We start from the raw sequence: 72089 nt of genomic DNA, 5'->3' as shown, positions 1-72089 counted from the left end.
ATAGTCGATGCCTTCAAGTTGAGAGAACCCTCTTGCCACAAATATTTCTTTATACTTGTCTATACTTCTGTCAGCTGCACGCTTGATCTTATAGATCCACTTAGAAGTAACTACAGATTTGTCTTTAGGCCTTGGTATAATCTCCCATACTCCATTCTTCATTATAGATTGATATTCTTCATTCATGCCATCTTTGCATTCTTGATGTTCTATAGCCTCTTCGAAAGTGGATGGTTATGCTTCTATTAATTTTGCCATGTATGCAGCATACACAGAGTATCTCTTGGGTCTTTTACTTTCTCTAAATGATCCTTGAGCTGCTCCATGACCTTCTGCATCAAGTAGTGTAAACTTCAACCAATTAGGCATTTTCCTTGTTTCTTGAGTGACCACAGGTTGAATAGTTTCACTAGGTCCTTCTTCATCATGGTGAGATCCTTCTTCCTTGTTAATTTATTCCTCAAAAATAGGAAGTTCTTTGTCATCAAAATCTATAGAAAGTTATTTTGATTTCTTGGATGTTATGCTTTCATCAAATATGACATCATGACTAAACTCAATGCGATTTCCATCTTTCATATAGATTCTATAGGCTTTCGATGAGTTACTATACCCAACAAATATACCTTTCACACCGAAAGGATCCAGCTTCTTTCTTTTGCCTTTTGGAATATGAATGTACCTAAGACATCCAAAGATTCAGAGATGATCAAAAGATGGATTTTTCCTAGTCAACACTTCTTCTAGAGTTTTTTTGTCTAGAGAACTGTGAGGACATTCGTTTTGTATGTAGACTCTTGTCTTAGTTTCCTCACCCCATAGAAACTTTGGTAGATCTTGATCATGTATCATTTCTTTTACACTTTCTTCAATGAGCCTGTTCTTTCTTTCTACAACTCCATTTTGTTTGAGATTGTATGGAACTATCATCTCCCTCTTAATCGCATATTCCTTACATAATGCTATGATATCCTTGGATGTATATGCTCCTCCATTATCAGATCTTAGTATCTTGATCCTTCTTTCTGTAAGGTTCTCCACTTCGGCTTTGAATTCTTGAAATTTAGTGAATCCTTCATCTTTGGTTTTCATTAAGTAAACCCAGGTCTTTCTTGAGTGATAATCTATGAATGTGACATAATAAAGATGTCCTCCAAGTGATTTTGGAGTCATAGGGCCACATACATCAGAGTGAATGAGATCCAAGATTTCTTTCAACCGTGAAATATTGCTTCCGAATGGTTTCTTTGTATTTTTGCCTAATGCATATTCTTTGTAGACACCTTCATGATCCTCCTTTAGATTTTCTATTCATCTACTATAGAATTTAGGTTTGAAAGAAATTTCAAATGTAGATGACCAAACCTTCTATGCCAAATTTCACATGGACTAATCTTAGTGTGAACTAGGGCATGATTTACAAGAGATATTAATATGTAGAGTTTTCCTTCTTGGATACCAATCACTTTATATTTTTCTATGCTTGAGTCTTTTTCCAAAAAAAATAATTTTCCATCAATGAAGGCTACTCTATCTCCTTTATCTTCTAATCTTGAAATAGAAAGTAGATTTTTGTCCAAACCCAAAACAAACAGAATGTTGTTGAGGTGGATGTTGCTTCTGTCTTCTAGCTTTATGGATGGTGATCCAATGCCTTTCACAGGATAGCTCTTGTTGTCTCCAAGTTCCACAAAATAAGAATATTTTCCTTTTGATAAGGTCTTCAATTGGTGAGAGTGACCAGTCATGTGCCTTGATGCACCACTATCAATTACCCAGATGTCTTCATCTTGAAATGTTCTAGAGAGAGAAGAGAAGAGTCCTTCATCATTTTCTATTGATTCCTTCTTTGAAGAGAATATGAGATTCCATGCCTCTTTTATGATTTTCTTGAGATGGCTTGCAATCCTTTTGATGACCTTCTTCATTGTAGAGGAGATCTTCACAATGCCCTTACATAACCAAAGCTTTGATACCTTATTGAGAATTCAGTAGGGAAATGTATATTTTAATTCTCTTAACTTGATAATTTCTTGTGTTAGATTTTTACTTATTAGCTTTGATATTTTTTAGTTCAATATGCAATACATCAAACAACTACCAAAACTGTAATACAATGACACAATATGTAGGCTCCAAGCCAAGGCCAAAACCCCTCCTCTTAAGGGGAAAACTCGTAAAATCTATTCTTATATTTTATATCCTTCAATTAACAAATACCATGACCTAGACTCAGACAAGTACCCTCCAAGATAAAGTCTTCCTCAATCTCCTACTGCAATATCTTTGACCTCCCTAGTAAATCCAAAATTTTGCCCCAGCAACTACTGCTGCTTCACTAGGAGACTTCGATCTCCCTCTTGCTACTCTTCCCTTGACCTAGTTTTCCTTGATTTGAGTCTTAGGGCTAGTAGGAAACCCTAATAGACCTTCTCTTTCCTTATTTCTCTTCCTACTTCCAAAATCAAACTTCTAGACTTGCCCAGTGCAGAAACCCTAACTTCACATTCCCAGAAGAAAGTAGAGATACCCAAACACTTCGTACTTCCTTCTTCATCCTTCTATTTCTTCCTTCTTCATATGGGATATGAGTGAGAATGATCCAAATGGAAGAAAATTTCTTCTTATATATAGGCTTCCTTCAAGGGTGGACATGTCTCTTCACTTAGTCCGACTTTATAGCTCATGTAGGACAAATTGATCTTGGAGATATTTTGACATTTTCAAGACAAAATAAATTTTATTTTACAATTACAATGTGCCCATAGGGTCTTCCACATATGAAAATGACTCTTATACCTAGGAAAAACCCTATAAGCACTCAATGGGTACTTGACTTATAAAATAAAAGAACTTGAGCATGAAACCCATGCTCCAATAATAATAATAATTTATTTTTCATTTTATATATACAAGAATACATTTCATACTAATGAAGACCAAACCTAGTTAGACATTCTTCAACACTCCCTCTTAACTAGGGAGCTATTCATAGGAGGTACATGGTCATTCTCAATATGAAGAGATCTCATAAGAAGATTCGGATTGGTAACCCATCCCTCTAGCATCATAATGACCAACATTGTCATATAGAAAGGCTTTGACTAACAGATTTATCTCTCCACAAGATCAGATCACAATGTTGGCGAGACCAATGATGTGTAGACACCATCATCATTGTCTCTCCAAGGTACATACCCCACCTAGGTGTTCCCATAGTATGACCTCTTGTTTGACTATTCTTATTTTTTACTTTATTTTATTTTATTTTTATTTTTATTTATTTATTTTATTTTTTTCTCATCCATGAGACTGTAGATGATCCAAGACTAAAACATCCTCCTGTAGTGCTTCTTCCATCGTGTTCACTACCTCCCCAGTTAGAATCTTTATAACCAATCAATTGAAAATTATTCCTTCTATCATATTTCAGGGAGTAGTTGATGGTTCCCCGCAGATATCTTAGGGTATGTTTTATGCTATCCTGTGATCATGCTTCGACTCCAGTTGGAATTGACTAAGTATATTTACTGCAAAACATATGTCTGGACGAGTATTCACCAAGTACATTAATGAGCCAATCAATTGTCTATATCTAGAAGGATCGACATGGCTTGATTCAGAACTCCTTAGTCTTTTCAAGTTTGTGATCATTGGAGTTGTCATCTCTCTACATTCGATCATGTTGAACTTCTTCAGAATCTCAATCACGTACTTTCCTTGACCTAAATAGACTCCATCCGATTGCTGCCAAACTTCTAGTGCCAGATAGTAATGCATCAACCCTAGATCCTTCATGTCAAATTCTACTGCCAATTGCTTCTTAAATTCTTCAATTTGACCTTCTACACCTATTAAGAGAAGATCATCTACATACAGAAGAATGATTACAAGTTCATCGTTTACAACCTTAATATAGAGGTTTGAGTCAACATAATTTTTCGTGAAGCCTAGTCTTTGTAGATATGCATCCATTCTATCATACCATGCCCTTGGTGCTTGCTTGAGGCCATATAATTATTTATTTAATCTGCAAATATATGCCTTCCTATCTTTTATTCCGAATCCCAAGGGTTGCTCTATGTAGACTTCTTCATCTATTGTTCCATTCAAAACTGCAATCTTGACATCCATTTTATGGATGTTCCATCCCATCGGTGTTGTTAGAGAAACTAATGATTGAATTTTTTTGTATCTTGTTGTTGGAGAAAAAGTTTCCTCATAGTTGATGCCTTCAAGTTGAGAGAACCCTCTTGCCACAAATATTTCTTTATACTTGTCTATACTTCCATCAGTTGCATGCTTGATCTTATAAATCCACTTAGAAGTAACTAAAGATTTGTCTTTAGGCCTTGGTATGATCTCCCATACTCCATTCTTCATTATAGATTGATATTATTCATTCATGCCATCTTTCCATTCTTGATATTCTATTAATTTTTCCATGTATGCAGCATACCCAGAGTATCTCTTGGGTCTTTTACTTTCTCTAAATGATCCTTGAGCTACTCCATGACCTTCTGCATCAAGTAGTGTAGACTTCAACCAATTAGGCATTTTCCTTGTTTCTATAGAGTGACCACAGGTTGAATAGTTTCACTAGGTCCTTCTTCATGATGGTGAGATCCTTCTTCCTTGTCAACTTATTCCTCAAAAATAGGAAGTTCTTTGTCATCAAAATCTATAGAAAGCTCTTTTGATTTCTTGAATGTTATGCTTTCATCAAATATGACATCATGACTAAATTCAATGCAATGTCCATCTTTCATATAGATTCTATAGGCTTTCGATGAGTTACTATACCCAACAAATATACCTTTCACACCAGAAGGATATAGCTTCTTTCTTTTGTCTTTTGGAATATGAATGACCTAGGACATCCAAATATTTGGAGATGATCAACAAATGGCTTTTTCCCAGTGAACACTTCTTCTGGAGTTTTTTTGTCTAGATAACTGTGAGGACATTGGTTTTGTATGTAGATTGTTGTCTTAGTTTCCTCACCCCATAGAAACTTTGGTAGATCTTGATCATGTATCATTTCTTTTACACTTTCTTCAATGAGCTTGTTCTTTCTTTCTGCAACTCCATTTTATTCGGGATTGTATGGAACTATCATCTCCCTCTTAATCCCATATTGCTTACAGAATGCTATGATCTCCTTGGATGTATATTCTCCTCAATTATCAGATCTTACTGTATCTTGATCCTTCTTTCTGTAAGGTTCTCCACTTCGGCTTTGAATTCTTGAAATTTAGTGAATCCTTCATCCTTGGTTTTCATTAACTAAACCTGGGTATTTCTTGAGTGATAATCTATGCATGTGACATAATCAAGATGTCCTCCAAGTGATTTTGGAGTCATAGGGCCACATACATCAGAGTGAATGAGATCCAAGATTTCTTTCAACCATGAAGCACTGCTTCCAAATGGTTTCTTTGTATTTTTGCCTAATGCATATTCTTTGCAGACACCTTCATGATCCTCCTTTAGATTTTCTATTCCATATACTATAGAATTTGTGTTTGAAAGAAATTTCAAATGTAGATGATCAAACCTTATATGCCAAAGTTTACATGGACTAATATCAGTGTGAACTAGGGCATGATTTACAAGAGATATTAATATGTAGAGTTTTCCTTCTTGGATACCAATCACTTTAGGTTTTTCTATGCTTGAGTCTTTTGCCGAAACAACTAATTTTCCATCAACGAAGGCTTATCTATCTCCTTTATCTTCTAATCTTGAAATAGAAAGTATGTTTTTGTCCAAACCCAGAACAAACAGAATGTTGTTGAGGTGGATGTTGCTTCCATCTTCTAGCTTTATGGATGGTGATCCAATGCCTTTCACACGATAGCTCTTGTTGTCTCCAAGTTCCACAGAGTAAGAAGATTTCCCTTTTGATAATTTCTTCAATTGGTGAGAGTGACCAGTCATGTGCCTTGATGCACCACTATCAATTACCCAGATGTCTTCATCTTGAAATGTTCCAGAGAGAGAAGAGAAGAGTCCTTCATCTTTTTCTATTGATTCCTTCATTGAAGATAATATGAGACTCCATACCTCTTTTATGATTTTCTTGAGATGGCTTAAAATCCTTTTGATGACCTTCTTCATTATAGAGGAGATCTTCACAATGCCCTTACATAACCAAAGCTTTGATACCATGTCAAGAATTCAGTAGCGAAATGTATATTTTAATTCTCTGAACTTGATAACTACTTGTGTTAGATTTTTACTTATTAGCTATGATATTTTTTAGTTCAATATGCAATACATCAAACAACTACCAAAACAGTAATACAATGACACAGTATCTAGGCTCCAAGCCAAGGCCAAAACCCCTCATCTTAAGGGGAAAACCCGTAAAATCTCTTCTTATCTTTTAGATCTTTCAATTAACGAATACCATGACCTAGACGTAGACAAGTACCCTCCAAGATAAAGTCTTTCTCAATCTCCTACTGCAATATCTTCGACCTCCCCAATGAATCCAAAATTTTTCCCCAGCAACTACTACTGCTTCACTAGGAGACTTCGATCTCCCTCTTGCTGCTCTTCCGTTGACCTAGTTTGCCTTGATTTGAGTCTTAGGGCTAATAGGAAACCATAATAAACCTTCTATTTCCTTATTTCTCTTCCTACTTCCAAAATCAAACTTCTAGACTTTCCCAGTGCAAAAACCCTAAGTTAGCATTCCTAGAAGAAAGTAGAGATGCCCAAACACTTCGACTTCTTCTTTGTACTTCCTTCTTCGTCCTTCTATTGCTTCCTTCTTCGTATGAGAGATGAGCGAGAATGATCCAAATGGAGGAAAATTTATTCTTATATATAGGCTTCCTTCAAGGGTGGACCTGTCTCTTCACTTAGGCCGTTTTGACAGCTCATGTAGGACGACTTGATCTTGGAGTTATTTTGACATTTTCAAGAAAAAATAAATTTTCTTTTATAATTACAATGTGCCCTTAGGGTCTTCCATATATGATAATGACTCTTATACCTAGAACAAACCCTAGAAGCACTCAATGGGTGTTTAACCTATCAAATAAAAGAACGAGCATGAAACTCATGCTCCAATAATAATAATAATTTCTTTTTCATTTTATATCTACAAGAATACACTTCATACTAATGAAGATCGAACCTAGTTACGCATTCTTCAACATTCACCCTAGTTTTTAATAAATTTTGCTAATTTCTAATCCAATGTTACAGGTGCCATCATATTACAAAGCCAAGTGGCCCAATGAATTTAATATGCAAGGCTATAATTCGAAAGGCATTACAACCTCTATACCATTGCAAAATTCAACCTATACTATTACACAATTCAATCTTTATGCAAAGCATCTCTATCAATTCAGTTTTATTGTAACCCCAAGCTATAGACACCCTCAATTCATTTCTAGTGTTATATCCTCAGAGGTGGTGATCCTAGTAGCATCTCTCCCCAATCCGTGTTTAATGAATTCTTCAAGTGTTTCACAACTTTGCTAGCTAAAAAGGTGAGTAGCTCTATCAATTTTGCAATTTTTCCTGTGTTCTTTGGTTTCAAATTGGTAGTGTAAGTGTGGTTAATTGAGGATAATATGGAGGATGACTTGAATTAGGGGATTCTTGGTAGTTTTCTTTAGATATTGGAATGACTTGAATTAGGATTAGTTTTTTTTGCAAATAACTGGACCTCTATTTTCACGACAACAGGAGAAAATCATGCTCAGGAAGAAAATAATATGAGTGGGATTGCAAGTATAATGGAAACTCTGATGCAACAGAAGAGACAGGTTGAAAACTCAAGAGGCTAAATTTTGTGTTATGCATCAACAGGTTTCAAATTTATCTAGGAGACCTCCAAAATCAAAATGTCTATTAAATCAAGTGTTGAAGAAAACAATGATTAGGAATGCCCTTTATTAATTTCAGGTCTTCTCATGTTTTGTAAAGCTATTCTTTTTTAACTTCAGGTCTTCTCATGTTTTGTAAAGCTAGTCTTTTTTTAGGTGTATTTTTCAAGCTTTATACAAGCAAAATTTTGGACACCCCTGCAAAGGATAATATCACCTTTTGTATGGTCAATCGTTGTACCTGCTAATTCCAACAACATTATTAGGTCCAATTTTACATTAGATACCCCTCATTTAGTTGAACCTCTCCATGGCCACTATGTATTTGTGTTGCCTTCATATAGAGGAAGACCAAACTAGGTACGTGAGAAGCAAACTAGATATGCCCTACTATTATAATAAGGGATGGAATTAGCCTTTAGTGATGATTCACCTCCTTTTATATATAATAAGTGGCAATTGGAACCATACCATGTTTATGTTTATAGACATGGAGCACATTCCCCTTTCTATGTAATTTTTCTAGGCCTGGTCCATTATTGTTGTTTCCAGAAATGGAAATTCACTCTATTTTTATATTCAATCCAAGCATGGACATACAAACAAAGTAATATTTGGGTCACTAATCAATTGAACCTTGTCACCCATCCTTGTAGGTGTACCTCTCCATGGCCACTGTGTATTTTTGTTGCCTTGATTTTTGACAATGCTGATGTGCTTTGAATACTCGCAGAGTTTGAACATTAGTTCCAACCTCAGTAATCAAATCTATAAGCCTCTTAAATAATTCAGGGCCTATATTTTCATTAGATTTCCATACCCTCCTTGTATGAAAAGGAAACCTAAATTTCATACTCTTGGCTTTTATCTATAGTCAATCAAAATGATCTAATAGAATTTAGAATAAAAATAACTAGTTTGTGTGGCTATTTGTAGAAAATTCAAATCCAAATAGTATATGTGCAACCATCAACATAGTTGTTGCAGTGGTTGTGTTGGTTCTTAGTATTATTAAGATATCCTTTTATTCTTTGAAGCAAAAGAAAAACGTTGATCAAAATGTTGAAATGCATAGACCATTCGTTACACTATAGTCTCTAGTTTACATAATCAAAATATTGGAAAATTTATTTAAGTTCCATCATTCAAATAAATTATGATAACCTGTGCAAAAAATGTAAATAAATAACTTGAATACTTGAATATACTATGAAATGTTTTGTGATGGTATGTCTCTAGTGCTAGTGAATAGTTTGAATGTTACAAATGCAACTTCTTTTATAGTTTTTTGCACTTGAATTTGATTGGTAGCAAGGATTGACATGGATTGCAATCAATTAATTTTGAATGTGTGATCTGGATTAATTTGGATGTGATCCAATGGCTAGGAATTTGTTATGGTTGATCCATGTGCTTTGATCTGATCTGTTTTAATGGGAAATTTAATGGGTTGGGTGTCATTTATTGAACACAATGGGATGAATTGTTGAATAACACAACAGTTATGGCTGACATAAATCATCTATTTATATGTGCAGGTATGAATGTACATTTGGGATACATAGCTTCAATTCAGTTCAGTGGGGTTGAAGTGATGGGTACTTTGTACTTCTGGAGTATACCATTTTGGAAGGATTTATAGTTTTATTTGTTTTATAGTTTGGACAAGATGTTTTGTACTCTTGGTATTTAAAATACTATTTATGGACAATTGTGGGCCCAGTCTATATTTTGGGAAATTTTGGACATAAATTAAAATATATTTGCACTTAATGTTATATATTTTTGTTTAAAAAGTGGTTTCACATCTCTCAATTTCTGGTGGCTTGGGGGGACCATTACTATAATAGTTATTGGTCCTTACAAAACATTAGACATCTCTCCCCTAGATCAAGTTTAATTTATTGTATATGTGATTTGGGTACCTTACCTCTAGCTATGTAGCAACCCCTTCTCAACATATCAGATCATGTTATCTCCTCCATCACAATGTATGAACACGTGGTATTAAGGAGGAAAAAAGGTGGGACTATAAGAGGTTGCAAGCCCAATTAATTGAAATGATTGAATGAAATGAGGAAATGAGAACAACTGAAAGGAACAATTAGGGAGGAAGAGAAAACATTATTCAACTGAAATTTATTAAATTAAAAATCAAATTGAAAATGTCTAACATTAGGGTTTGAAATCAATTTTAGCTCTAGATATGAGATCCTGGAGAAAAATGTTTGGTGAAGAAGAATTTCCACCGTCCACCTAATTTTAAGAAAAATAAAATTATATAAACCTTATTTCAAAATAAAGATCTGCATTGTCCAAAATAAAAAACATGCATATATATCTATATATAAAATATGAAATTACTCATAATTATATTTTTATTTAATAAATCAATTTTTTTTTTTAAATCAATAAACGACTCGTTACCCTAGATATATATATATATATATATATATATATATATATATATATATATATATATATATAGGGTGAGTAATTTAAAGAGTGGGGAAGGAATTTTTGGCTGGTTCGGAATGGCCATTGCAGTGGATTTTCTTTGCGAGGGAAACGGAGTCCCTGAATGGGCAAGTGATGGAGGCGATGCGGCTGGGATGGCCACAGCCCCTGGACTACGCTGTTTTTGCCTTCAAAGCGTATTGACAGAGCTCCCGAAGATCCTCCGATCAAAATGCAAGGAGGTGAATTTTCGGCCCTTTACCAGGGAAGATCCCGACGTCTGTGCCATAGCAGGTACGAAGGAGGGAACGAACAAATCAAAGGCAGATCGGAAGGATAAGATCCGGAAGATGAACGAGGACAGAATCCGGAAGACAAATTTGGTCATTTGGCTCAGAATCCATTTCAGGGGTGGGAAATCGCTGGGGTTTGGGCCGTTCTTTGCAGGTATAGCCGGTTGGGTTTTCTCCAGGCCAATCGCTCCATTGCTGTACCTTGAACGCAAAGAGGGGGGACTGCATGCTGCAGTTCCATCCCATCCCTCAAATGCATGGCTAAAAATCCACAGTTCCAGGCCGGATCTAACAGATTGGGGCAGTTTTCAAGGTTATACGAAACCCAGTCAACAGATCTGCGTGAAGAAGCATCGAATGATCAGAAGGCACGCTTTTCTCGTCTTTCAAAAGGGAGATCGACCCATTAAGAGGCAAGGATTGGAAGAGCGCGCACAGTCAGACCATCAGGCAACCAGCATTGACACTGTTTCAGGTAAAGCCCAGTCAGACCGCAGACAACAAGTAACTAAAAATAGTTTCCAGATTTTCATTAAAACCCCTGAGCAGAAATCTTTTTTAATATGGGTAAATGGAGATAGCTCTGTTTCACTGTTAAAGCAGCAAATTTGTGCTTTGACTGGCTACCCTGGCCAGATCCAACACCTAGTCAGTGGAAGGTGGTCACTCCAGGACCACAGATCTCTGGGGAGCTACAAGATCAGCCCAGGAGAAACCATTGCCTTGAATCTCAGGTTGAGAGTAGGGGCACCAACTCAGGGACAGCCAGGCTGTTCAGGAGGGGAAAAGGGGAAAACAGTTCCCCCGCAAAAACCCAAGGGTGCTCCTTCATATAAAAACATTCTTCAAGGCCATAGAGAGCCAGGACCCCTCCCAGATCAAGGTGGTTCGACACCTCGGCCTTACATAGTAGAACAGCTAGGGCAAACTCCAGCCCTTAATCTTGACTCCACAGGGATGGATGACTATGTTAAGTCATATGAATCGCAGGCCCTCATATGCCGTTTCAACAGTTTCTGGCCTACTCCAAAGAACCTTTTTCTCTGGATCTTCAGAAACTGGACCATGGAATGCGATATACACTTATGCTCTAAAGGCTTCTTCATAGTTAGATTTGCATCCATGGAAGCCCGAGATTCAATCATGAATGCTGGGCCTTGGTTCTGGGGAACGGCGGGGCTGTTTATAACCCCATGGTTCACAGACTTCGACCCAAACAATATGACAGTCACCAAAGTGCCGGTATGGGTTCGTCTTTACAACCTACCCCTACACTTCTGGAGCGATCAAGTCTTAGAAGGAATTGGGAACAGCATTGGGAAATTCATCAAAACAGATATGGAAAGGATTGATGAAAGGATTTTCACTTACGCACGAATCTGTGTGGAAGTGGATTTAAGGAAAGGGCTTCCTGACAATATAAGGCTGATATACAAACAACAGAATTGGCTGCAAGCACTAGACTATGAAAATACAGCCTTCAGGTGTAGACTCTGCAGGCAAACAGGACACCTGCAAAGCACATGCCCAGAAGCCAAAAAAGTAAACAGCAAAAAAAAGCAGAAAGGAAAGCAGAAGAAAGGCTGGTTCTTTTCCCCTCCGGCCTCAGATAATGAAGAATCAGAAGCTGAAGAGGAAGACACTACCACAGAAAAAGCTGAGGCGTCCGAGGAAACGGGGAACCAGAAGGAGACCACAATAGATACCAAGGCTTCACAGTCTCACCCATATCAGGCAGAGAAGTCAAATGATGACCAGAACATGGGAGGGATAAAGCGGCATCACCAATCAGACACTTCAGACTCAGACAAGGAACTAGGCACGCAGAATGCAGAAACACAGTTAGTCATTGCCACGATCGAGCCCACTCAAGGAGCATGGCGCAAGGTCGAAAAGAAAAAAGGAAGAAAAACCTGAAGCGTGAGCTTTGCTCACAATTGTAATTCAGCTTTTTCTTTCTTTCTCTCCTCTTCTCATATTTTTTCTCTCTATCTCTCTCTCCACTCTTCTCTTTTTTTCGCACGTTAGCCTGTAACGTTGCGAAGGGTGCCATGTCACTCGAGCCCATTGGGCAGCTTTTGGAATGCATCATGCATCTGCAATTGTAACTTTTCATTTTTTAATAAAAGGTTACAGCTTTTTTCTTCGGAAAAATATATATATATATATATATATATATATATATATATATATATAGATATAGATATAGATATAGATATAGATATAGATATATATATAATGAAATTACTCATAATTATATTTTTATTTAATAAATCAAATTTTTTTAAATCAATAAACGACTTGTTACCCTATATATATATATATATATATATATATATATATATATATATATATATATATATATATATATATATATATATATATATATAGATATATATATATATATATATATAGATAGATAGATAGATAGATAGATAGATAGATAGATAGATATATATATATATATATATATATATATATATATATATATATATATATATATATATATATATATATATATATATATATATATATAAATTAAATGAATTACTCATAGTTATATTTTTTATTTAATAAACTAAATCATAGTAAATGAAAAATAGTCTATACAAGATCAATAAACCACATGTTATCTACATTGATTTCTTGTAATAATATAAAACATGCATAGTTTTTTTTCTTTTTTGGTAATTAGATTGGGCTACCCTAATGGATGGAAGAATGATCAACCTACTAGTGGGATGTTATGACCAAAATTGTGCCAAGTTTGGTTAAGATTGGACACCCCTTGGGATAGTCTGATTCTCCCAAAAGTATCTTTCATCCTCAACCCCTACTCATGAGATTTAAACCCTTATATCTATGTATATTAAAAGATACATATAAAGAAAATTTAATACATAGGTCACAAAGTTCGATTAAATCAAACAATGGAGAAGATGGCGACATAAGTGTCAGGATTTTAAAAAAGAAAAGAATTATTATGGAGTCAAAAAAAAAATTGCGTGTAAATGGTCATACGAATATGAGACGAGGTAAGGCATGAATACCCTTGGGAATTTACCAGTAAAGCCTAGAGTTAGGCTTAGGTAATAGGGTAGCATACCAAATTACCAAATACACTGGATATAAACTTTGACACGACTAAGGCCTAGAGGTGAGCAACACTAAATCTCTTGGCCAGTTTGGCTAGATTTGGTTAAGGAAGACCCCAAATCAAGGTTTACGAGGAATTGTTAAGTAAAGCTTGACTCGGTTAAATAGAAAAGTTGTTTAGTCAAATAGTGGTGGTAATGGGAACATGGTTTTGGTTTCCCACATCTTTACGCTCATGTGTTGGATGTAATGAATCATTTAAAAGGCTTGGAAATAATTCATTATAATTTGCTAGTGATATGAGTGGTGAAGGTTCACTTAGCCAGTTTGGCCAAGTGTAGCCAAGGGACATCAATAGAATACTCTATTAGCTAGTTTTTCCATAGATTTGCATTTTCCAAGATAAACATTGTGTTTCTCTCTATGTTTTGTTGTTGGTAAATTTATCTTTCTTAGTTAATCTCTCTCAGTAATTTTAACATGACTTAGGTTGACTATGGTTGACTATGGTTGACCATGATTGACTATGGATGACTAAGGGTGATCATGGCTCCCTATGGTTGATTATTGTTGATTATGATTGTCTATGGTTGATTGTGGTTGACTATGGCCAACCATGGTGACCATAGTCATTATCATGACCATGGTTGACCACAGTCAAATACGACCAACCATAGTCAACTATAATCAATCATGGGAATCCATAGTTAAGCATGGTCAACCATGGTGATCATAGTTGACCCTTGATGATCATGGTGATGATGTTTGACTACATATCACCATGGTTTATTTTGGTTAACTTAGGATGACTATGGTTGACCGTGTTGAATTTGGTTTACCTTGTTTTATCAAGGTAGAGCATCAATGACTATGGTTGACCAAATATGGCCATTGTTGATCATAGTTGACCATGGTTGTTCATGGTTAACTAAGATTGGTCATCATTGATCATGGTTGACTATGGATGACACGGTTGGTCATGTTTAACCATGTTGACCATGGTAACAACATTGACCAAGTTAACATTATTGACCATGCTAACCTTACTTTGATGTAGTTGACCATGGTTAGACATGATTGAATATGATTTTTCATGCTTGACCATGTTGATGAAAATCAACTATAGTAAATATGGTTGGTATACATCGATTAGTGACACTTTCCACCTTTTATATGCCAATTGGAGTATGAAAATTGCATTGAAAAATGTATATCAAAGACATTTACTAATGTGGTTCAATGTGGTTGAACATTATTAACCATGGTTTAGCTTGTTTGACCATAAATAAATAAGGTTGTGCATGGTTGTACTTATTGAGCATGTTCCACCATGGTTGAGATTGCTTGACCATGTCTAACCATGGTCGGGCTTCTTCGTCATGGTTAACTATGACCAATATATGCTTGAATATGGGAAAAAATGGTTGAACATGGATGTGAGAATTTACCTATAGAAGATTATTGTTAACCATGGATGATTAAGATGCACATGCATACTATGGTTAATCCTATTATCCCATGTTGACCATGGTTTACCATTATTAATATTTGTTAACCATGTTAACCATTGTTGAATATGGGTTCACCATATTTGACCTTGGTTGACCATAGGTGGCCAATTTGACCATGCTCTCTATAATTGGCTATGGTTGACCATGGGTGACCATTGTTGATTGCATATGACCATGCTCAACTATAGGTCAACCACACTTGACTAACCTAACAATACTTGACCATCAATTTTGTTTATCTCATTATGATGCCAATATTTGTTTGTCATATTGTGACATCGTTTTTGTTCAATTATGAAGACATTTGGAGTTCTCACATTGTGACACATTTTGTTTTTCGTCACATTATGATATCATTTTTTGTTAGTCACTGTTCAACATCATTTATTATTCAACACATTGCAATGACATTTTTTGTTCATAAGAATGTAACAATATGTGTTGTTCATCACATTTTGTTGTCATAACGTTGTAATGTAGTTTTTTGTTCATCACATTTGGATGACATTTGTTGTTCATCACATTGCAAAGCCATTTGTTTTTCATCACATGATAATGTCATTTGTTGTTTGTCATGTTGTGACATTGTTTGTTGTTCATTAGGTTGCGACATCATTTGTTTCTCATTACAATATGACATTGATATTTGTTTTCACATTATCACATTGACTTTTTGTTGTTATAAGCTACCTATAGATGATTGTGGTTGCCCATGGTTGACCATGATGTGCATATTGACTATCATAGACCATGACACACATGTTGACTGTCGTTGGCTATGGTTCATTACAATGCGCCAGTTGACAATGGTTGAAAATGATGCCCATGTTGACTATGATGGCTATAATTCAAAATTGTTAACCATGTTGACTATGCAACATCAATTTATGGTAAAAATTTTATATCATTTGTTTTTCATCACATAGTGACATCATCTATTATTCATCATAATGTAACATCATTTGTTATTCAGCACAGTGTGACATTGTAATGTGACATTGATTTTACATGTCATGTTGTGATGCCATTTGTTTTATTTATTAAATATTTAATTGATTCTTTCTAATGTATATTAATGTCTATTAATGTTTACGTATAAATATCAGTTAATTTATATACATTATATCGTTATGTCTATATATATTTATATATGCATATTTATACTTATTAATATAGCGTTATTAACATGTATTAATTTACAGGTAAATGATTGCCTGTATTAATGTGGTGTTACCAATATATTATTATAAAATTATCAATGTTGAGATTTGCAACAAGAAATGCTAAAAATAGAAAATGCTAAAAATAGCATTGCTATAAATAGCAGGTCAGCCATTGTGGTTCTTAGCAACAATGGGTGAGAAGTGAAAGTGCTAAAAATAGCATTTCGGGATCCCTTCTATTTTAGTCAATCCCTGGACTAAACATAGGAAGTAAAATTCAAATTTGATGTTAAGAGCTATTTGTAAATTGATTAATTAATTCATCTTGAGTTAATTAGTTAAGAAATTATGAACATGAATTCTATGTAAGGACATGCAATAGTTTCTCCTTTGATTAAGGGATTAATCCATCAGTTAAAGAGATAAGGATGAGTTGTAATTAGCTGGCTCAGTTAACTGAGTCAAGTCCAGTTAGATTACTTTAACAGTTTGTTAAATTAATGAGAGCTCAGTTAGTTAATGCTTGCATGCATGTAACTACTGTATTTCAGATCACTGAAGATTCAGTCATGGATAACTCATGCATGTCAGTTCAGTCAGAGACCCAGTTGAGATCAGATGGAGGACAGTGTACTATCAGTTGCTAGAATATTCCATTGTGAATATTCCTTGCATGCAGAAGGAATAGTATTCCTTAAGGATTGCGCAATTGGATCATAGGTTACAATGTGTATGATGAGGCCAATTCACACATGTGACATCATTGGACACCAATCAAAATTGTGCAAGGAAATAGGGGGCTTTGAGGGCTTGAGGAAGATATATACTATGTCTATTGAGTCTGTGAGCAATATTGTTTGATTACAGAGAGAGCAGGATAGCTTGAGCGCTGATTCTTTTTGTAACTTGAACCAGATTTCCACTTGTATGATAATACAGAGTTAGGGTTTTAGGCTAGTGCTTTCCCTAGTGTTATATCTTCTGTGTTATGGTTGATTACTTCTCATTCTCAGTTATATTTGTTCTTGGTTGATGTTGCTCATGTTCGATTAAGCTTCCACTAAATTGTTTGTAGAAGTAGATCAAGTGTTTTGCTTTATTACATTGCATTACCAAGTGATCTACAATAGGAATTTCTACAATCAAAGTCTAAATAATATTAAATTAATAAAATTAAAGCTACATTAAAGTGGCTTTTATTGTATAAGTATCGTCAACTAATATGTTAAACTATAGTAAATCATAATTTAAATATATTTAACCATATTTAATTACAGTCAAATAAACTCGACTATAATCAATATATAAAAACTAAAAATAATATAACCATAAACAAAACATAATATAAACTATATTAAGATCAATTTTAATATAGTATAAAATACTATATTAAGATCAATTTTAATATAGTATAAAATACTATATTAAGATATATCACATTAAAATAAAGTATTAAGCTATATTAAAAATGTTGTAAAATTATTAAAGTTTAAGTAATATTAAATTATTAAAATTAAATTTATATTAAAGTGAGTATATTTGTATAGATATAGTTTATCAATATGTTCATTCTTAAAAATCCACATTAATCCTAATTTAAATATATATAATTATAATCAATTAAAATAAATTATAATCTCACAAAATATATATATATGGCCCACTTTATTAAAAAGCTTTATTAGAAAGCTATATGATATATATATGGCCCACTTTATTAGAAAGCTATATAAAAGTATATTAAGATAGAATGTTAGAACTTAAAATATGTTTAAAATAGTTTTAATTAAAATATGTTAAAAAAAAATTAATATCTAAGTATATTAAACTATATTGAACCGTATGTTTTGTTTTAATTCGTATGTTAAAATGTAATTTAATTTAGGTTATTGAACTGTATATTTTGTTTTAATTCATATGTTAATATGTAATTTAATTTAGGTCAGGACATCTTTTATAATACTTTCTATGAATAGTTTTTTTATTAAGGTTATTTCAATGTAACTATTATTAACTTTTAATTTTTTTTTGGTGGTAGCTCTATATATATATGGGTTAAAAGATATATATTATTTTTTAGTTTATTTTGATCCGTGAGGTCGACTGTAGATTCTTTAAATATTCGGAAATTTAACCGATATAAATATGGTCAAAAAATTGATGGCACCCATATCCCGTCGGATTCCTAAATCTTTAGAGAATCTACAATCGACTTAAAAATGGCATATTTTGATTACTGATTCACGGAATATTTTGATTACTGATTCACGGAATATTAGGTTATTAGATTGACATAGGCGGGGTCAAATAATAATTGACTGACCATCAGTGCGTTTGATTGCCCAATATACTGGGAATCATGCCCATATTTGACCAGGTTAAAAGATTATTTTATTTACAGAGTTTTACCGCGATTTTAAGTTCGATCGAGTTTTTGAGGTTGTTGATTTTATATATATATGGGAAATTATGTGGAAAAACATAAATCTGATTTTAAAATATATATAACTTGATTTTAAAATATATATATATATATATATTAAAATCAGAATTATGTGTTTCCCCATATTTTCCATGGGTTGCTTTTAGAACCCTGAACGATGTATACTCCCAAAACGATATTTGCAGCACTCAAGATAAATTACGCGGATATGGTTGATATGCAACTGATGTCCATCTAAGTCATCTCTCCATGGAAACCATCTGAACAAGCGAACCCGAAATGTTGTCCCATCCTACCAACCTCTGGGATTTAGAAGCCAACAATACCTTGATACATGTTTACAATATAATATAATCTCTAAGCGAGATAAATTCAGTGTTCTTTACTTCCTCCTCCAAAAATTTAGCTGAACGGTCGAGACGGGTCCCCCGACTGTTACAGCAAATCCAGTTCGCTTATTCTCTATGGTCATGTGACGGCTACGGTACGTTAGCTCTCCTCGGTACTATTTAACCGAGGGCCTTCGTCTGTAAAATCCACACAGTGGAGTATCCATTATTAGCAGTACAGTTTTTGCTGTTAAGCTAAGGAGAAGAGCAGGACGGCAGCGATGGAAGTACAAGGCGGAGAACAACAGACAATGGAATACGTAGATCATCACGCCGCCCCTCTTTTGGATTTGCTAGAATTGAAGTTGTGGTCGTTCTACAGAGCCGCCATAGCTGAGTTCGTAGCTACGCTACTTTTCCTCTACATACCACTGACAACCGTTGTTGAAAACAAAGCAAGCAAAGGTACCTGTGGCGGAGTGGGGTTGTTGGGAGAGGCCTCGGCTTTCGGAGGAATGATCTCCGTTCTCATATACTGCATATCGGCAATTTCAGGTATAAGAAGCCAAGCGTATCCGGCAGCCCTGATCATAATCTGATTCCATATATATTGAAGGCTAAGTTGAATCATATTAATCATCAAAGCGTGTGTGCAGGGGGTCATGTCAACCCGGCAGTCACATTTGCACTGTTTCTTGCCCGGAAGGTCTCTCTTCCTCGCGCCCTATTGTATGTTGTAGCTCAATGCCTGGGTGCTCTATGCGGAACTGCCCTTGTGAGGGGTATGCAGGGGAGCTTCTATGCCTCCAACGGAGGAGGATCGAACTCTGTATCTCCCGCTTATTCCAAGGGAGCTGCCCTTCTCGCGGAGATCATTGGCACGTTCGTCGTGGTTTACACTGTCTTCTCTGCAGCAGACCCCAAGCGCAAAGCCCGCCACTCCCACATCCCTGTACATAACACAAATCATACTCTGCCACCCTTCAAACTCTTTCTCTATATATATGAACCTTGGTGTTATTAAATATTCATTCACTGACGGAAATTTACTAATATGACAAGTGGTTAATGCAGGTTTTGGCTCCGATTCCAATTGGGTTAGCGGTATTCTTGGTCCATTTGGCAACCATTCCCATCACAGGCACAGGCATCAACCCTGCCAGGAGCTTTGGCCCCGCTGTGATATACGGCCATCAAAAATCATGGGACGACCTGGTAAGAATAATATCTATAATTCCCTGTTAGAAAACATTTCATTTTACAAATCTAAATAACGTAAGGAGGAGATTTATATGGATAGAAATGGAATTTGATGGTGACTTATCGTTTAATGGATTGAATGTCTGGCAGTGGATATTCTGGGTTGGTCCGTTGATTGGAGCTGCGGTTGCTGCGGTGTATCACCAGTACATTCTACGGGCGGGTCGTTTGGCCTGAAAAACTCGGGATCGTCGCGTGGCCACCCAAGCACTTCAATATAGAATGAAAACTTCACAGGACCTCTCTTTATTATCCCACATTGCAATTCAATAATAAGTGGACGTTTATAGTGTAAGGTCTCCACTGTGGAGTTTTAGTAAGAATATTAATAATAATAAATACCATAAATGTGTGCTGTTGTTGTTTACACCTCTCGTATTAAATCTAAACCTGGATCATTTCTTGTCAAACTAATTGCATATTGCGTTACTATTGTGTTGGTGTTTTAAAAGGAAATAATTTGATTAAATTTTTAAAACCTAGTGTGTTGGTGTTTTGAAAGGAAATGATTTGATTGAATTTGTAAAAACATTAAGAATAGGAGTTGGAGTTGTCTATAATGCGACTTTTTGGAGATTCCGGTGACGGAATCCGGCGGAAGAAATTGAGGTTAAATCTTGATTTGTTGCAGTTAAAATGGTTTTTTAACTGCATATTTGGATTCAGCACTCTGAAAAGCCCCTGGGACGCTTCCATTCATTGTGCATAAACTAGCTATCAAACTTGCGATTCCAATAAATTCCTGCCGGATTTCTACCGGAAAAACCCGCCGGAAAGACTTTCAAAAAGTCGCTTTATAGACAACTGCTTAAGGGTATGTATATAAAATAAAAATAAAAATAAAAAATGTTTGGTAAGGTTAAAAAAGATATTTATTAAAGAATAATTTGCTTTATTGTGAGATATTTGATTAAATTTTTAACAACATTAACCATATATATTTACATAAAAACAATTTAATAATATTAAAAAAATATTTATTAAAAAATAATTAGATAATATTAAAAATAATTTGCAAAATGAAATTCAACGCTCCATTTCCGCTTTTAAATTATTTATAAATTTAAATTTAAAATTTAATAAAAAATTAAACCCCACAGCCCGCACAAACCAATTAATTTATACCCTCATTACCTAAATTATTATTAACAAGTGTGTTTGATGGCGTAAGGAATGTCTCCTTTTACATACAAAGTTGGCCGATAACACCTACCCCTGAACGAGGCAATTAAAAAAACATGAGTTGGATAAGGCATCGATTACCCACCCTCTGAAGCAAATTAGTAAGTTAAGAGTAAGTTTACATCAAAAGTGTGTTGCATTCTTTATGCGAGAGTTACCTACATTATACGATTACATAAAGGTTTTTACGGAAGAAATAGACGTAAATAGCGAAATGCAAGCCCTGTATTTCTTGTTACTTAAAGGCCTGTATTTATTTCCGTCTACCTCAACATGTAACAAGTAGGTAATGAGATGAGAGTGGAGAGTTTTTGGGACACCGTAAATGTAACCCCAGAGGCTTATTTTAAATTCTGTAATTTTTTTAATTCTCATAAAATTTGGTTGAAAAGGTAAAAGAGGAAAGATACAAAATAATATAAATAATTTACACACAATAATATGAGTTGCAGCTCTTTTACTGATCATACAAATTTTATTATTACAATGAATTTTGATGAGGGGTATTTAAACCTATTTCAACTAGGGACTCACCTAAAATAACTTGACATTCAACCACACACTAAATTCAATTTTACTCAAAATATGATTTGACTCAACTTAACTCAACTTGACTCTCTAATTTTAGATAACTCTCCATGCGAGAGTATTTAGTTATTTGAACACTCCTCCTTAATTATGACCAATAAACTAGGACATGACTCATGACAATTCAAACATGTCTGCTCATCTATGTCTCAACTAGGCTTACAACACCCAAGTTCCTTCTATGAACTCAAACACATCTTTTGCTAATGATTTAGTAAATATATCAGCCAATTGATTACTAGATTTACAAGGCCTCAAGTGAACTTCTCCATTGCTCACAAGTTCTCTAATAAAGTGATATCTAGTATCAATATGTTTGCTCTTTTGATGAAACACAATATTCTTAGATAGTGCAATCGTTGAGGTGTTGTCACAATATATTGTTGTTGATTCTTGAGTCCATCAAATACTATTTTTAACCATACTATTTGACACGCTACTGATGTTGTTGCTACATATTGTGCTTTTGTTGACGAAAGTGTCACAATAGATTGCTTCTTAGATGCCCATGAAACCACACCTAAACCAATATGGAACATGTAATCGGAAGTGTTCTTCCTATCATCCAAACTACCTACAAAATCACTATCTGTATCAGATCCTTACTTTTTGTGCTTGCATACATTATTCCACAATCTCTAGTTCCTGCTATGTATCTCATAAGTCTTTTTCCTTCTCTCCAATGTGTGTCTTTTGGAGCCTCCATAAATTTGGAAATCAAACTCACCCCTTGCATAATATTCAGTCTTGTAAGTGACATACATGATGGTGCCAACCAATCTTTTGAATAGAGTTGGATTGACATCTGAATAGATTTTAATAGAGTTGGATTAACATCTGATCCTTGATATCAAATGATGTTTGGTCAATCATAGACTTCATTATCACTCAAACAAATGACCTCAAGTTACATCAAACATACAATGCCACTCAACATTGACTTCATCTAGTGGAGGGTACAATAAAATTTCCAATTTATATTCGTTAAATTTTATATGTATTTGATGCAAGAAATTGCTACATTGAACTAGGAATTTTATGTGTGAACTTATGTTAAATTAGATGGTGTGTTATATTTAATTAGTTTTATGTATTCATTGCAAATATATGCTACATTGAACAAGGAGTGTTATGTGTGAGACTGATGTTAACTTGAATGATGTATTATGTTAATAATTGTTAAATTATCGAAATATCTAATGTTATTGTTATAATGTTAACATTGTTGTATCAATATGATCTAATTCTACCTGTAAAATTGATGTTACTTTGATCTAATAATTTTTAAAATTATAATATGGAATTGGTGGTATATACCTAGTCATAAAAGTAACCATTTTATTGTATATTTAACTCTTTGTTATGTAAATTTCATTTCAATCCTAACATGTCAATAAAAACAACATATTGATATACTTTTATATGGGAATATAACATCTACCATTCAAAACTCATGTAAATTCTCATTCCAATCAAAACTCAAGTAAATTCTCATTCCAATCATAGTATATGATAATTATATGGGAATATAACATCTACCATTCAAAACTCATGTAAATTCTCATTCCAATCAAAACTCATGTAAATTCTCATTCCAATCATAGTGTATGATAAAATAATGTGTTAGATGTAGTTTTCAATGGGAATAGAACCTCTGCCATTCAAACTTTATACATTACACTCTTACACTTTAGTGGAGGTCTTAATTTATGACCCAATAGTGTTAGGAGAGACCTCGAGTGAGCTTACAATTCCGTTGTCTTTGTGTTTCGAGGGATTCCATGAAATTGTCATCCTTCTGGGATGTTACATCAATATTTGTAAATTAAAAAAAGGTAAGAAATATTAATGAAATTCAATTCCCAATCACCAAAAATTTCACCAACTTTGTTTTTTCACATTGTAGTGTTACAAACCATGAAATGGATTTAAAAATTAAATAAAATTTAAAACATTTATGCGAACAACTTTCAAAATTTATGATGACATAAAACTAAAGAAAAAAAGAAATAAAATTGGTTCAATAAATGCATTTATCATAGCAATAACATGAATTTCAACCGGTTCTATCATATTTTACCATGAGAGAGTCACCACCATATAAATTAATATAATTTTCTTATAATAGTGATATTTCAAAATAATATCGCTTTTAAGGCAATGTTATTAGTTCATCTTTTGCAAAGTCATAATTATGTAAAGGAGGTATTGTAGTTTTTGCAAATTTTGTTAGCTAAACTTAAGAAAATGTGTCATTAAACTTATTTTACTTAAACCCTAATCATATACTAAATTTATCACAACTCTTTGACCTGTATTGAAATTTCAACTAATGCTTTTCGACCCTCTAATCCCATTCTTTTAAGCACTCAAGTGTTGATTTATAAAATATTAGTCCTCCCCCTTCATGATGTGACATATAATAGCATTTCATGCCCAATAAATTCGTTAAAGAACAAACCCTAATCTTCCATGTTTTACCTAAAACAAACTTTTCCATCAAACCCAAATTTGCAGTTTTCATGTGCAGGATGGTTGTTCAGTGTCTTACAGCCTTTAGTAAGAGTGTTTCACGGTTAGTGAAAGTATTTGCAGGTCTGAGAGCTTTGCAATATGGGTCAGTCTAGTCATGTAAAGAAATTTGAACCTGATGGCATGTATTTTGAGGTATATGTCGAAATGTTGGATCTTTTCATAAATGTAGGTTGGGAGCCAACCTTTCAGCATTTCAATGGGCATAATCTCATTTGGTGCCACAATTTTATCTTCTCCTTCAATGAAAACATAGCTAGAATCAGGACATTGCAATTCCTTGTTATAGAGGAGTCTATCGCTAATGCAACGAGTTAGCCAATATAGAGTGAAAAATAGTTCAAAAAAAAGAGGTTGTTGAATCTAGATTTCAATTTCTTCCTTAAAGAGGACTATCAAAATCAAGATTGGGATGCAGGGGTCCTCCAAAGTACATTGAAGCCTCAATGGTCTATTGCATTTGGAACTGTTCAGCTCTTCTTCACCTGTGAAGGTAGGTATTCCAAATCCTACTTATATCATATGAGGTTTCTTTGTCACTTTGCAGGTTTTAGCAAAATGAATTTACCATATTTCCTACATCAAGTTTGCTAAAAATGTGCATTAAAGCGAGGAAAATACTTGAGCTACAAGCCCATGATATTTGTCATCGTGGCCTAACTAAAATCTTATACATTCATGAGTTGAATAAGAAAGTGGAAAAATTGAGGCAAATGAGGCGAAGAAACCCAAACCCACCTGTACCTAGAAGATCAAAGAGAGTCCAAAATAGAGTTGTTGCCCAAGCTTTATTTCAGGAAACCAAGGGAGAATCTAGTCACCTCCAGGTTGAAAAACATGATGAATTTGATGAAGGAAATACTAGAAGCCAACGTAAGATTATAATAGAAGAGGAGGAAACAAAACAGAAAGCATCAAAAAGAAAAAAGGGCAATGAGAAAATTGAAACAAAGGATGAAGAAGCCGAGAGAGATTAGGGTACATGGCAAAAGACCTCACACTTGCCCTATGAATTGAGATTAAATTTCAAAGCTAGGATGAACCCTAAAATGAAAGAAACAATTATTATCATTGATACAGAAGAGAAAATAGAACAAACTTCAAAGAACAAAAAGAGACAGAGGAAAACAGAGCATGTTGAGAAGAAGAAAGGAAAAACCCTAAAACCTAACAAAAGTCCAAAAAAACTTACTAGAAGGGTGACAAGGAGTCAGGACAAGCTAGACATCCTTACTCAGGTTGCAGAAGATATAAATAAATGATCAGTTGACTTTAGGGGCAAAGTATTACATAAACCCTAATGTTCTTTCATCAAACCCTAATGGTTCTTCAACAGTTTTCTTACATGGGTTAATTTTTAAGCAGTAAATTATTTTTGAATATAATGTGGTCAAATATCATATATTTTTGTGGCTAAAGGAGTATGAGTCAACATGAGAAAAGAAAGCATTAAAGGAAACAAACATTTACATAGTTTTGGCATTATTCTCATGTTCATGCAAGAGTTGGCTACAAGGAGGGAATAAGAATTTGGCTCTCAAGATATTAAGCATGTAAACAAGTAGACAGATCTAGATCCTATCTTGCAGTAGTGACTTCACTATTGTTCCAGGATACCAACAACAAAGATGTACAACAGTCTTGTACTATGTTTTGACCAATGATTGTGTACCAGATTAGAGATTAGAGTAGCTAAGATGATAGGGTTACTATGATTTTTGTCAATTAAACTCTCAAACTATGAAAATATTTTGTTAGCATTGTTACCATACTTCAAGGAGCTTATCTCTATTATATTTTCCTATATATTACATGAAAAATATGGAGAAAGGGTTGTTTTTTTGAAAAGAAATAGTCATTGTCTGTGTGTTTTGAATACTTTATTCATTTTAATTTGCCAAGATCAGTAGATTCTGACCAGTGATATAAAGATCCATGTGATAGTAGGTTTTAGTATGTATTCTTTGTGTGTTTTTACAGTTTCTTCTTTATAATCTCATGAATGTATGTCTTCTGAGTATTTGAAAAAATATTAATTGATTTAGAATTCATTTTTGTTGTGATGCTCTGAGTTGAGTTTTTCAAATGTTCTCATTTTGATCCTCTAAAGCTACTATAGGATTCATTGTGTATGCCCTATTGTAGTGGATTGTTCCCCTTCTTTCTCCATCCATCTACAGCAATGACAAAGGTCTAGGATCTACTATCCACCTTGCCTTTATCAATCTTGATCAGATAGCCAATTATCTTGGTAAAATAATCTAAACCCTAGTTATTTGACTCTGTCACCCAATAAACTATTTACTTCAAGCCCAACCAAATCCTACATCAACACAAATTATCTAAAGATCTAGCCACAATGTAAAGGTTAGAGAGAGCCCTATCTAGATTGAAAGGGCTAGCCTTCAATATGTAAGTTGGAGTGAAAAAGTTACCTTGGAAATTTCTCTCCTACAACCAAGAGGATATTTCTAAGGGCTAATATCTAGTACTATAAAATAATAATGTTATTGCTACAATATGATCAGCAAAGACATAATAATATGGAACATTGTTATGGCTCCTCCCAATGCCAATAGGTTGAAAACACATATAATCGCCCAATGCCATGACTTTTGTAGAGCATTCAAGTCATTTCCTTGAAAACACATATAATCGCCCAATGCCATGACTTTTGTAGAGCATTCAAGTCATTTCCTTTCACCTTAATGTGCATATGGTTTGCCAACACAAATGTTAATAGTAAAATATGATAGAAATTTAAACACAATAAGTGTAATATAAGGATTTGGTTGATTTATCAATCCACTTGATTCCAAATTCTATCAACAAGCCTTAATGTGCATATGGTTTGCCAACACAAATGTTAATGGTAAAATATGATAGAAATTTAAACACAATAAGTGTAATATAAAGATTTGGTTGATTTATCAATCCACTTGATTCCGAATTCTATCAACAAGTGCTCTGATATGATGTGGTAGTCGTTGCTCTGATATGATGTGGTAGTCGTTATCAAATCTGCTCATAAAATTGTAAAATCTATATTGTATATTGGCCTTGTCGTCGTACATTGATATTTATTCTTTCCTCATATCATCGGTGAGATCTAACCTATTGCGAGCGGCCAAATAAAATGCATAGGCTGGACCAACCCAGATTGAATTGAAGTCAAGCGTTGATGTAGTGACATTTCCCGAAACCCAATGCAACCACTCAATATTAGAGAACATTGTAATCTTTAATGACTGGATTGTTAAATAGTACTCTTTGATGATTGGATGTAATGTCTTTGGGTACCGTGACCAGGTGAGACACGAGTTGGGCATATCTCTTGTAAATTTGAATCCCCTCTAAGTGATGACTTATGATTCACTGATCAGGTGTCTAGACTAATAAACTCGTCATACTTCGCAGTTGTGAATAGTGAAGGAAACAATGAAAGATTATGCTTTCCACACCTGACCTTTCTGTCGCTTCATGAAATACCTTCTCTCATCTTCAACATAATTTCCTGCACAAGATGGAATACCAATGTTAATGGCACAAAGTTATTAAAAGGGTTTGGAGGGATTTCACTTTCCTCGTATCCTGTCTCCATTCAAACCGTAGTTATTGTCGTAGACGATAGACAACTGTAAGTAGATCTCTCACTGCATTTTTGTTTAATAACCAGAGTAAAATCACATAGTTTTCTCTCTCTGGTAACGTGGGACTCTGCATATAATCTACAACACGAAGTTGATAATATCGTCCATCGCCATGTATAAATTCGGTAAACTATAGTCCCGGGCCTTCAGAGGACATGATACAAGAAATCTAACCATAATCCATGTGAGTACATTAGATGGTAGTGCATGCCTTTGTTTCTTGATTGTGTATACCTTCATTACCAGATCCAAGAAAAATGGTATAACAGTAAAATTTGTATAGACCAAATCTCCACACATAAAGCTTATAGACTATATATATTTATTAAAAATAAAAATAATTAACCGTAAAATTTGTATAGACCAAACCTCCACACGTAAAGCTTATAGACTACATATATTTATTAAAAATAAAAATAATTAACCTAAATCGAAATAAAATACAGTACGGAACCTGAAGCAACTTAGTTGGGTTCGTCGAACTGCAGAGAAATTCCCCAACTATTACTACAACTACGACCAATAAAGACAACTCTGAGTAACCACAAGCCACGTCAAGGATATAGGTAGCGCACAACTTCGCAAAACAAGCCTAAAATATCGACCAATCTCGCCAGACTTTTAGAGATGTCGCCTTCTTAATAAATAAAAAAATGTTTTGCTACTTTCAGTGTACTCGTGTAATAGAAAGTGCGCAACATGAGGATTATCCAAAAGGTTTTTTAAATGCTTTTGTTCTGACAACTCTTCATTACTTGCACTTTAGATTTCAATTAATTCATTGGGTTGTGGGGTGGAGATTTTTAACCAGCTTTTAGACATAAATATGGGTTTTTGGATAATTTTTATCTCAAATCAAAGTATTTTTTAATGTAAATTTGCAAAAAAAAATAAAAATTAACTCTATGTGTTTTAATATATTTTGTATTTCCATGAGTACATTGTTCTATTTAGATCTCATCCAAATACTTAGAAGTATTGATATCAATTATGTTGCAAATATTAATAATATGTAAAAAAGTATGAAAATTTTGTAAAGATCAAATTAATATAATTAAAAATGAATTTTATTATTGAATAAAATAATGAAGATATTTTAATATGCAAAGCAATAGATTTGTGGTAGTTTAAAGGCATTTTAATATGCAATAGAAAATAGGTAAAATAGTGATAGCTTGTTTATGATAAGAGATGTGTCAACTTACACATATCCACTCACGAGAGGTTGAAATTTCTTTTAAATATATAGTGTAAAATTCAAAAAGAAAAAGAAAATTTGATATCCACTCACTAAGAGGTTGAAATTTCTTTTAAATATATAGTGTAAAATTCAAAAAAGAAAAAAAAATGATTCTGGAAGATGAGGTGGAAAATGAATATATACATATCATTACATTCTTTTAAGCAAGACCTAGGCTTGAATAACTTTACATCAAGAAAAATCCCTCCATATACCAAGAGAGAAGCTCAACAAGATTCTTAGAACTGGAGACATAGTTAGACATACGATCACAACTACCTCTCAAGAATAGGAAGCCAAAAGGCATAAGCAAAAATCTCCTATGTGCACATAAAAACTAATAATAATATGATAGAAAGTACTAAAAATACAAATTATGTAAAGCACTAAATAACCCCTATCACTCTAGCATTGGCCTCCAATCTGCGTAGGATGATTGATTAAAATCTCTATGTCCAATGTTGATTCATGATATACATTGACAACATTGTGGATACTCAACAAATTTAGAATGTCATGATGGAAAACATTCTAGACTCTAAAAGAAGCTACATGGATGAACAATGCCGAACTCGAATATGAACCAGTGAAAAGAGAGCATCAAATTTGAACTTCCAAGTGAAGAAAAAACTTTATAACAACTAAGACACCTTGGATTTTTCTTTTTATTTCCCCCTTGATGCAATGTCATGAAGAAACTAAGGTTGATGAAAGAGTAAAGCAAATATTGTGGTCCATTAAAACTATTGAATGAACCCAGGACAACAAATTTAAGTTGTTTTTTAGGATCAATCTTATCATGTGGTTTAACTGTACTATGAAGAAGATGCTTGACATTTTTACGGAGTACATATGTGTTGCTTAATGCATTTTATTGGGCCTTCATTCACACTAATAAGCTCAAACAAGCAACAAACAACAACAATTCATATTAGTCATATCATAAGTGAATTTACCCACATAATTAGGACCAAAAAAAAATGAGAGATTTCTTATCCCTATGATATGGAAAGAGGATCAATGATCCTTTCATCCAATTGTATAAACATGATAAAATGAGGGTCCACTATGATCCGAACTTAAACAAGAATGCAAAAAAATACACATATAACCATAAATACATAAATGTAGCAAAAATAACACTTCATTTCATTAATATCAGAATACTGAAATATGCTTACAAACAAAATGGAAATAAACTAGCTCGGGCGATGTTAGCTTATGTCTGAGAAGAGATGTGGCAGCTACATGTCTCTTAATTGTTTTATAATGAGACTCAAAGACCTACTTATTATTGAGAAACAATGGAAAACCCTAAACACCCAAAAATATAACCCTAGGAGATGAAGCGCCAAAACTGTGGGCCCCGTTTGGGTAAATTGGTACATCAACTTCTCGACATCGTAACTTTGGCATACAATCTCTGTTTGGCTATCATAATACCTTGTTTCAGAGATCTCAAAGAGGAGGCAAAAAACAAATTGGAAAACTAATTTAAAACATTCCTGATCTCTCCTTTTTCCCTAAAAACATCGTTTAGGGTATCAAAACGGCTTCGGAAGTTCAGGACTCGAAAAACTGCCAAAAATAGTAAATTGTGCTACAATTAAGGAAACCAAAAAACTGAAAGAGACAATGTTGGGGGTCCAAGTGGAATAGGCGGGTGGTCACCAATATCCACTTGGATCATTCCTCCCTCCTCAAGAAGCAGTGGTCCCCATTGCATTGAGTGCCTCCACGAGATGGGGAAAATTTCGCTGAACTTGGTCCCTGGTGAGCCACTTGCCTTGGTGAAGGAGTTGGCCAACTTTGATACCCCTATATAGTTGGATCTTCTGTTGGTGACTATTATTGATCTGTGTGTCCATGATCCGATCAGTTGTGGCATGTTCCATGCAGTTTGGGTTTAGCTTTGTTGGTGTGAGTTGTTCTACAATGTCGAATGTGTCCAGCAATGGTGGAAAGTATGGTCGAAGGCAGTCTAAATTGAACATTGGGTGTAGACCAAGGAACGATGGAATGCTAAGCTCGAAGGCATTGTCCCCTACAACCTTGGTGATAGTGTATGGCCCATATCGGAGCGGGCGAAGTTTGCAGTGGGGTTCAGCGAGGCGCTTCTTCTGCAAATGTAGCCAAACTTTGTCACCCACCTAGAACTTGTGCGGAACCCAATGTTGATCATGGTGTTTCTTGTACTTAGCACTGGATCTGTCCAATATATCATGGACTTGTTGATGGATCTATTGAATGCGCTCAATGAAGTTGTTAGACCTGTCAACTTCGGACTAGACATGAGTTGAATATGCCTGAGTAGCTGCAAATGATATGGCCACATCAATGGGACATAATGACTGAAATCCCAGTCCTACCTGAGAGGGGCTATGGCCTGTTGAGCTGTGGAGCGCTCTGTTGTAGTTGTGTTGACATAGGGGAGGCTTTCATCCCATGTTCATGGATGCTTCGAGTTGTACATGTGCAGAATGTGTACAATCATCTTGTTGACAACTTCTGTTTGGCCATCAGTTTGGGGATGGAAAGTTGTGGACTTAGTGAGTTGGTATCCAGCATCGACCAGAGACCCGACTATAGTGCGCCTCCTAAATCATCTTGGCACACTCACTTGAAGGAACATGGATGTGTCCCAAGTGAAATAACAATGCATCTTGGAGGTGAAAATGTTGAACTTTCTTACCTTCCTGGAATGTCTGGTATGTGATGCTGAATTCTGGATTGCTCTCGTAAAGGTGCGGTCATCCTGAAGTCTTGTGCCCATAGGAGTCGAGCACAGTGATCAACGCCATGACTGGTGGTCTGTTGAGGTAGCCTGCAACATTATTGGTGTTTTCCTTCTTGTACTTAATGTTCAAATGGAATTGTGGCAGGTATGTGGACCATTTCTAATGGCGATCATTCTGCAACTTCCCTTATGTTTATATGAATTACAGGGGTCAGTGGTCTGTGTGTATGATTGTTTCCTTCCCCATAATATAATGCTTCCATTGAATACATTCCTGCACTATGGAATACATTTCTTTGTCATAAGTGGGATACTTTTGAATTGTGTCTGAAAGTGTCTCACTATAATAAGCCACTGGATGCCCTTACTGAGTAATAACTACACCAATAGCATAGTCAGAGGCGTGTGTCTAAATCTTAAATGGTTGCTACAGGTCTAGCAATTTGAGCACTGGTGCAGAGTAGAGGCGATGCTTCAACTCGGAAAATGCCTTATGTTGGGTTTCAGACCAAAAAACTTTGTTTTCGCTCTGCCCTTGGTAACTTGACTTAAAGGACAAGTGATATGAGAGAACCCCAACACAAACCTGCGGTAGAAATTGGCAAGACCCAGAAAGCTGCGGAGCTCTGTTAGAGTGGTTGGGGTTGTCCAATCCCGAATGACTTGTATCTTGGTTGGGTCCACATGCACACCCTGCTCATCAATGATGTACCCCAGATATTGAACCTAGGTCATGCGAAAAGTGCATTTCTCCAAATTGGCACATAGCTTATGTTGTCGTAGGGTTTGAAGGACCTATCGAATATGGCGAAGGTGCTCTTCCCAACTTTGGTTGAAGATCAAGATGTCATCTAAATACAAAACCACGAATGCATTGGTGAAGGGTTGAAAGATGTTGTCCATCAATCTCATGAAGGTTGCAGGGGCATTCGTCAACACAGAAGGCATGACCAACCATTTGAAAAGGTCCTCCTTGGATTTGAAGGCAATCTTCCACACATCGAAGTGTTCAATAGGCACCTAGTGATAACCGGACTTCAAGTCAATCTTGCTGAAATATTTGACCCCCTTGAGCTGGTCCAGAAGGGCATCAATCTGTGGGATTGGGTACCAATTGTTTGTCAATTTAATTGTGTTAAGTTGTTACATAAATTATCAACCGGAGTTGTTAAACTTGTGAAGTTCAAGTGCACTGTATGTGCTAGAAGTCCTTTTTATTAAGTTAGTGAAAATTACTTCTAAGGGTGTTTTTCATTCCTATCTTACTCTTCAAAGAAAATGGATTTAACACATTAAATATTCCCAAAATTTCCTCACTCCTTTATAATGAAATCAAAAATGCTCTTCACACTTGCAAAAATTAAACTTAAAACAAAATCACACTATCTCATTAAGAAAACCTAACTGATCTATTGCAACACAAATTTAATCTCTAAAAGAAGAATTATTCATCTAGCATTATAGCAATCCTTTGCATAAAAACCAAAATGAAAACCACACATTTACTCATTATCAATCACTAATGATTTGAAATGAAAACCATAAATAAATCACTCATGCGTTGAAATTAAATACTGTAAAATGAAACTATAAAGAAATCACTCAAGCTCTAAAATGAAACACTCTGAAATTATAAAGAAATCTATGAAAAGTGATTACACTACCATTAGCATCATTATAAATCAACTTAAAAAAGGAATGATTAGTGAAATCTTGTTATCGCTATCTAATTGAAATCAATACTGCAAAACGATTCTAAAACATATGAGCAACTAGCAAAATGATAAAGAAAAGAGACGAAAAATACAAAACCTTCACTATTTGCAGGGGCCCTCCACAAATAAGCAGTCACATGACTTTAATCGAACAATCAGCTACGCATCAAAGCTTCATTCTTCATTAACAGATAAAACAGAGTTTGAAACAATATTGTTTCATATAAAAATTAATCCCCTGTTCATGTTTGTTGCACGGTATTTATAAAACCCCATGTCAATAATTGTTCGAGGCTTTTATGCCTACCCTAGCTAACAAAGTTATAAATTAAGATTCTAACAAGTATCAAGATATCGTTTCTCACGATTTGCTATTTGGAAAAGAAAATCGTGAAGCGCGGGAATTTCAGACTCTCACTCACTTGTTTAACAACAAGTTGACTTTACCCTTTGACCACGCAATCGAACAATCCTTTGATGATCTGGTTCGGATGAATATGAGGAAATTGTTAAAGGATAAATCTCCACCTGTCCATATCTTTCTCCTCTTAGCTAGCACCTCTGATTCTGGTAAACCTTGGAATCGGCTACAGAAACATAGATTAGTTGCAGAATCGTGTGAATTCGGTAGCTAATACAAATATTAACTCAATAATAAGGAACATTATTAAATATGAAAGATAAGACAATTAAATACCTTACCATGTCAAAAACCTTGTAGTTTGATGCCTATTGAGTTGATGATGATGGTCAAAGAAAGGAAAAATAGGTAAGGGAGAGTGTCAAAATGAAGCAATCATGAGGCTCAACATTCCCCCACATGGAGGCCATTGCATGTCCTCATGCAAAAATTCAAAACTGGAAGTATTTCTCTGTCACTTCTCTCTCTCAGAAACTTGGGCCAGAACATCCAAGTTTGTCCTTCTTATCTTCTTTCTTGCAACTGTCATTCTGGGCTTCTTCATCAAAATCTTGCATTTTAGACTCATGACCTTCCTTTTTAGAGATTCATTCTTTTTCTTTAACTTCTTGTTCTTTTCATACCATAAGCCCATATGTAAAAGAATGTAATCATTCTCAGTCCTTTGTATCTCATTCTGCATCTTTAATGTCTCATGTTCCTTCTTCAAATGTCTATTCAGTGTCTCCAACTCAAAGACTTCTTGTTTCATAGTTTTCACGAGTGGAGGTTCTTGTGGACTATTAGACTGGATTTCTTTTTCATGGACTGTAGAACAAAATGCCTTTTCTACAGCTCTCCTCTCTAGAGACTCAATGTAATCATAGATTTCTTGTTGTATTAGATCTATTTCCGGTGTTTTTCGGCCTAGGCTATGAACAAGTGAGATGGAAGTAGGTGATGAAACCTTCAATTCTTATTCTTCCTCCAAATTAACAACCTTTGCAGATTGTTGAGATGAATCCTTCACTGTTTTGTTAAGTCTAGCACTTCTTCTTACTGTGGATGGAGGATTCTGCTTTGTGTTGGCTTTTTTTCTTCTAACATTTTGTCTTTTTATATTTTCTAAAATATTTACCAAAAGAATCTCATCTTCTAAGTGTTGTTCTAGTTGTGGAGGTGGATTATCAGTAGGGTTCTCATATATTCTCTTCCTTCCTCTTTTTTCTTTGTTGCTACTAGGTTGTTCTTGATCTTCCTCTTTAAAATGATCTCTAACTAGGCAGTTATCCCAATTATCTCCTAAACTTTTGAGATGAAATTCAATGAGCATTTTTATATGGTCATGGTGATACATGGTATTTCTATGAATTGGATCCTTTTCTAAGCATTCCCATACATTTTCCTTAAGCTATTTAACATAAAATAAGGAAGATTGATTTCATTGTCTTTGAGAAAATGCATCATCAAATGAATGTGGTAGAAGAACATACAACCAAATATTCCTTCACAGGTGACAAATTTCTGAATTACAAGTAACAAATTTCTCCAATTACTCTTAATTTTTGTACTAGGAATACCTTTCTTAAAAATAGTGGTATCCATACCTAGATTTTTCAAGAAGGTCTTCCACTCTTCTCCTTCAATTCCCTTATTCTTAAACCATTTCTCTCCGACTTTCGACAGTTCGGTGGCTTCAGCAATAAAAGATTTTTTCACTTCAAATTTGATGTCTCCAATTTCAACTTCTACTTCGTCAAAGGCTCTAGCAAATGATTTGGTTACTTCCTTGTTAAAACCATCAAAATTTCCACGAACTCTAATGACTGTGCTTTCTGTAGCATTTCCTTCACCTGTGGATATCCTTCCATGAATTTTCTTCCATTTGATTTTGTTCTTACTATGATGCCCATGGTTGAGAAGTGTTACCTCAGAATTCGTTTCTTGACAGGGTATGAGTCAGGGTTTCAAGATAATGGCTTTGGTGAGAGTATAAATGAGAACGAGGGGAAAAACAAGTGAAATGACTATTACGGTATGAATGGATGCGAGTTGGGCCATTTCAACAATGAATTTGGAATTTGAGATGAGTGTTGTGTAATGATGAGGAATGAATGGGCAGTTTACAACTTTTATTTTGATATGACAATATATTTTCTTCTCACTTTGGGCAATGAAGGTTTCTGAACTCGTGGTATAATGTCCATATAATTCATACACTAATGTTTTGACCCTTATTATTAAATTAAATATTTGCATACCTTTTGAATTGATGATTCAAACATTTGATTGCTCCTTTTTTTATTTCCTTCAAGTGCTTCCGAGGATGGATTTTATCATTTCTTCAATTGCTCCAATTAGTAGTCCCTGTCAAACATCACTTGCAGAATTCTGTCAAAGCTGCAAATTCTTAGAAATTTTGTAGGTATTTTATTCTAGAAATAAAAAGAGGGATAAAAAGAAAATGGGAATGGGAAAGAAAATTTAGGATGCCAAAATTACTTGGTTTTCACCCTAAATTTTCTATATAAACATGCCAATAATGTTGGTTTTCATGTTTATACAAATTTTATTTTATTTATATTTATTATTATTATTATTATTTTAAAATAAAAAGACTTACGAGTCAAGTTGGAGGAGAAGGAAAATCCTTCTTAACCAACTAGAAATCAGTGTTGTCTTACAAATTTTTTATAAAAACCTCCTTTGTCAATCGCTTATGATAGATTCTCAATCGATGACCATTCGCAAGAAAGGGGATCCTTTCTTAATTAATAGTTCTGGTCATAACTGCACCATTATCAAAGACTGTTTCAATCTCATAGGGCCCAAGCCAATGAGTTTGAAATTTCCCTTGGAAATCTTTGAACTTTGAGTCAAAAAGTAATGCCCAATCTCTTGGCTGAAATTTTCTTTCTTTTATGTATTTGTCATGCCACCTAGATATTTGTTGTTGAACTAAGATAGTTCTTTGCATAACATCTTGTCTTATCTCATCAAGTTCATTTAGCTGCTCCATTCTTTGTTTTTGTGCCTCTAAAAGATCAAGACCCAATTTAACTGTTGTCTTGAAAGTTTTTACTTGAAACTCAATAGGAAAAAGGACTTGCTTCCCATAAACAAGTTCATAGGGAGTATGCCCTGTAGTTTTTCTCCATGTGGTATGGTATGCCCATAAAGCTTCTGGAAGCTTTTCTGCCCAGTCTCTTCTATGCAGATGCACAGTTTAGTGAGAATTGCTTCAATTACTTTATTGGTGGACTCCACTTGTCCATTTTCTTGTGGATGGTATGGAGTGGACTTTTGATGTTTGATTTTGTACTCCTCCATTGTCTTCTGTACCAAATTGGATGTGAATTGAGTACCTTGATCTGTCGCAATTTTCCTTGGGACACCAAAACGAGTAAAGATATCCTCGAAAAATAAATGAAACTACAGCATTTTCAGTAGCAAAAGGAAGTGTTTTAGCTTCTACCCATTTTGTAACATAACCAGTGAAAACAAGAATGTACCTTTTTTGTCTTGATGGTGCCAACAAAATCTAGAGCCCATTTTTTAAAAGTCTCAATAAGTACCTAACATTGTAGAGTCATTTCATCAAATGGAACAGGTTTCCCCGTTCTTTAGCAACTATCACATCTCTTAATATATTCTTTGGCATCCTTAAAAATGGAAGGCCAATAATATTCTAAAAGAAGGACTTTGTAAGCAATTCTTTTATTAGCAAAGTGTCCTCCACATGGCTCATCATGACAAGCTTTCAATATCTTTGGTACTTCATCTTCTCTAACACACCTTCGAATGATTAGATATGGCCATGTTTTATACAATTCTTCATTTATCCATGAATAAGATGCACTAATTTGAATTACCTTCCTTTTTTCTCAAGGAGATAAATATGATGGTAACTTCCCTGTAGCCAAATAATTAGCAATATCTGCAAACCAAGGTGATTTAGTAGATACTGCAAAAAGATATTCATCAGGGAAATTGTCTTCTACAGGTACATCATTATTATCATTTTGAATCCTAGACAAAAAGTCAGCAACTATATTTTGTTTCCCAGGTCGATCCAAAATAGTGATGTTAAACTCTTGCAACAACAACAACCATCTTGTAATTCTGCCATTAGTGACAGGTTTATTCATTAAGTACCTAATTGCAGAATGATTTGTATGTACAAAAGTTTTGTAGCCAATAATGTAATGTCTGAATTTATTGATGGCATGGACAACAACTAAAAACTCCTTTTCTGTTACAGTGTAATTTAACTCTACAGGAGTCAAATTTTTACTGGTGTAATAAATGGCATAAGGAGTTAAATCCTTTTGTCCTAATACATCTCCTAAAGTTGTGTCTGAAGCATCAATTGAAATATGAAAAGGTAGTTTCTAGTTTGGTCCTCTAAGAATGGGTGCTTCAGAAATTTTCTCCTTTAATATTTCAAAGGCCTTTTGGCAGCCAGAATTCCAATTGAATTCACAGTATTTTGTGACCAATTTGAGAAGTGGAGAGGAAATTTTTGTGAAGTTTTCTATGAATCTTCTATAGTAACCAGTGAAACCAAGAAAACTTCTAACATCTCGTTGACAAGTTGGAATTGATATCTTAGAAATAAATTCTTCTTTAGATGTGTCCACTCTAATTCTATTTCCTGAAATATGGTGTCCTAAAACAATTCCCTCAGTAAACATCATAAAACATTTTTCATGGTTTAATGAGAGATTTTGCTCTTTACATCTAATGAGAACTTTTTCCAAAATTTTAAAACCCTCTTCAAAAGAATTTCCATAAACTGTAAAATCATCCATATACACTTCCACACAATCATGAATTAGATCAGCAAAAATGCCTAATGTTGCTCTTTGGAATGTTGCAAGTGCATTACACAATCCAAGAGGAAGTACTCAGTAAGCATAAGTTCCCCATGGGCAGGTAAAGGTAGTTTTATCTTGGTCTTCTAGGGCTACTTGGATTTGATTATACATGCTAAAACCATCTAAGAATGAAAAATATTTCTTTCCTGCCAATGTATCTAAAACATGATCTATGAAAGGAAGTGGAAAGTGATGTTTTAAAGTTGCCTTATTCAATTCCCTATAGTCAATACATACTCTCAATTTTCCATTATTTTTAGGAACAATTACTAAGGGTGAAACCCACTAACTGTCTCATATTGGATAAATGAAATTTACATTCAACAATTTTCGTAGTTCCTCCTTAACAATTTCCCTTAGATTTGGATTCATTCTTATTTGAGGTTGTCGAATTGGTTTTCCATTTTCTTCAATGTAGATATGATGTATACAAGTATCAGGATCAATTCCCTTCATGGAAGTATATTCCCATGCATATGCAGAGGAATGTTCTTGTAACATATTTATGAATTCTTTCTTTTGAGATTCTACAAATTATTATTGATATTCAAAGTTTTTCCTTGAAATATTTCAATTGTAGAATTGCCAAATTTTTCCACAGAATGAAAGGATAGTTGAAGAGATGATAAATATTCAATATTGCATTTTTCTTGAATTCTCTGATTAGATTCACAAGATGATGAAGATTCATTATTTTCCATTAAATTCAAAATTTTATCTTCTTCATCTATTTGTGAAGTAGCATAGATTGGTCTTATATCAATATTATCATCTATATATTCTTAATTTTCAACTTCTATTGTTGTTTTTGCAAGTGGATACAATGTGAATTTCTTTGTTGAGCTCTCATCATAAATAAACATATCACCAGATCTACAACTTATAAAATCATCGGTTGTATCTAGCTATGGTCTTCCTAGAATCAATGGATGTACTCCTAAGTTGTTCTTGGGTGTTAAAATCATAAAATCGATAGGGTATTCCCAAGAATCTAAGGATACATATATCTTCTAATACACCATCAGGTTTGATTACATATCTATTTTCCAATTGTAACAGTGTAGGTGTATATTGAAGATTAGAAAGTTTTAATTGATTCATAGATTGTTTACTCATGATGTTTATACATGCTCCTAGATCAATCAACGTATTTGGGATTTCTACACCATTTATGTGTGTTCTCACAATGGGACTTCCTGGATCAAGATATTTTTGAATTTTTGTCTTATCCATCATGATATCTGCAGTTTTTCAACTAGTTGGATTCTTTTGACTTATTTTCTTTTTCTTCCTAGTCTTTTTATGCTCAATTCCCTAATTGCCTTTGCAAAATTTGGTATTTCCTTAATGGCTTGTAGCAAAGGGATTTTTATGCAAACATTCTTTAGTTCATCTAACATGTCATAATCAGGCAATAAAATTTGTTTTTCTACTCCTTCATCAATTTTTAATTTCTCAGGAAAAGGTGGTTTTTAAATAGATACTGAAGGTTGTTTCATAATAGGAGTTGAGTTATTTGAATGTGTTGGGAGTAACTTGTTTTTGTGTTTTTTCTTTTTCATTAAGAGACTTCTCTTCTTTAAAGATATTTTCTTTTTCACTTTCCTGAATAACAACTGATGGGGACTTTTTCTCTAATATTCTACCAGATCTAAGTTGAACATTGTTTAGATCCAATGGAGTTATCATGTAAGTTTGGAAATTTTGTCCTTCCATATTGTAAACAGGTTGTGAATTTTTATTATTATTTGGATTTGGAAGTGATCGGGCAAGTAATTGGTTTGATCTTTGAGAAAATGGTAACGAAAGTTGTTGATTCAAATTGTGGGGTTGAGTTTGTTGAACAGACCGAGGATAATATTGTGGAGGAAAAGTAGAATATGATTGTTGAAATTGTGGATATTAAAGATATTGAGGATACTTTCCATAAAGATTTTTCCATCCTTGTGACCAAGGTTGTGGCCAACATTTCCAAGGCATTGGGGCAGTCCAATTACTTTGTGATGGTTGTGCAAATGGTTGAGCGTTAAAACCTTGAGTTGTATTTGGTTGTGGATTCTACTAGGGTCTTTTAGCAATAAAACAAAGAGGGTCTACCTAATTTGGTACTCCTTATTCTTGATAGGAAGCTTTAAGACATGGTATTGAGGGAAATTATTTTGTATCATGATTTTCCGCACATATAACACAAGTTTCTACACTCTTTAAATCAAGAGGACATTCTCTCAAGGCATGTTTCTTTTTGCACTTAGGGAAAAAAATGGACAATGCAGCATTTTCAGCTTTTTGTTTGTTTTGTATTTTAAGGGTGTCAATTTGTTCACTAAGACTCCCTAAAATATTTGTTTTAAAACTATCAAGAAAATTACCTAATTCTGCTCTACTTACTGTCCCAACTACAGATTTATTAATCCTTGATAAAAGAGGATCTCTTGGATTTTTCCCAGTTCTTGCTTTGCCTCTTGAAATGTGTATGCATAACTCACAAATTTCTCCAAGTGATAACTGAGAAATGTCTCCCTTACCCATTAGATTGAGAAGATCAATCCACTCATCTCTAATGGATTTCAATAAGAGAGCTTTCAAATTTTCCTCATCTAGATTATTCATTTTTTCCCTTTTAACATTATAAGCAAATCTTTCAACGAAGTCTTCAAGATTTTCATCTTCTTTCTGTACCATTTTAAAGACTTCATCCTTAATATTATGGGGCATATTGTAGTCCTTATATTTCTCTAAGAATGTAATTTTATTTTGTTCCCATGTTCTTATGGAATTTATTCCTAACCCCATAAACCATTTTAATGTTGCATCTTTAAGGGTTGCAGGAAATAATTTCAACTTTTGAGCATCATGCAGATAATCATATGATATACACAAGGCTTCAAGTTCAGAGAGAAATGTTTCAGGATCTTCACTCCTTAGTCCATGAAAGTTTGGAAGTATAGAGGGTGAGATATTTTTCATTTTCATGGTTGTATGTTCATTGAGGATAGGAAATCCAAAGGGTTCTGGATTTATATATTCTCCTCTCCCTCTTCCTCTTCCTCCACCTCTTCCACCTCCCCTATTTCCTCCTCTTCCTCCTCCAATCCTAGGTTATTCACCATTCACATTATGTACCTCTCCTTCCCCTTCTCCAACCATTGTAGATTCCTCAGAACTAATATAGGGTTTGGGTTCCAAAATTGGGTTTTTAGCTTCCTCTAGTTCCTCTAGTTTTGCTACCAATGGTTTCTTAAAATAGGTTTCTTCTTCCTCTTCTTCAGCAGGAACTTCCAGCTCTTGAGCTAGAAGTTGTTCCCCAGTTGAAGATAGGAAAATTACTCCTGTTGTTAGAGATATGGGATCTTCTTCTTCTATTATGGCTTCTGTTGGTGAAGTTGGTGAATCTCTAGGTTGGATTTTGGATCTGAATACCTCAGGAAGTTTATGTTTGTCTGCTATGGATGGAATGAGTGTTTGTGTGGGTAGTGTAGCACTACGAGGTCGTGGTGGGGTGGATGATGTTGTTGGAATTAAACTCCTACCTCTACCTACAAATATACCCCTAGAGTCTCTTTCCTTATGCATATCATGTTTTGTTTTTGTTTTTTTTTTTTTAGTTTATCAAAATGAAAAGACAAGGACTTCTATTTACACTTCCCAAGAACATCACCAAAATGTTTGTCAATTTAATTTTCGTAAATTGTTACATAAATTATCAACCAGAGTTGGTAAACTTGTGAAGTGAAAGTGCACTATATGTGCTAGAAGTCCTTTTTATTAAGTCAGGTTATTAATGTACATGATTGAGTTATTGAAAATTACTTCTAAGGATGTTTTTCATTCCTATCTTACTCTTCAAAGAAAATGGATTTAACACATTAAATATTCCTAAACTTTCCTCACTCCTTTCTAATGAAATAAAAAATGCTCTTCACACTTGCAAAATGAAACTTGAAGCAAACTCACACTATCTCATTAAGAAAACTTAACCAATCTATTGCAACACAAATTTAATCTCTAAAAGCATAATTATTCATCTAACATTCTAGCAATCCTTTGCATAAAAACCAAGATGAAATTGAGTTATATTCAAAATGAAAACCACACATTTACTCATTATCAATCACTCGTGATTTGAAATGAAAAACATAAAGAAATCACTCATGCTTTGAAATGAAATATTGTAAAATGAAACTATAAAGAAATCACTCACGATCTGAAGTGAAACACTCTGAAATTATAAAGAAATCTATGAAAAGTGATTACACTACCATTAGCATCATTATAAATCAACTTGAAAAGGAATGATTAGTGAAATCGTGCTATCACTATATAATTGAAATCAAGATTGCAGAAGGGCGTTGAATGGATCAAAATTACAAGAAAGTGCTTTTTTTGTTTCCGGAAAAATACGACTGCGAACTCGAGGGCGCAAAACTAGGTTTACAGAGGGGCTCTTCAGTTGCTCCCCATGGAGCGCAGTAGAGGAGGGAGCTCCACTCCCTCCTACAAGGAAGTGACTGCCGGTAGAGGCAAGTCACCGATGGGAAAAATCAGACGTTCTGGTGAAGAAGGGGGAAAAATAACGAAAAGGTTACAAATGGGGCCAGGTCCAAGGAAAACAACAGCGTAAAGGACAAAGAGGAAGAAGACAAAAGCCAGGGAACAAGGGACAAAAATCAAAAGGGACCATGCAGACCCAGAACAGAGATTACTCCTAGAGTAGTGTTGAATGATCCTGCTCTGCAGGAGCACAGGGAACATATGGGGACTTACGCCATAATATACAAATTCATGGGAATTTGGCCCTCTAAAAAGGCATTACAGACATGGATCAAATACCACTGGAAACCCAAAGGTAGTATTGAACTACATCTGGGGTCAAAGGGTTTTTTTATAGTGGTATTTACTAACATTGAGGATAAAGACAGAATATTCGAAGGTGGACCCTACTTTTTTGCAGCAGCAGGCCTCTATATGAGGCCGTGGAAGATGAACTTCATTCCAGAAAGAGAGACATTCACCTCGGTACCTGTTTGGGTAAGGCTCTATTCCCTACCTCTCGATTATTGGCAACATGGGTCGCTTGCTGCCATTGGCAATAAACTAGGTCGTTTTGTGAAAGCTTCGGAAGCCACAAGACGGGGTAAATATACTTCCTATGCTAGGATTTGCGTAGAAATGGATCTATCAGGAGCTCTCCCGGATGAACTAATCCTGGAAGTCTTTGATGAGGAATGGGTCCAAACGGTGGATTATGAACATATCCCGTTCAGATGTCGTAGATGCCACGAACATGGTCACCTGATTAGAGACTGTCCTCTTAGCAAAGTAGACAACAAAGGAAAACCTAATACTGTGAAGGAGACTGAAAACTTTCAGAAAGTGGTAAGTAAAGGAAAAGGAGGTAGAAAGGGAACAAGGCAACAATGCAGCGAGGAGCAAAAGATCAACCTGAACCGGTTTCAAGCACTGGAAGAAGAGGAAGAAATGACAAAGGAAAATCAAGCAATGGAGGAAGGACCTAAGGAAAAAGAGATGGAGGAGAACTACAATATAACACAAGAGATTTGTAACAGGAAAGATACTATGAATAGTGAGACGGAAGCAGAAATGGATATGGAGATGACCCAAAGTGAAACAGATCTGGAAGACCATGAACTGCAAGAAATTCTAGAAAAGGAACACCTAGACCTGGAAGGGTTCTTGATGTAGGGTACCACGGGAGGGATAGAATCTCTACCCCAAGAGGACTGCAACAGAATACAACAGCTATTTCTATGGAAGTCTCAGGAAAGAGGGTTAGAAACAGGAACAACCACCAACAAGTTGGAAAACAAAGGAGTGAAAACAATGAAACCAACCCCAGGACTAGCTCCTAGAAATGCGGGTACGAAGAGAGGCCGGAAAAAGAAGAAGGAACTTTTGGATGGAGTGTCTAAAGCTCATGATAGATTCGGGTAATATGAAAGACCTAACCAGTTACTCCTTTACAAATCTTTAAATATGAAATTTACATGTTGGAATATTAGAGGTCTAGGAATTAAAAGAAAATAAAGATTGCTTAGTCATAGAATGAAACAAGATATGCTGGATATGATTTTCATCCAGGAAATGAAATGTTCCATTCAGAAAATAAGACTCATACACAGCAAATGGCTCATGAGATATGAGTTTCTAGAGGTTAAATCAGAGAACACAGCCGGTGGAATTCTTACTCTTTGGAATCCCCAAAGGATCAGAATTATGGATGCAGAGGCATCAAGAAATTATCTATCAGTGGTCATTCAACCGGTTGGGGTTTCAGAAACATTCCTAGTTACAAATGTTTACGGTCCTCAGAAATTAGAGGAAAAACTCAAATTGTTAGAAGCCCTTAGTGACCTCAGAAGCAGGCAGACGGGAATGCCTTGGATCAGGGGAGGAGATTGTAACATGATCAAATCTCTCTCTGAAAAAAAAGGAGGCACCAGAGTGCTCAACAAAGACTCCTTAGTGTTTCAATCGTTCACAAACAATATGAATTTGGTTGAGTCAGATTCAAGTAATGACCTTTTTACTTGGAATAATAAAAGAGGAGGTGAGGTCCTGGTAGCATCTAAGTTAGATCGGTTCATGATATCAGAGGAACTAATGTTCCTTAATAGTGAAATAATAGCCAGAGTGCTTCCTTTTGGAGGTTCATATCATTGGCCGATTCAGTTGGAAATCAAGGGTATAGATGCTCCCAGGAATAGACCCTTCAGATTCGAAAACATCTGGCTCTCCCACCCGGATTTCATTAGTAATATTGAAAAATGGTGGGTTGAAGACTTGCAAATCCAAGGTTCCAAGATGTACCTTCTGCATAAAAGACTAAAGCACATTAAGTCCAGACTAAAGGAATGGAACCGGAAAGATTTTGGGAACATTTTTGAGGAAAAACAATTGGTGGAAATCAAAATTCTAGAACTCAACAAGGCTCTGATAAGCAATGGATTTGACAAAGCCAAAAGTGAGCAGGTTGATAAATACCATCTAGTTTGGGAAAATTTATGCAAACAAGAGGAAATATTTTGGAGACAAAAATCCAGAATTTAATGGCTCAAGGAAGGAGAACGGAACACCAGATTTTTTCACAGATCCACAATGGCTAACAGAGCTCACAACAGAATCTCCATGATTAAAGATGAGGGAGGGGAAATTCAGACCACTCATAAAGACATTGAAGCTGTGCTTGTTCAACATTTCCAGAACATCACTCGGGAAAACACTCTAGACAGGGATCAATCCATCAGGGGAATAACAGGGCATATCCCCAAACTGGTGTCCAGAGAGGACAATTTTAACCTCAACAGACCAGTTGAGGAAGAGGAGGTCAGCGAGGTTCTCAAAGATATGCAGAATGGCAAAGCTCCAGGCCCAGATGGTTTCAATGTGGATTTTTTTAAAGCGTGTTGGCATATAGTCAAAGAGGACATTGTGAATGTGGTAGAGGATTCCAGGAGAAGAAAAACTATACTGAAAGCTCTCAACACCTCCTTTATTTCCCTTATTCCCAAGTAGGACACAGCTCAATCAGCAGACAAGTACAGACCTATTGCCTTGTGTAATGTGGTTTACAAGATTATATCCAAAGTAGTGGCCAATAGACTCAAACCTCTCCTCCCCTCGCTAGTGTCTGAAGAGAAACCAGGTTATGTAGAGGGAAGATAGATTCTAGACAACATTATTCAAGCTCATGAAGTGGTGCACACACTAACCAGTAACAAACAGGTGGGGATGATCATGCAACTGGATATTGCCAAAGCGTATGACAAGGTGAATTGGAATTACATCAAGAAAGTTCTCTCTGCCTTTGGGTTCGATCACAACTGGGTCAGATGGGTCATGGCGCTGGTGACCTCCTCCAGCTTTTCCATTCTAGTCAATGGCTCTCCCTCTATTATCTTCAATCCTTATATAGGCCTCAAGCAGGGAGACCCTCTCTCTCCATTCCTCTTCATTCTCATGATGGAAGGGCTTGGGCGTTCCATTAAGCAGGCCAAGGCTTCTGGAAGAATTAGGGGTCTTCAAACTTCTGAAAACAGTTCTGAGCTGACTCATCAACAATTTGTTAATGATACCTTACTGCAAGGCATTCCTACAGTCAAAGAGGCTTTGGCCTACAGGCATATTCTTAAAGATTTTGCCCTGGCTACAGGTATGGAAGTCAACCTCTCTAAATCAAAAATTTCTTCTTTAACACTAACATTGTTATCCAAAGAAATATCTCAAGAATTCTCAGCTTCCAACGAGATTCCTTCCCCTCAAAATATTTAGGAATACCTCTTACTGCCAAACCCATGCAAAAGAGTATTTGGGAACGAGACATTAATAAGATGCAAGACAGAGTAAAAAACTGGACCTTCCATGCCTTGAACCTGGCCGGCAGGTTAGTTCTGACAAAGGCTATTCTTCAATCCATCCCTGTTTTCATGTTATCAGCTCTCCCGGCTCCAAAAGGTGTCTTAGGCCAAATCAGAGACATACAAAGAGACTTCCTGTGGGGAAAGGAGGAAACTAGAAAGAAATGGGCCCTAGTTTCCTGGGAAAAAATATGCAAACCCAAAAGTCAGGGGGAGCTCGGCCTGGACGATCAAGAGATTCTTTGTAAAGCTCTAGGAGCCAAACTTTGGTGGAGATGAGTGCAGAATCCAAAAGATCAATGGACCAGGATATGGAAAGAGAAATATGCTAGCTCGTGGCACAATAATGATCTAATAAGAATGTCTGGAACTATAAAAGGCTCCTACATATGGAACAGAGCCTGGGAGAACAGAAGCTTAGTTCAAAAGAACAGTTTCTGGGAAATTAGAGCAGGAGATCTTGCTCTTTTTTGGGAGGACAAATGGCAGCAGGAACCAACATTGTTAACAGAGAATTTTATAAGCCTTAAGCAGGAAACAGATGCCCAAGGGTTAATCAGAGTTAAGGATTTTTGGGATTTTACTCTTACCTCCGAAAAGTGGAGAAGCTGGAGAAACATAGAATGTGGAGAGGACAACCCCTAAAAATCAAAGCAAAGGCTCTAGGAGACTTGCTCAAGCAAAGGATGATCTTAATAATAGATGGGCAGGATCAATTGAGATGGGGTAATAACAAGCGAGGAGCCTTTAATCTCAAGGAAGCTAAAGGTTTTCTAATTGGGTTGAATCATAGCGTTCCAGACAAGTCCTGGACGAATCTCTGGAGGCAGCAAGGTTGGACAAAAATCAAGCTTTTTATGTGGTTGGTTCATCACAAGAAAATATTGACTTGGGACAATATTAGGAGAAGGGGAATTATGGGGCCTTCTAGATGTCAGCTCTATGAAGAGCAAGAGGAGAGAATGGAACATATTCTTAATAGCTGCTCTTATACTACCTGGCTGTGGGATTTGTTCTCTTCAATTTTCCAGTAGCCAGACAAGGACAGAGGAACTATCATAAATACCCTAAACCACTGGAGAAAATACTTCAAGGAGAATGAAGTCCTGAATTTGGCCTGGGCCTTCACACCCTGCTTTATCATCTTGAACGTTTGGAAAGAAAGAAATAAAATAATTTTCAAGAATGGTAAGACTTCAGTACAACATCTTCTTGATATTATCTTGGAACAGATTAGAGAGACAGTCATTGCTACTGTTAATAATATCCCCACGAATCCCCCCTTAGAGGTAGAGCAGAGAATTCTCAGGCACTTGGGATTGCAAGAGACAACTCCTCAAGGTAGAAACAGTAAGAATAAAGCCATGACTACAGAGAAGGAATATTGGCAACCCCCACCAAAAGGCTTTCTAAAATACAACATTGATGGGGCCTCCAAGGGCAATCCGGGAACCGCTGGTTATGGAGGAGCTTTAAGGGATGACGAGGGCAATATTATATTCATCTTCCACTACCATTTAGGGAGAGTGACTAATAATATGGCGGAAGTGATGGCTCTGGAGCAGTGTCTAGAGTTTCTATCATAGAATCATTGCTCAAATATCATTGTGGAAGCAGACTCTGAGATAACCATCAACACAGTGAAAAGAATCAGTGGTGGTTCCAGGCTGGAAAGAGTCTCGAATCATTGGAAACTCGTCTAGGTTTATCAAAAAATCCAACTATATCTTCAGGGCCTTCGAACCATAAGTTTCAACCATGTTCGTCGTAATGCCAACAAACTGGCCGACTTACTGGCCAATCAAGGTGTGAGCAGTGCTGAGGGTGGATTGGCGCAAAAGTGGCTTGAAATTCCTCCAAGTCGTTTAAAGGCTATCTGTGAAGATCAAGTTGCTGAGGACAGGGAGGTTTTCCGATTTCGAGCTGGGTTGAAAACCACAAATTGATGTCGTCGGGGGATACTAACTCAGCACTGAAGGATGAGCCAGAAAGGTGGAGAAGCTTGGGTGGGCTCATCTCCTCCCAGTTCATTTCGACCGGGTTTCCCAGGTTTTTGGTTGGCACTCCATGAAATTTTCTCATGAATAGACTCGGGAGCAGCTTCAGGTTTCTCGGTACGAGATTGCAGAAGGGACATTCAATGGGATACAGTAGTAGGTGTCCTCTTCCCGCCTCCGGGTTAGCTGTCCCAACGATTGGCAGGTTTCTGGTGATCACGTGTATTCCCTCTTCCCACCTCCGGGTTTGTTGTCCCAGCGATTGGCGGGTTTCCGGTGATCGCGCATATTGAAAGTGGTAAGCGGTTTTGCATCTGTGAGAGCGATCCCATAGAGCACTCGACACGTGGCTTGGTGGCTGGAGTGGAAACCGCCCTCCATCACGAGATAAAGTGTGGGTGGGTTCGGTGTTGCGAAATTGTTCTTGGCCGTAGGATCTGGCAATCAGAATGGACGGTCGGGATGGTTCGTACTATTTAGTGGGGCCCGTCGGGCCATCTCCCCGAGTTCGTATGGTGCACCTTTTCCTTTCCTTACTTTATGTTCTTTGGGGGGTCAGGTTTGACCGTTGTCACTCGTTGGCTCCGGGAGATGCTTTGTCCAAATTGTTTTGGTCTTTCTGGGTTTTTCTAGAGTTTTGTACTTGCGTGAGATAGTGGGAGGGTCCTTGTCATTGGCAGGATTACCCATTCTCCTGTGTTCTTATTTGTTGAGTTTCTGTACACTTTGTAAATTATCCTTTGATTTAATGATATAGAAGGTTCAGCTCTTGCTTTAGCCAAAAAGAGAAATCAAGACTGTGGAACGATTCTAAAACATATGAGCAACTAGCAAAATGATAAAGAAAAGATATGTAAAATGAAAAACCTTCACTCTTTGCAGCGGCCCTCCCCAAACAGGCGGTCACAGAACTTTAATCGAACAGTCAGCTACGCATCAAAGTTTCATTCTTCATTAACAGATAAAACAGAGTTTGAAAAAATACGGTTACATATAAAAAATCCCCTGATCATGTTTGTTGCATGATATTTATAAAATCCCATATCAATAATTGTTAGAGGCTTTTTTGCCTACCCTAGCTAATAGGGTTCTAAATTAAGCTTCTAACAAATATCAAGATATCATTTCTCATGATTTTCTATTTGGCAAAGAAAATCGTGAAGCGCAGGAATTTCGGACTCTCACTCACCTGTTCAACAACAAGTTGACTTTACCCTTTGACCACGCAATCGAACAATCCTTTGATGATCTGGTTCGGATGAATAGGAGGAAATCATTAAAGGGATCAATCTCCACCTGTCCATATCTTTCTCCTCTTAGTTGGCACCTTCGATCCTGGTAAACCTTGGAATCAACTACAGAAACATAGATTAGCTACAAAATCATGCGAATTCGGTAGCTAATACAAATATTAACTCAATAATAAGGAACATTATTAAATATGAAAGATAAGACAATTAAATACCTTACCATGTCAAAAACCTTGTAGTTTTATGCCTATTGAGTTGATGATGATGGTTAAAGAAAGGAAAAATAGGTAAGGGAGAGTGTCAAAATGAAGTAATCATGAGGCTCAACACCTATTCTGGACAGTGATCTTGTTCAGTGCCCGATAGTCAATAAGAGTCTCCAGGTGCCATCTTTCTTTTGTACCAATACAATCGAGCTCCCACAGGGTGATGAGATTGGTCTAATGTGCCCTTTCTGTAACATCTCCTGAATTTGCCTCTTGATCTCATCGTTCTCCAAAAGAAAGCATCGATATATCGTTCCATTGGGTAGCGGCACGCTCGGGGTCAAATTGATGGAGTGCTTGACCTGACAATGCAGAGGTACCCCTGTAGGTGAGGCGAAAATGTCCTTGTACTCCTCCATGACCTTGTCCATCTGCTACTACTATGCGGAGGAGCCCTATCTGGAAGTCATGGCCATGACCTTCTTCTTGCCCTCAGGGCGAATCATAAGGAAAGAAAATTTCCTGGCCTGGGAAATGATCTTACTGCATTCCTTTGTAGTGATCAAAGAGATGGTAGTAGGCGGGGCTACCTACGGTATCCTATACAACTTATTTCCCAAAGTAATAATCACAGAGCGAGGTCTAGACTCATATATAGCATGTCGCTTCCACAAGTATGGTTGTCCTAATAATACATCACAAACTTCAAGAGCAGCAACATCACTCAGTACCTCATCCTTGAAGGGCTTGATGTTGTGGGGAAGGCAACACTATGAGATCTTGTCCTTGGTGAAGCCACCCAATGGTGTACCACTGCGGATGTGCTGCCGATGGTAGGCCCAACAGCTTCATGACCTCTACTGAAATGAGGTTCTTTTGGCTCCCGTTGTTGACAATGAACTGCAGCGGAGAACCTTTCACCCACATATGTGAGTGGAAGAGGCATTCTCCCTCCTCTAGATCTTCAAGCTCATTCTTTTGGATCTTGGTGGTGGCCATGGTGACACTGGACTCCGCATCAATGATTTGCTTCCCTTTTTCATTCCCCTTGTCAGGTTCTGACTCAGATACGGAACATGCGTTTGATTTAGAAGCTTTCAACTCGGCCACCAGTGATTGCTTGGCCTGACACTCACTTTGTTGTGAGTGGAGCTCTTATGGAACTCACACCATTTTCTTGTGTCCTTCTTTATCTTCGTGGTGTTGTTCTTTGCTCATGGCTTCGGTGGGTTGTTTTGGGCCACCCTACCTTGGCTTTGGCCTTTTCTCTATGGTTTGGGGGCGCCTTTTCCTTGCTTTGAATTCGCAAATCTGAAGTCTCGCTTCTTCTATTTAACCTTCTGCTCAATCTTGGCAGCGTATCGGTATGACGTGTCAAGCAAGGAGATGTCCAGGAACTCCATCTCATCCTGGATTTACTTGTGTAGACAGTCGCGGTACTTGAGTACTAAATGCCACTCATAATCCTTGATACCCAACTTCATGTAGAGGGTATGGAAAAAATTTGTGAACTCCGGCACATATTGGTCCCTTTCCTATCATAACATGGTCCGCTTTATGTATTTATCTTCTTAGCTCCCGACAGGGTAATATTGTTCCTTGATGGTGTCTCAGAAAGAATCCCAAGTGGGTGTGGCTGAAAACAGTGAGGATTCCCTCTCTTCCTTTTGTTCATAGTAGGTTTTCCACTAGTCCTTGACGTGTGTGGTGGCTTTGAGAAGTGAAAAAATAATCTTTTCCCGATTGGAAAAGTCATGAACTAAAAAATATCCTTCCAATATATTCAACCATTTATCTATGGCATCTTCCTCTATCTAGCCCTCAAATACGATAATATTGAAGTTAACTTGTACCTTAAAAGAAGTGGCACCTCCAGAGTGGTTGCTCGATGAAGCTGTGTCGCATGTGGGTAGTCATCGAAGGATCTGGGAAAAATTATCCATCATCACATTCCTCCATCGCTCGAGGGCTTCCTTGAGAAACATTTTGAAATGGTCTCCTGCCCCCTCGCCTTTATTTTCTTCCACCATGGGAGGTCGTCGAGGTTTGTGAGGCTATTCTTGCAAAGGTTCAACCAGATCGAGCCCTAACTCCTTATACCCTGATCTCATTGGGGACATGTAAAGAAAAACAAAGAAAGAGCAGACCGCTCTGATACCACTGATCCAAACTTAAATAGGAACGCAACAAATTACACATATAACCATAAATACAGAAATGCAGCAGAAATAACACTCCATTTCATTAATATTATAATACTGAAATATGCTTACAAACAGAATGGAAACAAACTAGCTCAGACGATGGTAGCTTATCTCTGAGAAGAGATTTGGTGGCTACATGCCTCTCAAATGTGTTATAATGAGGCTCAAAGGCCTATTTATTATTGAGAAACAATGGAAAACCCTTAACATCCAAAAACCTAACCCTAGGAGATGAAGTGCCAAAATTGTGGGCCTCTTTTGGGTAAATTGGTACATCAAATTCCCGGGGTCGTAACTTTGGCATACAATCTCCGTTTGGCTATCATAATACCTCATTTTGAATATCTTGAATAGGACGCTAAAAAAAACTGGCAAGCCATTTTAAAATAATTTTGGTCTCTCTGTTTTCCCTCAAAACGTCGTTTAAGGCCTTGAAATGGCTCAGGAAGTTCAGGACCCGAAAAACTACCAAAAATAGTAAATTGTGCTACAATTGAGGAAACCGAAAAACTGAAAGAGACAGTGTTGGGGGTCCAAGTGGAATAGGCGGGTGGCCACCAATATCTACCTGGATCACACTAGCAATTTCAATTTATTGACAATTGATTTGGCCATAAAATATTATTTTTAGACATTGTCGAAGATACAAGCAATGGAGAAATCATGGCAGATATGTGCACATTTGATAAATAAACTATCTTGGGCTTTCAAGGGAGTGTAATGTTGTAGCAAGGTGAATTTGTTGAGTTCTTTTAATTTTTCCTAAGTTTTTCCTTCACTAAAGACCTTCATGGAGAATCATCATCTTCCTCATTTGAGACTATACAATCAAAGTTGTCCCTTTCAATTTGAACATTTCGACTTGTCATGTCCTTGAGGAGAAGGAGGAGGAGGAGGAGGAGAATACTGTGAAAAAATATGATGACCTTGTGATAGCAAGAGGTGCAAGATTTGAATATGTAGATCTAGAAATAGAGGGGGAGGATAAATTCTATTGAATTATATGTTGATATGAAACATTTTCTTTGGCCAACTATGCTTGATTATAATTTATTATGTGTTATATTCTTTGCACAATTATCTTGTGGCTATGGGTTGTGCTAGGAGAAAGGTGGAGTCTTGGGGGCCTACCCATGGGTTTGGGGGTGTAACCCTTACCAAAACAATTAGGCTATTTTGGTCCATTTTTGCATGCTTTTGGTGTTTTTTGGCCAATGATTTTTTATCTCATTGTAATGTAATTCTAGTTAAGGAATCTAATTTGGGTTAACAAATTAGGGTGTATTGTATTGTAATGGTGAATTTAATACAATGAGAGCCAGAGGTACGCCTCTAAACATTTTTTGGTTTTACCAATCAAGAGTTTCCAAGGTAAATTTCTAAGCATTGTGTGTGAATGTTATTGTTTACTTTTATGTTTATAAAGAATATATATGTGTGTTACTTTAGTGTAAAGGTTAAAAACTTACAATTGTGTGCATAATCAAGAGTGGTGATTTACATGCACTTTATCTCTAAATGAAAATATTCTTGAATCCACCTTTTAGTTTAAGGACAACTTTTTCAATGAGATCAATAATGTTGAGAAGAATTCACAACTAGTTGAACTAGTGGATGAAATCTTACATGAGCCAACTAAATCGGCCTAGATGTTGATGAAGCTAATTTATGTTCATGTTTGATTTACATTAACAAGGATAGAATGAAAGATAAGGGTTTCCATAAGCTCAATACAAGTGATTATTTTCTCAATGTTCTACAACCATAATCTTGTTAAGCCTTGCAAGCTTCAATTTGGTGAATGGGACATTCTCATCTTTATGGATTAGATTATAGGAAAGGTAATTTGAATTTTACCTTCAAATACTTTTTTTAATACTAAAGTCCATGTATTTCACAAAGGAGCCAATGGAGAAACTAATATGTGAACCTTTCCTTATTAGACCTGTTAAAAATGAAATCATTAGAGTCTTGTGCATGGATCCATGTTACCTTACTCTCACATAGCCCACATAGATGAAGTGAATATTCCATTTGAAGGAAATATATTAGTGGACCACAATCTATTCCTTGCAAAGTCGTGTTATTCTAGTAATACAATAATCGGCAGAAGATAAATGGATATTCCCTTTTTTTATTTATAAGTATCAAGTATTGATTAAATGACACTAGATGCAATAAATTTATAGAGAGGATATAAAAAGGCCATGGATGTGTGGGCCATATGCAGAGCAATCTTGTAGACCATTTTTCACACCAAAGAACCAAAAATCTTAGTCACGAGTATTGACATAAAGACACATAATCTAGGGAATGAATTCTACAATCTATAAGTGAAATGCTAGATTTTATAGATGTAAATGCCATGCACTAGATCTATAATTGGATACACACTTAAAAATATTCTCAAATCACATGTTTCCCATGTTGCAATTGAGGACAATGATCAAAAGTCTAGATACACAAACCAATATTTGAAGAGAGATGTTGCATGTCAAAAAAATGCACAAAGAAATTTTTTGTTACTTAGAAATGTTTCAAATAATTAGATGAATAAAGGAAGAGGCTAATTATCTAATAAAAGATTTTTTTTTCAATTATACTATGCAAAGAGGAGGCATGTCACTTGATGGGCACCCAAATTTGCATCCTTTCAACATCCATTCATTATTGTTTTGATACATTTTCCTATCCTATTAAGTCATATATAAGACCCATATTAGCCCTAAAACCTCTTATTAGTCCCTAGATATGGAGTGATTACATTTATATTTTTTTTTATTTTATGTAGGATAGAGAATTTTATGGTCTCATTTTATTATAATTGTACCCTTTGTTTCTTAAGTATATACTAAGGGGATCTCATCTTAGTATCATAAAAAATTGTCTTGTACATTGTATTCATTGTAAAAGGATATTTTCCCCTCAAACAAGACTATAATTGTTGTTTTCTTATCATTTTTAATGTCCAAGGTTCATAACATTTGGTATCATAGCTCACGATCCTATGGTTTTTCTACTTCAAACATGGCATCATCGCATTTTCACTATAATTTTTTTGGTAGGTTTTAGATGGTGAAACTTGGAGAATGTTTTTGAGATGAAATCTATAGTAATATTTGGTTCACATTTTAGATCTTGATTCACTGTATTTTCAGAGATATGATCCAAGGAAGTTAGGGTTCTTGAATGCTCCTAAAATCAATCTTAATCAGGTCAATTCAACATTTTCACTATAACTTTTCTTCTATGATGTTTCAGATCATGAAAATTGGACCAAATTGATTCAAAATATTGGTTAACATCTGGTTCAAAATTCAAATCTTGGTTTTCTATTATTTTGGATATATGATCTAATGAATTATGAGTTCCTAAATGCTCCTGAAATTGGTTTCAAACAAGTCATTTTTGAATTTTGACAATAATTTTTTTTGGGTGGTTTGTGATAGTGAAAGTTAGACCATATTAAGTATACATCATCAGGAACACCTAGGTAAATTTTAAAATTGTGTTTGCTATACCTGAACATATTTATACATTGTGGAATTTAGGGTTTATGAACAATCCTGAAATAAATTTTAAACAAGTCAGCTTAGTAGTTTTGCTATATCTTCTTTTCTGAGATTTTTTTGGACCTTGAAATATTCAAGAATTTTAGGATACATATAGAAGTATATCATGTACAAATTTCACAATCATATTTGAAGAATTGGACGCAAGGATCATTATACAAGTTTTTATCATGGGAAGAGGCCAAAAATCAACATGGTTTGGTAAAATTACTATGACTTTCACTTGAAACACCAAATTCTATTAACACTTCTAAAATTGCAGAAAAGAAATATCAGAGTATTACAGATCAAAGATCCATATCCAAAAGGACTCAAATCTCAAAGATATATCAAGAAAAACTTCAACCATTCAGGTATTCTCCAAATTAAGGTATGTAACTTACAAGTGACCTAACTATTGATTAGAAGATCCCATTTTTTTGTTTTTAAAAGTTGTGATAAAGGGGAATATTATTATTATTTTCCAACATGCCTCCAAAGAAAGCTACTACACCAATTAACTATACTAAAGGCCTATCCTTGACTCATGAAGAAAGTGAGGACTTAGCATTTAGGTAATTTCAATTAGAAAATAAATTTAATGAAATGAATGGTACTATGTTGAAAAAGGTGGATTTTTCAGGTTCTCAAGAAAAATATAAAAGAGTAATGGAAAAGAAGATGAATGAAAATAAGGAAGAAATGCGAAAATCCATCAAGAAAGAAATAAAAGAATTACAAAACATTTTATCAAAAGATCTCCCTAAAAAGGATGTAGAAATCCAAGGAAATCATGAACATAAGGAGAAGCATGGTGTTGAGAATAATTCTCATATGGTGAGTATGTTATCATAATTGGAGCACACAAATATTGAATCGCAGAACCATAATCATGAATTTTCAATCCAAGATCCACATCATTGGGGCTTCAAGTCAGCACCACGGGACTACTATATTTCAAGTATCGATATGAGGAAGTTTGATAATAATGATATTATAACATGGATATTTCAGATGGAGCAATACTTTGATCTACAACAAACAGAATCCTTACAAAAGGTAAATATTACATCCATGTTTTAAGAACAAGACCAACATGTATAGTATCAATGAATTTGTGAAAGGAAAAAGGATTCTATTTTATCTTGGTCCATTTTTATAGAGGAATTGATAACACATTGTGGAGATATTAAGAGAAATGCATTCTTCTATGAATTTGTTAAATCTTTGACAAAAATGTCCAATTACAATGCACATTAAACAATTCCAAAAATTGAGTCTCGGAGTAAAGAAGTTTTCATAGGATAATTTATTAAAACTATTTATGAGAACATTAAAGTAAAGCATCCAACATGAGGTATGCATATTTGAACTTAAATATCTAGAGCATGATTTTAGTCTAGTAAGGAAATTTGAAAGTAAAAATATGGCCACTAGAAAATCAGTCATTAATAACTATAGTGGCGAGCATGCTCCCTCTCCTAAACTGAGAAAGTTGAATACTTAGCAAATGGATGAAAGAAGAGAAAATAGAGTATGTTTCAATTGTGATGGCAAGTTCAGAGAGGGGCATAAATGCAGTGAGAAGAAATTATTCTACATGGACTGTGTATAGGAAGAAGGCCAAGAATTGGAATGGTCATAAGATCTAGAGATAGAAGAGACTACTTCAACATTATCCAGCCATGCATTAGCTGGCGTCAATACTCCACAAATCCTCAAGATAGAAGGGTATATCAAAAATAAAAGGTAACAGTTTTGATTGATTCGGGAAGTACCCATAACTTCATCATATACGAATTATCAAAACGTCTCAATTGTTTCATATATCCAAAACCATATTTTCGAGTAATTATTGCTTATAGAGGCACCATAAATTGTTCAAGGAAGTGTCATACTCTTAAGCTCAATATGGGGGGTATTTGTTGGATAGTCCCATGGTTGCAATCAAAATGGGTGGTGATTTTGTATTAGGGCTCTAATGGTTACAATCATTGGTAACATTGACCTTTAATTTCCAAGATATCTTAATAATATTTACCTCATAAGGAAAGGAAATTGAGCTTAGAGGTATCCAAGGGAAACCCTCTAAAGTGATAAGCTCTAATGGAACGACAAAATTACTCAAAAAGGGGCACAAGGGTGTAATGAATCAAGAGCATGGTTTCTTTAAATTAGAAAATGAAATGAATAAGGTTCATTAATTACTTATAGATATGACACAATATGTTTCATACATCATTCACAATCAATTTTGATTTTATTTGATTATCCATTCCAAGGAAGCCAAAGATGTGACCACTCAAAGGCAAAATAGTCTTGGAATTTTTTAAACCAATATCCACTAAGAAATAAACCACATGATTCATGAATGTCCATTATAATGATATCAGTGATCTAGTGAACTTTGGGATTAAAGGTTACATGAACTAAAACATCATATAGTTGTACTATGGCATTAGCCTCTAATCTATCTAATTGAAAGATGTGGGTAGAGCACCTTGTTTAGGTTGCATTCAATTTCTTGCATATTAAGTAGGATATTACATTGGATTAATCTCTTGAATTCACCACGCAGTTATGCACATTTTGGTTAAACATCTCGAAGGTTAATAGAAAAGGTGGATCTATGACTTGGACCTTTTCATGAAAGAGCATCATTTTTTGTTTCATTATACAGGTTATTAGTTATTGTTTTAATAACATTTTTGTGACAGCCAACAACTATATATCATTATTTTCCTTTAAATAATTTAATTACAACTTTATTTGTTGATCAATCTTGCATGCATCAAGTATTGAAACATTTTATTTAATTTTCTTAGTATCATTAACTAGATGTTGTTTTCCATTGAAACAAAACCATGATCACTGGTAGAATGTTTGCTAGCAATGAGAGTATTGGAAGAAGTTCTAATAGTGGGAGATACAATCCAACTTTTCTTATTATTGAAATTCTAAATATTAAAAATAAAATTCTAGACAAATCTCTTTTTTCTTGTAAGGTTATAATTTCTGTAGATTAATAAAAATAGTACATAACATGTAGCCTTGGTTTTCCCTGGTCTACCACTAGGGAAACCAAACCAGTGGAAAAACCATAAGCTCTTGAGCATCCATACCTGGTTTTCAAAAGAGGGCTTAAAATGAGTTGAGTGTCTAGTCCTAAGACCCTTACTATCTAATCAAGTAACTAGAATATATCGATAAGAAAAGAACCAAGAGAAAAAAATAAAGAAACAGAGATAGTTCATGCTAATTAAGATGAACCAAAGGGATCCACCTCTATTGGCACTTTACCACAACTAGGATATTTGTAGGGGTCAAGTGGGAGGCCAAGACAATATTATATCCTCTTCATGTGCTAGTTTGAATTCTTCATATAAATCACAAACCATCAAGAATGAGAAGTAATTTCTCCTTTGCTTTATTCTTGTCCAATAAAACTTTTTCGAGTAATGTGTTCATGCTCAAATATAAATACATCACGTACAAATATTAGCTTTTTCTTATGTTGGTGTGATCGATATCAAGTATCTAGGTGACTACTTCCATTGTGATATCAGTGTTAGATAGAAAATTTTGTTCCCAAAATGAGCTTAGCTTGAATTTCCAATGACATTTGAGAATGATAGTGTTTAAGGATTCTACTCTCTAACAAGAATGATATACTAATATTTCCTCATAGTACCCAACCCCTCGTCAACACCTTGCATGTTGATGTCATATTGTTTTCCACCAAAACCGATGACTAAGACCCTAGAGAGAGTGGGTAGTAGCAAGGTTGTAAAGGCCCTAGAGAGAGTGACAAGCATGAATGAAGAATATTAAAAGGGTGACAAGAATAGAATATGGAATCTAGGAATAAATTCTTAGGCTTTCTCAATAGATAGAGAGGGAAATGAGAAGGAAGAATCAAAATGAATGGGGTAACCTAGAGACGGTAGTTGACACATACCTATGCATAATGCTACTAAAAAGGGAAATAGTAGAGCATAACAAAAACTATGGTAGAGGAGCCTAGAGATCACATTATAAAATCTTACCATGTTGAATATGAATACACTATGGAGCCAAAATCCAAAACATCATATTGACTAGAGAAAATTATGGATGCGTGTGAGGATTGATATCCAATAATTTTACTTACAAGAAATGTAGTTGACAGATGTTCATGTCATAACAAAATGATAATCAGAATAGGAGGAGCCTTCACCGCCCTATGGCATTAAAACACCATGGGGTAGGGCTTCCTAGCACATCCCTTCCCATTTTTTCTAGACGAGGAAACCGGCATGCTAACCCTCACCTATCACTTCTCTTCCCACCCCATATGGGGATTGGAGACAAATCCCTTAATTTGGAGGTTTTAATCATTTTCTAAATGTAAATTTATGTTCCAGTTTCTCCTCCTAGATTAGATTTAAATCAAGAAACATATCCTAGATAAACAATAATTACTTCAATAGATTTTTCCCCCACTTCTTCCTATACTTCTCCTTTCACATAATCACTATATTCCTTTGATTAAACAATCATATAGAAAACAATTAGCTATAAAATTCATGATATTTATTCAATGAGGAAATGTTTTTTATAAGTTATTCTCCTAGTTGGAGTTGTAGAAATTTTCCATGGTTACTCCTTCTAGTCAATATTTAGATTTATATGTTATGGTTCAAGAGGTTTTTATGTTGTAGTTCTTGTGAAGAATAGTATATCAAGATGTTATGTTGAACTATGTTATCTTCAATTCCTCTTGATGTCTATGATTTTATTCGTTAAACATTTGATTATTTGTTGTACAAGTTATGCATTTCAATAGAATAATTTTTATTTCCTCACTGGGGTTTCATTTTATTGAGATTTGTGCAAGATAAAAAACTTATTGAATTATATATTTTCTTTCTTAGAAAAAAAGGCATGACTTATTTCCAACCCACCATTGCAAACTTGACTATTTTTGCCCCCTCAAAATTTTTACCCAATATGTTTTTCCAACTTATTTAACCAACATGGAAATAGGTATTGGTAAGACTTTAACATGAACTTCTATATGAATTTATTGTGCAGCGTTTATGTCTATATTGAACCTATTTATGTTTAATGTAGATATCTAGTTAAAGTCCATAACTCTTTTTTTTTGGCCCAATTACCAACATTAACCAACATGGAAATAGGTACTGGTAAGTCTTTAACATGAACTTCTATATGAATTTATTGTGCAGCGTTTATGTCTATATTGAACCTATTTATATTTACTGTAGATATCTAGTTAAAGTCCATTACTCTTTTTTCTGGTCCAATTACCAACGAAAACAAGTTAACAGTTAAATATTTTGTATTAGTTTCTTCCCCAAATTTATCTAGGAAATACTTTTGAAAATCACCCCCAATTAGTTATTGATATAACTAGCATATTCAAATACCAAGTTGAAGCTTTATTTCCAAATGTGTATGGGAATAGACAACACATCTTCATGCTACACATTCATTATATAGCTAAATTAAACTTCTTGATATGATCTTTTGGAAGTCCACGTAAATCATGGCATATTGTGGCAAAATACATTAAATGGGTCTTGGTAAGTTATGCATTTACCTAGACAATATTAAGGCATCTCTTTCCAACCAAAGTTTATTAAGGTTTTGATTGTTTACCATATCTAAAACTGAAATGCTAGTATCTGAATTTTTTGATTCTTCTAATTTTGACTTAGAGTGAAATTTCAAAATATTAGGTGTTTGTAGGGAATATAGCGAGATTGGGGATTGGCGTAATTAGATATAAAGGTTGGAAAATATCTTGTAATGCTAATGTATCAAATATTCCATAATATGAATAGTAAGTAGTACTTCTTCGAGGAAGTAGCAATGAAAAGGGTAAGATACTAATATGTATGGCATATGCCTTGGTTATTCATCTAAAAACTTTCACTTGCTTGTTTGATACCACTCAAGGAATCTCGTATTTAAAATCAAGATTTTGATTAATACATCCCAAATATTGGAAATTAGGTTGATCGCGAGATATTCTAATATCTGGAATTTCATTATTAATATGTGGGTTGTTGGTAGATGACTCGGTTTTGAGTTCCAAATCAGCCATAAAAATTAGTCCCCCTTTCTTATGCCAATTTTGTTGATAGGGAAAACTACCCCAATGTAAAAAATAAAGGTTTAACTCAATGAAAAGGCCCAATTAGACTGTTTCCTGTATATTGTGGAAAAGTTATCCAAATCTTTATTTTAATAGTTCATTCTATAATACTTGATAAGGTTTTGCAAATGGGGTAGCAAGCTAATTGGGCTTCATTGTGGGGAAAACTCCATAGTTAAACATGTTTGAGCCAAAGGAGCCTTGGGTTAGGTGACCTCTTAGAAATTCCTAGTTATTGGGTGCAAGCCTTAGAGGCCATGTTTGATGCTATCTAATTCATGTCACTAGTTTGAGTCTCACTTCCTCATCCTTTTGAGCATCACCTATATATTGAGTGTTTAGTGGAATTTTCAAAATCATGAGAAATTGGTTAGTTGCTACTAATACTCATGGATATGGATCATAGGAAAACAACTTACTATATAGTGGTAATCCTACAAATGATACATCATATGTTGGAGTATAGAAATGTTGAAATAACAGAGTGGAGAGAGATATAATTGAATAGTCCATAAGGCCCAATACACAATAAGGTTTTGAAAATAGGGTAGGAATAAAGTGGTCTTGATTGTGATGAAAAATCCATATTTAAGCACACTTGAGCCAAAGGAGTCTTAAGATGGGTGACCCCCAAGGAAGTCCTAGTTACTAGGTGCAAGTCTTAGAGATGATTATTGATGCTATGAAATTCATTTTTCTAATTTAATCCCACTTCTTCACCCTTTGAAGCGTAACTCATTGTAGTGAGTGTTAAGCGGACTATTTAAGATCATGAAAAATTGATCAATTGGTGACTAATACTCATAGATATAGCACATAGATTAATGACTTATTCTACTTAGATAATCTTAAAAATGATATGTTGTATGTTGGGGTATAGAAGTTTGTTGATGCCTAAATAAAAGAGTAAAGGGAACTCTAATTATATAGTTCATAAGGCATAATGTTTGCTAATATTTTTTAAATGGGGTAGCATGCTAAGTGGATTGTGGGGAACTAGTTAAGTATGCTAGAACCAAAGGAATATTTGGATGGATGATCTCCAAGGAATTCTTGGCTATTTGGTGCAAGTAATGAAGGTGATGATTGATGCTACGTGATTAATTTGGCTAATTTCAATGCCCCTCCTTCAACATTATGAGCATCATCCAATTCAATAAGTTTTAGATAGATTATTTAAAATCACGAGAAACTTTTTTATCACTATTGATACTTGGATCCTAAAAATAATATCTCATATGCTTATGTTGTAATAATCGAATCCCTAAATACCTAAAGATTAATCAAATAAAGATAACCAACCCAAAATATTAACCCTATAACATCTTATTTTTTACTATTTACTAAAGTATATATCTTTATATTAACAAATATTGTTATTAAATTTCTAATTTAATCATATTTATCATTTTCTTGAATTCAAAATGTAGTTGCAATTGATGATAATACTTAATTGTAATATGTAAATGCTGGAAAATTGTTACAACATTGTCATTCAATTTTGAGTGCATAGAATAAATTAGGACTAGTCATAATTTGTCACGGTTGATTAGTTGGAATTAGCTTCAAATGATTATTCTGATGATTTTTAGCAATTCATAAAATTCTAAAGCCTATATATGAATATATTACTTATTCAATGAAAATGAAGAACAAGATTAAGTTATTTGATATTTTGGTTCATTGATGATATTGTTTGTTGTGTTTTCTAAGTCTATTTTCCTCCTCTTTAATCACACATTTGGTATTAGAGTAAGTTAAAATGATGGGTAACATTAAAATTTGTTTGTGAAGCTTGTACACATTCAAGTTATTAACAGGAGTGCTAGAAAGTTTGAAGAAATAACCAACAACAAAAGTGATATTAATATTTCTTATCCTTAAATACAAATATTTAAAAGCGATAATTATGGGTTTTAGAGCATCAAAATAAAAAATTTACTTATTTCACAAGATTTGTGAAATTTGGTGGAAAATGGTTATAAAAAACAAGATCCAACAAACAAAGCATGATTCTATTTTTTCAAGACTTGTTGCAAAAACAAAATCAAAGAAGGCATTGAGATGTGCTATAGCAAAAAAAACTAGACAAGGGAAAAGTTATTAAATTGTGATCTTGCAAAAGTAATTTGAAAATTTTTGCATACCAAATCCTAAGTCCATGCAATATTTTTCCACTAAAATTATGAGAATATTTAATCAAATTAGATCTTATGGACAAGATGTAAGACATCAAAAAATTGTTGAAAATATTTTAAGAAGTATTCCTGCAAAATTGGATGTTCTAGTCATTGTTATTGAAGTGTTTAAGGATTCAACTCAATTGTCTTTGAATGAGATTATGAGATGATCTCTTAAAACTCATGAACAAAGAATGACTAGATCTATTGAAAAATATATTGAGTGAGAATTTCGAAAGAAAGCCAATATTTCTAAAGATAAAAGTCAGGAAATTGATAATTTCACCGATGAGAAAATTATAAGCACTCGTGGAAGTGGAAGCGGAAGGGGACAATCATATAGAGGAGTAGAGGTCAAAGAAGGATTTTTTCTACATGTTGATGGTGTTGAACCCACCAACATGTCAAGGGGATCTCCCTGCTAAGAATTCCCAATTAGACCTCAGACCGTTTGGTGTAGGAGTCCCAGCAATGGGTCGTAAGGTAATGCCTTGACCGCGATGTCACACAGAGGCAAGTAAGATAACTATGTCAGTAGCAAGGGTGTGATCATTGCAGTGAGTCGAGGAAGGCAGATGAGAGGTTCTAACACATGGGGGGTGAGACGAGTGCGCCCCTTAGCAACCTGTAGCAGTACTCAGCTGAGAAGGGAACACGCGAGCGAAGATGCATCACAAGCTGGAAAGCAGATCAGTCGACAATACAAAGTGATGGTTAAACCAATAGCACATCTACAACAAGATTCATCTAATCGTATATGAAGCAATTCATGCACAAATACATAAGTTAAACAACATATATGGTTGAGTAACCGGAACAGTCCAACTACAATAAAAACATATGCATCAAAATATGTTGGCTCTTATTATATAAAGAAGTGTAAGTCTCAATCATACAATACATCCATGTAAACCTGCTAGCCCCAACAGTGAAGCGTTATAGCCACATCCGCCTGCTCCTCCAAAGAGATGAACTAGCTCCGTGCAGTGGAGAAGCCAAGGCGCATTACAATATTGTCCAATATTTCTCCAAGATAGTCTTATCAGAAGCTTGGCTGACCAAAAGCCCTTACAATGAGTTATGAGGGACTATTTATAGAAAAGGGTGGGGTGACCCTTGACATTCCCCTTTGTGACAGTTCAACTACCCTCATGACTCTTCACCTACTCTATGACTGTTACATCCAACTATTGACACTTGACTTACACTTGACATGACTCAACATTACAATGCACATGTACTCATGTGAGACAACATGGCTTGAAAAAGTCATGCAAGACATCACTAACACTCAGTTCACTTTGATGAGACCAACTCTTTTACATGTTTGTGATGGTGAAGGTGGTGAGTTGATGCCAAGCTTGGCCATCCATGATGGTGTGCATGCACCTCATGGTGACATCTTTTTGAAGCGAACTCTTGCCTCCATTGCATCCAGTGCATTGGTTCGGCTCCTTCATCCAACTCATCTGCTAAGATGTGTATGGTATTCTTGGGTGTGGCTAAACCGACAACACACTAATGCATAGTGTCTGTGCTAATATTCAAGTGTATGCTGGTGGTCATGCACAACAACTTGCGAAGTACATGTTCAGATCCAGTTGGACTTGCTTCTTGTCTTCGCCTTGGTGAGTGTGTTGAATGGGTTGGATTGCATACGTGCGCATAATGACATGCATGCTCTTGAATCTATTGCATGCAATCAACAACATTTCTCACCATGTCTACTATGTGTCAGCCATTGGAATGGATCTTTAACTTGTATGCGAGTAGTTTCATCCATGAGTGCATGTTGCGCCCACTATTTTTCCTGTTCCTATTACAACTCATTCGTCTCTCTGTTCAGATTCGTGTTCTTCCTGAGTTGTTGCTTCAGCACATGCAACTCCTTCTTTGTTCCATTCTCTGTCTTCACGCAATCTTCATGTTGCGTCGTCACCTCATAGCCTAAGTCTCCAAAATTTCTTTCATTATCAGTGGATCTACTTGATCTTGCAACTTTGTTCTACCTTTGTGTTGTCAACAACCTTCCTCTTGCATTCATTGCATTTGTTGCGTTTGTTGCATTCGCTGCGTTTGGTATGTTGCCTTCAGTTATTGTTCATGATGCTGCTTGTTGTGATATCTTGATGTTCTTATCTACGAATAACTTGATATCTTCGTGAGTAAGCAAGCTCATAGACATTTGATCGACTGCATCTCCAGGCATGCTCTAAATGGTGTCTTCGACTCTACCCTCTTGGAAATCATTGTACCTGCACTGCTGAGAGGCAGATGAACACCTGCAATACTTGGATACATGGAAACACTCATGGCAAGCAATCTGTCAGTCGAAAACCAAAATGAACTTGAGAACTAACTTTCAACATACTTGTGTGACTGATCATGAAGGTTGCACAATTTCTACCTGGAGTTCGGGAGACTAACTACCAAGACTGCGAAAGGCACGTTCTGGGCTGCTGGGAGACTGGCTGATTGCTGTAATTGCGCAATGCATAGTCCAGTCTAGCTGCTGACTGCTATAATTGCACAATGCGCAATCTCAGTTGGATATGGTTGCAGGTTCAGTGACTGCATTGCGCAATTTTCTTGGCCAGCACCCACTATCCCTCAAGATTGCACAAAGAAAGCCTGGGGAACAGTTGTTGGGTAGAAATGCGCATTTCTGGAGAGGAAGGTAGAGCCTTCCCTCTCAGGATTATGCAATGCTTTCTGGTGAGGCAGAGTCTGGGCCAAGGTTGGTCCAACTTGCCGACGAGCAACTGAAAGCAAATATGAAAGTGAATGCATGGCGACACTTAGTGAAAGTAGAAGTGATTTACAGTGCATGTAAATATGAATGGAAGATTCAGTAAATAGGTCAATATACATGTGGGTGAAGCAAGTTGCCGAATCGGCTACCGTTCGTGAAAAATAGTTTCATGCATGCGACAACAGTGATATGTTGACGAAAGCTAAAACAGTGCTAGGACAAGATAATATACATGTAAACGACAGCAAGCATTTAAAGAAATCAAGCAAATAGTACTCATACAAGTGAAAACACAAAAAGAGACAGAAATGCAACACAAGGCATGGGAAGCGAGCTTACCCTAAAAGAACTAAGTTGAATGTGCCGACTACTCCTAGATGTGATGTGGGATGTCAGAGCTACAAGTTTGATGTGAGGAATGAGCTCTACAACATCCGGTTGATGAGTTTCAATAACATCGAGGTTGTGACACGCATGCCACAAATCTAGGGAAAGCGACACTTGGTGGGAGGTTTCTGAAATGATCCTTGCATGTAACCTCCACTTGCTAAACATAGATCCTTGAAACAAGCGATGCCTTTTTCATGTTGCCTTGGGAGAAGCAACCAATGCATGCAAGTCTGTTTTGCTCGGTCCCGGAGGGAACTGGTCAACTCACCTACACATGCAAGAGTTTGTTCGACTACTTGAAGGAAATGCACATTTCTAGCTAGGAGCTGGGTTGAATGCCTAGGATATTTGCACAATTTCTGGGAAAAGAAGTTGACTGCTGCCCTTATTTGTGCAAATTTTGGGCTGAGCAGCCCTGCTGGGGAAATTTGCACAATTTCTGTTGGGAGTGTTGGCTGGAAAAATTGCGCAATTCTAGAGCCCAGCAGGCTGCCAGACAGAATTGCACAATTTCTGGAGGGAAGGTTGGTTTCCCTCTAAAAATGCACAATTTTCTTGGGGAAGTTTCTCAGCTTGCAACTGGACCATGTCCGGGTGAACAGCCTGTGAGGGGGATGCATCAAGTTGTGCTCGATAGGCTGCCTTTGAGCATGATAAACACTGAAGCTTGTGTCCTTAATGAAGCAAGGCAAGGTGTTGTGAAAGGTTGGTAGGGAGGCTCCAAAATGGGATAAGGAAAAATTTTGGAGGGTGGTTGTAGCCGCTACAACACTTGGCAACACACTGGTATAACTACAGCTCTCTGAATGGACCTTGTTCGTGAAAATAAAGTCTAACACCTTCGGAAGTATTGTTCAGTTCTCATCCCATCTTGGTTTCACACTAGCTTGATTGTAAGATGTAGCATCTACCAAGCTCTTGGTCGATTGACACACATTCCAAGCCAAGGAAACACAATTTTTTCGATTGGGATTGAGGGGTACATAGGTGCACAAGCTGAATAGTCATCAGAGTCTTAGTTTCATCTCTAGTGTTGCTCCACTGCTAGCAGGCCTGGAAAGTACCTCAGTGGAGTCACATAGGAACACAAGCATGGCTCTGCTACCAGCGAGCTTGGTCAGTACCCCGGCATAGTTACTTTCATCGTCTCCTTGCACAATAAGCCTTTCTCTTCTTTCGCCTTATTCATTTTGAATTTTGAATTTTTTGACTTTTCATTTTTTTTTTTTTCATTTTTTTCAACTGTGCATAGCACTTATTCATTTCAGAGGCAGAAGAGGGATCCCAACTTATTGAGAGTAGAAGAGGTTGTTCCAGCAGAGAAGTAGTTTATTGTATCTCTGACATGCATGTTAAGGTTTTCCCCCTCACCTTACTCTACTTGACTGAGCTGATAAGGGTTAACCCAAAAACAACCGACTAGAGAAGGTGACACTAATTAGCGTGCAAGCATTGTGTTTTCACCAACGTTTACTTCAAATAGTACGTATTTTCCTTCAACGTATCATGGACTAAAGGTAACAATCTCTTCATACAGAGGCAAGCTGATAGATAACCAAGTAGTGATAGTTGTACAAACCCTCTTATACTTCACCAGCTCGTTTCAAGAGTCATACATGGTTTCATGCAAAACTAACCTACGAACGAAACAAGCAAATTATACGAACGAAACAAGTGAAATAACAAACAAAAAAGCAATGAAATAACAAACAAAAAAGCAATGAAAGAGTAGAAGAAAAAGTGAAATCAAAGCAAGTAAGCAAACAAGCAAGCAAACAAAGTGAATAAGAAAATAAGCATGCAAGCAAACTGACTGAAAGCAAACACTACTCCTACTCCTATACTAACGGTGCATGGGCCTGATCACGTGAAGTGATATTTCCAATGCAGCCACCGGCGCATTGGTTGACCCATGTTGGTGAAGGCTTGGTCCACGAGAAACCCAGTTGTGCGAACCAACAAGCAAGAAAGATATAACAATGAAGACAACCACACTTCGTGTCTGAAAGTGCCCATAGGACCTAAGTAGTGCAAGTGCATGACGAGTAGTTCGTGGACTTATCATGGTGTTGTGTGACACTGCATGCAACTTTGAAGCATAAGCACACTCTTGACTGAGACATGCAAGCAAACGAAAGAAACAAAGATAACTTGCATCGTACACGTGTGCTTGCAATGTAAGATTCCTCCAATGCATGAGCGATGGGATTGTGTAGTTCGAGTGGAGGAGATGTGATCTACGTGTGAGATGGATCTTCAATGTATACAGATGAGTGATGAGGAGCCTTGGATGATTGAACAGTTTCCTGATCAGAAGTGAGACTAACCGCAAGAGAGCGAGGGCCTAACATAACCATCAGCTTGGGCCGAAGTGCCTTGACGGTCTTGGGCTTTTCAACTTCATCATCAGATAGATCATCATAAACCGGTGGCTTCGAAAGATTAATAGTGATAGAGTCATGATCGTGATCAAATATGGAAACAAATGGATTACGACCACCACAATCAGAAAAATCAATGATTTCATCGGTATTCTCATTATCAAATGAGTCAAACAGAGGGTTAGATGAAAAGCGAACAAACTAATCCTCTGTGTTTCTAGAAAAGACAGATGAAAGATCAAGTGGATTTTCAATGCATAGCTTATCCTCTCCATTGTCGAATAATGGGCCAACATTCGGTGAGTCTTGCAAGTGATCAACAATGGGTGCATCCGTGGATGAAGACACACATGTGAAATCATGGATGACATGTTCACCAAATATGTTAGGAAAGAACGGAGGGGGCTCAGACGGAAGGGAGTCATCCTTCGTCGAGTGTTGATGCTCAAGATCCCACTCATACTCTTCATGAATGACAACACATGTTGGTTGTGAAACACCAACTCTGTCAATGGGTTGTTCCTTGTTCACAACAAGTGAAGAGTCCAGAATGGATGAACACAAGACAACATCATCTGGAGGAACACCCGAGTGCGAAGACAGAGGTCGTAGAAAAGAATGCATATGAGAACTCAAAGGACTCACAACCAAATCTGCGCGAAAATTAAGTGAAGTGATGTTGGGAAGATGTGAAAGATGAACAGGTGTGTGAGCATGATCCTTAGCATCACTTGGTAGTGGTGGAGCTGTTGAATGAGGGGTAGGTGGACAGTCAGTTGAGACAGTGACCGCATCCACATGAGATTGCGTAACTCCCTCACTAAAGAATGTTGAGTGAGGCTTGATCTTCTTGGGATGGGAAAATTTCTTAAGGAAATACTCAAACCGGTTCCAAAGATAAGAAAATTTCATCTAGCTCCTCGGAGCTTGAAACTGCAAGTCACGGAAGCGCTACCAAAAATCAATAACTGATTCATGTGAAGCCTTCCATTGTTGTAATAGCTTTCGGTCAAGATGCTCTGGATCAAAATGATAGAAAGTGTCTTCAATAAGATCATAGAAGTGCTCAAGTGAGTGCATGCTATCATCCGGTAGGCTGAGCAACCATCTATGTGGAGATTTGCGAAGTGTGTGTGCAAGCAGTAAGCTGGCTTGTTCGTCAGAACACCCATCTTCCTTATGAAGCATGGAAAGAAATGCATGTAAGTACTCAGGGCAGACCACTCCGCCTTCACCATCATACATGAAAGTGGACAAGAGATCGAAAAATCCCCCGTGATGGAGACATCTTCACGATTCGAAAAACATCGCGGGGCAAGAAGA

The 72089-nt window shown here is 35.8% G+C and overlaps 1 pseudogene across 1 annotated transcript; it reads left to right on the top strand.

The window, feature by feature from the left end:
- The first annotated feature begins 19368 nt into the window (after window positions 1-19368).
- Window positions 19369-20635, top strand: LOC149226588 (putative aquaporin PIP2-8; annotated as a pseudogene). The gene is made up of 4 exons (XR_016247060.1): window positions 19369-19694; window positions 19796-20091; window positions 20214-20354; window positions 20490-20635. The product of XR_016247060.1 is annotated as a putative aquaporin PIP2-8 (transcript).
- Window positions 20636-72089: the final 51454 nt, after the last annotated feature.

Source organism: Pinus tabuliformis, chromosome J (genome assembly GCF_031772625.1).
Source record: "Pinus tabuliformis cultivar Carrire ecotype Pingquan chromosome J, CPIR1, whole genome shotgun sequence".
Classification (NCBI taxonomy): domain Eukaryota; kingdom Viridiplantae; phylum Streptophyta; class Pinopsida; order Pinales; family Pinaceae; genus Pinus; species Pinus tabuliformis.
Note: the sequence above shows the minus strand (reverse complement) of the source record. Positions and strands in the feature narration are given on the sequence as shown.